Raw genomic sequence first — 52,225 nt, 5'->3', positions numbered from 1 at the left:
ATGATTCGGACAAAATCATTTCATAAAATATTGCAGCCTGAATAAAGTGCCCAACTTTATTTAACGGCTGTGACTCCATTCATCAATTGTGAGAACCTATGATCATGTCCTCCATGAACGTATCCATATGATCATATACTTCACAATTTGATCCGGACCTTTATGTTTGTAAATAGTGCGCAAAATAAATAAATAAAACCTTATTTATGAAATTCAGAAAATGATTTTATTGTTTCATCGTCTTATTCCAAGAGCACAATAAAACCAATAACTCCCACTTGCTTAATGCAAGTCTGGGATCCTCCTAAGACCCAAAGAAGTAACATGCCTCTCGAACACAAGTTCAGGCAAACTCTTAGTAACTGGGTCTGCAAGATCCACCTCTAATGCTATCTGAGTTTAGTGAAAAACTCATAGCTCGAGGTTGATTTTCTTGAGTCAATATCCACTTGAAATAACTGAATTTTTGAAAACTCAGCTTTTCAAGACTCCCACTAGAATATACCAGTATATAATCTCTCGTTCTCCAAAGATACTTGAGTACATGCTTAACAATAATCTAGTATTCCTCTAGGTTCAAAATGGTACTATCTCACTACTCCCACTACGTGACAGATGTCTGGTTTAACGCCCAACATGATATGCGTGAGTCTACCTTTGCCAAAGCATAAGATATCTTGCTCATGCATTCATCCTTCTTAGAAGTCTTTGGTCACTCCTTAGGAAGATGAATTCCACATCTGAGAATTATAATTCTTTTCTTAGAATTCTCATGTTGAATTTTGGGTTTTGTCAATGTAAGTAGCCTGAGGTGATGCCAACAACTTATTCTTCCGGTCTCATAAGAGTTTTATACCAAGAATATAATTGGCTTCCCCAGTACTTCCATACCAAAACACTAACTTAGCCAACTCTTTATGCTTGATATTACCTCCACATTATTTCTAATAAGGAGCATATCATCTACATAAAGTACCAGAAAAGCTACTGTCTTCTGTTGTATCCTTTACATACAAATACACATCATTCATCAAGGTTCTCTCAAAATCAAAATTTTGATAACCTGATCAAAACTGATGTTTCAAGACCTGGATGCTTGCTTAAGTCTATGAAATAGACTTTAACAACTTGCATACCGTGTGTTCCTACTCATTTGCTATAAACCCTTTTGGTTGTTGTATGTAGATATCCTGACATCCAACTCCCAAAATGAAATCTCATAATTGAGACTTATAGCAACTAAGAGAATCTGGATAGACTCGAGCATGGCGTCTGGCAAAAAATGCCTCCAAGCTAGCTTTGAAGGTTTTCACCTTTCTGTCCACCCTCTCTTTGCCTTTTATGTCCACATGCACCTTGTGGGTTTTACCCCTCTTGGTGTCTTTACTAGGACCGAACAGAGTTGAAATACAAGTATTTCATCTCATTGTTCATAGCATGAGCAACACTTGATCAACAACATCTTCTAGTGCATTATCGTAACTAGTAGGATCAATATCACTCAACAAGAGACAACTTGAGAGTTAACAAGGTTCTCTCCCACTACGAATGTACTGCACTAGACCTTGTGTATTTATAACTAAAACAAAAAATGGGTCAAATGATGGATCTTCAATTTCTTGAGGATCCGCTTATACTTGATATTGTTCCTTTACATGTGATACTAATATTTCTACTAGTTTCACTTATATATTATCATGTTGAATTTCCAATCATGGTTCTCTTGTTTGTTCACTTAGAGATATATATATCCCCTCTTGAACAATCAAGGGAACAGTGGATGAAGCTTCTAGAGATTCTGGAAATTCTTGATCTGAGATAAATCTCATCAAGAATAACCTAACTTAAGAGCTTATAATTTCTTATCTAGTCCTCCTTTAAGAAAATCATGTGAGTGTTCACTTAGATTATCTTGTCCTTAAGACTAAATAAGAAATAATCCCTAGTTCTCTTAGGGTAGCCAAAAGATATGCACTCTTCCATACAAGATTCCATCTCATGTGACTGCTGTTGTAGGACGTGTGTCGTAGCACCCTAAATCCGAATATGGTTTGATCTGGGCTTGCACCCTTTCCATAATTCTCTAGGTGTCTTTACAACAAACTTTGACGGAATCAAGTTAAGAAGGTACATTTCCTTCTCTTAGGCATCTCCCTTGAACAACATTGACAAAGATGAATAGCTGAACATGATCTGCACCAAGTCTAGAAATGTTTGATTTTTGCATACTGCAACTTCATTCAACTAACGCGTTCTTAGAGTTGACAGTTACAAAAACTATCCCCTCTTAAATCAGGTAAGACCTGAACTTACCAGACAGGTAGCCAACACTTTAGTCAGACCAAAGTGTTTTTGATTTGAACACCTACATGCTTTTCTGCCTCAGAATAAACCTCTTGGAATTTCCAAAAGCTTTAGACTTATGGCGCACTTGGTTCATCTGTCCAAATCCAGAGTAAACATTCATATAATGAAGTACTCATCACCTCTTCTGGTCTGAACGCTAATTGGTCCACATACATTAGTATGTACCAGTTCCAGTTGAATAGTTGCGCAAACCTTTTTGGCCCTTGTAGGATTGCTTGGCCACTTTACCTTCCAAATAAGACTAACATGTAGCTGTTAGTTAAAAGATTCTTGAACTTTCAGTCTCTCTTTTAACTAAAACATATTCTCTACTTGAGATAATGTGACTCAATCACAAAGGCCAAAGTTATATTTCATTTGAAACTTTTATTTCTTTGGTGAACGTTCTTGTTCATCATCCTTTCCATTCAACATAACAAATTTAAAAAGGGTATAGGACATAGGTAATAAAGACTATTTAAACAATGTACCAGAACAAAACAAGACGAAGATGAACTTCGAAATGTAACTGAGGAATCAATTGCATTGTCAAACCATGTTTTAACCAAAACAACTAACAAAAATTGAATTCCTCTTGAAATCCGGAACAAATAAACAGTCACTCAAAACCATAGTCGTATAAATAACTTGTCTTACTACAAATGCAGACACAAGTTCCCATTTTCAAGCTTAAAATATCTATGTCCATTGCTGACAGGTATGCCATGTTTGAACTACTACAAAGAGTAACAAACATAATCAGTGATTCCTGAATCAATAATTCATTCATTGATCAGGCCTTGATATTCCCATGTCTGGTTCTTTTCATCACCTCTGGGCAATTTTTCTTTCAGTGTCCCTTTAGTCTGCACTTGAAGAACTTGCCTTGCGGCTTCTTCATAGCAACTGGTTTGACAACTGATAGCCAAGTCATTTTGTTCTTGTTACGACCATTGGGTTTCCCTTTGGATTTAACAAGACTCTTAGCAAAACCTGCACCGACTGCATTCTGTCTAGCAGAGCTGCTAGATGCAGCAAACATGTCATTAAGAGTCTGAAGCATTTCTACTCCACTCTTAATCATGTACACTTGCTTCTGCAAGTATTTGGAAAGACTGACAATAATATAGCAGCGAACTACCATATTTGCCATTTCCTAATCTGAGAAATGCATCTTAGTTTCCTTAGACGCATCCTCTGCAGGTTGCTATGGCCCTCGCATTGTCAGGACAAATTTTAGCTTCCATGTTTTAGAACAATATCAAAAAATTTGCTTTTCACTTATTCATAGTTGGTACCATCTAGAGGTTTTCGACTCAAAATCATTTCTAAGATATTTTCTGAAAAACATATAAAGCACACAATTACAAACAAATAATGCAATAAACAAACGAAGTGCAAGTAGATTCTCATAACTACTCTTGTTTATTGTTAACAATCCTTCAGTTTATCTTTACAAGGCTTACGATGGGCAAGTCACTTGTAAAAACCAAAATTGTTATTTGGGCCTTCAGTGCCATTGTCAGAGCCTCGATGGGAGGGTTAACAATTTTACCAAAGTTGAATGTAATTAACCATTGTTTAATTTCAAAATTATCCTTAGTGTCTAAGCATTGCTGACGATGGGCCGTACAATACTTTACTAAAATTTTGAAATTATTAAGATTTAATCTAGTGAAATCTGATTATCCTTATCCGATGGGGCTTCAGCGATAACCATTTCACTAATAAACCCACAAATGGAGCCCGCAGGTTTTAAAATTAATTAATTTTTAAAACCTTCACCCATTCAACATTTTTGTTTGAGAATTTACATAAGCCCAGTCGAATTCATTGTTTAATTTCAAAATCATCTTTAAGAACTTAGTATTATCGACGATGGGACGTACAATACTTTATTAAAATTTTGAAATTATTAAGGCCCAATAAAATCCAATCATGCTTATCCGTTGGGGCCTCACATGATTATTTTATTGATAGACCCACAATGCGCCTGGAGGTTAAATTAATTTCTTAATTTAAATCTCCTCCCATAGATATTTAAGTCCAATCTAATAAAATCCAATCATGCTTATTCGATGGGACTTCACATGATTATTTTATTAATGGTCCTATAATGCGCTTGAAGGTTAAATTAATCTCTTAATTTAAATCTCCTTCCATTCAACATAAGCAACATTTTCTAATTTCCAAGAATTATTTAATTGAGAGTATCCTTTGTTCGATTTCAAAAACTATTTAAGTAAGAGCGCCGATAAACGTGCACTAAGCTTAACATAATTTTGAAAGCATTAAGGTCATGAAATCCTGTCACTTTACGTCAGCGTGTGCTCCAAACAATCATGATACATGAATGTTGTATACAGCGTGTGTTATTCCATGACCATTTCAGAAAAACCCACAAATTACTCGCAAAATAAAAGAATTCTCTCAGGAAATTTTCTCTAATTATTTTTCTAGATTTAAATCATCCAAATAGCTGACTTAATTATTAATCTAGATTGCAACAATCATAATAATTATCATTTATGAGGATAATTTGAAATCAAAATAATTTCCATAACGATTATTTGTCTTGATGTTAATTATCCAAAATTAATTAATTCAATTATTAATCTAGATCTTTAATAAAAATCATAATAATTATTAATTAATTTCTTAGGATGATTTAAAATCAAAATAATCCCATAATAACTATCATACCAGTCGCTGAAGACATAATAGCTATTATGCTCATGCAATCATACAAGTTATGCAACAATATGGCACCACCTATTCTATATGGCATGTTATCGCAATAAAGCATGTTATCAATCATATAATTTATACCAATCAATAAAAGCATTAAATAATAAATCATAATTACTTTAATCCATGGCCTTCCTATTTTAAAGAAAATAAAATAAAATAAAATAATACAACTTTGGAATTTGACTTTCGCCTAGCCCATAGTATCTGTCTCAAGCCCCTTTAGGGTTTCATGGGCCCAAAAGCCCAAAGACCCAATCCTTTGGCGAGAAACCCTAGGACGCGAAAGAGGAACCCTAGCCGTCAGGTCTGCCGCGCCGTCACCCGAAGTCAAATCAGGCTGAAACTCCAGGGGAAGGAACGCCACATAGAGACGAGTGCACCGCCGCCGGAACCACCCAAAAAGGTGGCCGGACGCTCTCTCACTCTCCCATTCTTTGCCGGAGAGTGGCGGCCACTCTCAGAATCTTGTGGAGGCGCGTGGAGGCGCGTGTAAACTCAGATGGCGCTAAGCCACCCACCGTTGCGTTCGTATTTCTGTCCTATTTCCAACCATATATAGATCGCCTCATTCTGAGATCGGCAAGACCTCGAAAAGTCTCCGACAGTACTGACTGCGCATCTTACTCGCGGTTTCTCGATCTTGAACTTTTACAAAATATTGGAAAAATACACAGAAATTCCAAAAATAAACAAAAACAGCAAGGAGGAAACCTAATCATATGGGATTAGCCTCCTTGTTACAAATTGAGAAATACACGAGAGATCCTAACCATGGATTAAAGCATTTTTACCGATTAAAATTTAAACTTTTATGAAAATGAATTATAAAATACACATGCTAGATTCATACCATAATCCTAGAACCCTAGGTGCCACATTTCAAGAAGCAAAACTAATTACATGAATAGTGAAACTAGATTCACATACCAATGTACAGCCAAGGCTCTGATACCAATTGTAGGAAATCTTAGATTTATGCGGAAGCGGTTTAGGACCTAGTACATTGGTATGCTGACCGAATCATCCTTGTTACACAATTACCTCTCGGTGCGCAGGTGTCGTGTAGAATCTTCCCTTGTAGGATTCCTCTTCACGAACAGCTCACCTTAGCGCCGCAGCACGAACAACCTCCTTGAAGCTAGACTGTGGTAGATCTTCCAGACTATCTCTCGAGGAGGATGAGATGGTTGTGTGGGCAACCGTTCAGATGATGAACGTCTGCCTCTTAGGTTTGTTTCTGATGATCTGATCACCTTGGAGGCACAAGAGGAGAAAACTATGAATATATAAGCTTAGGTCTTAGACATAACTCAACCCTAAGCCTCATGGGCTCAAGTGTCACTGAAGCCCAATAGGACTTTAGTGACCAAAAGAGCATATATCCAACAAATAACACCGCATTGTTCAAAGCTCGCATCTTTTTTTTTTCGAAGAAAAAATTTATACGCAATTTTTTCCAACAAAGCTCGCATCTTTCCCTACTATTGTAAGATAATAAGAAATATGATTCCTTAAAAAATATTACATACGTATACGCAAAATTTTAAAGAATCAACTTAATTTAACACTAGAGAATGGATATACCAATCTAAGATATGACCTACAAATTAAGTTGAAAAATGAGAATGGAGAAAGGTTTGTTGAGCAAGTACATCCCCTCACTTTTTATTGATATGGTATTAATTAATAGATGGGTTAAGGTTCCTTACGAGATATGTGACATTAATGAATGATAGATAATTGGAGTTACAATTGAGATTCACCAAACAGCCTCATACAATTGAGATTCACCTTACAATTGAAATATTAATGCCTCTTATTACAAAATAAAAATAAAAATATTAATGCCTCTCATATAATGATTATATTAATAAAATAAAATAATATCTTGAAATATAAATTTAAGATTAAGCACAAATGACTATTTGAGTAGCTTAAAGTAGTTAAATTAAACAAAAATTTGAAAATCACCTAATAACTCATCTTAATCTATGTTGTGGTTTATTTGATGTTATAATTTTGATTGATTTTTCTTTCTTTAAATGTAAAACTTTTCTTATGAAAATAAAGAATATTATACTGATCAATTAGTAGGAGTTTCGGCTTAATCAATGATGTCAAGTTCAAGTCCTAAACGTGCAGCTATGTTAAAAATTTGATAGGAAGAATTTTGCAGCCCTTGTGATCCTTATCGACTCGACCAGTTTATCTGATTAATTGACAAACCAGTGAAAAAATCTTAAAAAAGAAGAAGGGTTTTTTGAAGATATATATAACAAAAGAAAAATCATGACATAAAATCATAAATCGACACATGGAATATTAGCAATTAGCATTAAAAGCAAGAAAGAATTAGTAAAAGATGCCGATGTTGAAAACCAAGCAAACAAGTATACAAGACATGACATAACTAAGCGCATAACCATATGATCTAGCAACCAAATCGAGCAAAGAATACGTCTTAGGCTTGCTATTTAGCCATTTTGAGGAACAAACTTTTGCTTATTCAGCCAGATGAATTAAAATGAAAAGATTGTCTGCCATTACTAAAATCACCCCCAAGATATGCTGTCATCAAAATTTGTGAATCGTGACAAATTAGAAGACATAAACATATTGCATACCCTTATAGAAATTTAAGGCTTAGCCATCAATGTTAAACGTTAAATCCTTCCACCAAAAAGAATGATTCCAATCTCTCTTTCAATTCCGTTGCCTCTGCCACTCGACACGCCAATGAAATGATCCATGCATGTTAGGTATATATATGCACATGGGTGCCCCATAGTGCCCACATAGATCATTATCTATGATAACAAAGCTAATTAAATTGCTTGAGTTGGATATAGTTAATTGCTCTTTAATCAGTAAATTGTCTTTTATAATCTTAATTAATGCATGTCTTTGATTAAGCTAATCATGGGATCATTCCCCACTAAACAAGTGTGGTCTTCAAGGTCTTTTGTAACACCGATGAAAATTTTGTGTATGAAATGTTAGTATTTTTCTAGACAATGACATAACACGTATAGCATATCTCTTTGATGGATCCACTCACAAAGCCCACCGTTGAACACGAGTCTTTTGGTGTCCCTATACACTGCAGAATTAAGCATCTACCAAGTGAGAGAAAGAGCCAATTGGTGGGGTGTCCTTACTATGTTTTGTATTCTTTCTCAAATGCTTAATGTGACAACTCATAGTGATTCTTGCTGGTTGCCCCCGGTACCAGCCTGGAATATTAGTCATGAACGCATACTTGCATGGGACAATAAAACTCAATTAATTAGCTATTTGGCGCAAGAAACTTGGTGATGTCCCATTAAGAAGGCCATTAGATGCATTTTTAATGAGTTATGTTGATTAATTGCACGTCCACGCTAGTCGTGATTTGAGTTTGATTCTCAATTTTTTTTTCTTAATAGGTAAATATATAATCTCACTTCAAATTCTCATTGAGGGTGGTAGTCTATGGGGTATATATGTCTTCCCCAATCTAAACTTTTATATAAAAAGTAAAAGCTAAAAGAAAGAAAAAGATTAAAAAAATTAAGGTTATAGTTAAATTTCCATGAGTTCCTAAAAATGTTGTTTTTAATGTATTATTATTATTTTTTAGTAAGTGTGCATCATAGACATAGAAAAGCAGAGAGAAAAAAGAGAATTGGTGTCTAAAGTTTGAAGATGGAGCCACTAAGGTCACCATCCAGGTGATTCATCAATATCTTCGAGGGAAGACTACAAGTGCTTTGGTAATATTCACTTACGAAATAGTAGCCATAATGTTTTCCACTCGTGGGTCCAATTTCAGCTTGCACCATTAGAAAGGTGGGGTTCAATCAATCAAAATCCATTGCCCTTCCTCCAATAACTTGAAGATAAAGACTAGATTTGTTTGGGGTAAATCTTAGGCAAGTATATCATGTAGATGTGCTTGTGTGTGAGAGCATGAAGGTCTTGCAATGTGACACCCTACCTCTCTATTTTTAAAAGCAGCTAAATGGGACACCTTTTTCTACCACAGTCCAATTGCTTTTATCGTATACACACGGTTGTGTACAAGAATTTCAAAAGGAAAATTACATAAGAAACACTTTTTGTAAGCTAGGAATGGAAAATTATACAAGCTGGTCCAAAAGTATATGGAAACTGCCAGCTCACGAAATTCTTTTTAATTTTTTCTTTATCTTATGGATATAGATTATACCTAGTTTATGCAAATTCTTATTCATTTTTTCTTTTTCATTACTTGTGGTTTGATTAAGAAAATTCTATTCAAATTCATATACCTAGTTTCAAACGTTCCACTGAATCCATTTATATTTATTCCATTCATCATTCATCTACACTAAAATGATCACTTTTTTCATGTAAAAGACAACAAATTACCAATGGCCCAATTGATTAGTAATTGTTGGCTATAACAGTTAAGAGACAAAATAATGAAAACCTCAACCTCTATTATTATAGTAACAAAAAATAATAAATCCTACCCAGCAGAACATGACAAATAGAGCCTGACAATGACAATTTTGACAAATCAATATAAAAGAAAAAAAACACTGCCACAAAATAGTATATCTAATTAAGTTCCCCAAATTGTACAGTGAACTTGGAGTACAAAATCATCCAAAGAGCCCTCATAAACAAGCAAGAAGCGAGATTCACGGCACAAGTAACTCTTTTAGGGAACCTTTCCCACCAAGTGTCCCTAATTAATAAATATAAAGCCTTATAAGGCCGTAATATGTCCTTTGTTTATGTCTCCTGCATTAGACACACCCCCACGCATCTCTTCTTTTAAATTCTTAACAGCCACATACACAACACAATTCTGGTTTCATCTAAAACAATAAAAGGTTATTAAACAAACAAACATTTAAAAAAAAAAAAAAAACGACTGAAATTAAATAGATTATTTGTTAACACCGACCATTGGCTACAGAAGAAGAATAATGCAGCTACTTTGCTTTCATTAGTTCCACTCAGTAATAAACTAATGTCATGCCATTATTGACTTCGCATGGGGTTGTGATGATTGGTGAGTTTTTAATGTCATCACCTTAATTTCTATGGAATACTTTGGAGTTTGAATTATTACACGCCTATCACTGACGTCTTGTTGCAGAACATCATTACTTACTTTAGCTAGTTTTCTATTGAATTAGCCATATTTAATCTTCTTCCTTTGTACTACAAACCCTCCTATTGAAGGGAAAATACAAGTCGATTTGTTGAGGCTAGCTGTTAACTGTTTGGGTGGAAAATATTTTCGGTACACTAAATGGTGATAGCTCAGTTGGCGCATGGAATTTGAGTAGGTGAGAGTGAGAGCATATGTTTGATCCTTCTCAATACCACATTTGGAAGGAGTTTAAAGCCTTAATTCGGGGCTCACCCCGAATCGGACTAGTCACGAAGAGATGAATCAAATAAAATATTAAAAAAAAAAATATTTTTGATACATTAACTGTATCGAAGATTCCATATATCTTTTACTAAATATGAAAAAAAGTAACATATTTATATCATTATGTTAAGAACCTTGAGGTCACCACCCCAAAAGCTAGCTCAAAGGGTGGGAGTGTCCAAGACCTTATAAACGCCACATTAGTTGCACATACAACCAATGTGAGACTATATATCTCAACACGCCCCCTCACATGAGAGCCCATTGGGCTTGAAGAGTGGACAATGCAACAAGCCCAGCCTACCTGTGCTAAGAAACGCCACAAGAGAAAGTGGGGGGCGGCGAGGCTCTGATACCATGTAAAGAACCTTGGGATACACCACCCCAAAAGCTAGCTCAAAGGGTGGGAGTGCCCAAGACCTTATAAACTCCACATTAGTTGTACATACAACTAATGTGAGACTATATTTCTCAACACGCCCCCTGAATAAGAAATTCCACATGAAAGAAATTACATGTATCCCAAGATTCTTCACACATTAATATATCTTTATAATTATTTCCTTCCATATGTTTTTTTTTATTAGTTCGGAAAAGGGAGTACCTACTCCATAAGCACCCAAAATGTGTTCGTTTGGGGATGAAGGTAATAATGATCTATGAGGTAGAGATATAGACTTAAGTTCAAAGAATAGTTACCCTAAATGGTGCTTCATGCGAATGTTGAGAATTAAGGGGAAATATGAGGATACGATGACTTTGTTTGAGATTTTAATGGTGTAAAATATTATGTAAAAGGTGTGTCTCCAATAAATAAAGAGAGATATAAATAGGTGAAAGATTCCCTCCTAATGAACCATAATCGTTTTGCCCTTGTGACCCTTACTATATGTGAGGAAAATAGTTAGATCTGAGATATGATGTACTTAGATAATGAAGATTTAAAAATTTTACTTTTAAGAATGTAGGGAGATAATGCTTTATATGAATCTTAATGGTCGATCCATTAAATTGAGCTAGTATGGCCGATCTAGAATCTCCTTAATTGTTTTCATATTCCTAAGAGAGAGATTGCAAAAGAGCTTGAATTGTATAATGGATCAAAAACTGATAATAATATAATCTAGTAGAAATATATGCGGCTTCTTATAGTGCCAGTGGCTTCACACTAGTTTACATGAGTAATAATCAGTTTTAAATTAGGATTGAGATATGCGTAATGATCATGTTGTGATTGCAAAGAAATATGGAGAAAACAATATTTTTTAATAGATCGAAATAACAATATAATGCAATTGCAATAATTGTCAGACTCAAAACTGCATTATTATGGTTACGGTTAGATTCTCAAGCCACCTAAAACATTAATTGCTCTTAATACTGAAATACCAAAGAATGAGTGCCATCATGGTAGCTGCCAGACCTAAAAAAATATGATTTTGGGGCTGTCTTCCAATAAGTAATAATCATGTATCCGTCTTCAGCAGAACTTTTCTCCATTTTTTCCTCCAAGAAGTAATATCCTTAATAAAAAGTGGATTTTACAACATGTCATAATTACCCAAAATGTTAGGTAGTGTTGGGAAATTTTTTTTTTTACTAGGGAAATGTAATTGATAGGGAAATGGTTGGAAAATGAGTTTGGTAGGAAAATGTAAAAAAAGTTGTTTGGTTGACCCAAATATTACCAGGGAAATTTATTTAAATATGCAAAATCTATGTTCGGGAGAAACTTTGCACCTGTTTTTTCACTTCCCCAGTTATCTCAAAATACCACATCTCAAGTGGTATTCTGTAACAGTGAATTTCATCCAAAAATCAACACAAAAGTCATTTTTCCATCTATCCTATTTGCCTGATATTTCTTGAAAAAACTTGAACCAAACGTGGTATTTTTCAATATCCACTTACACTTTCCCATCAATCCCAAAATAAACCTTCAACTAAACACTACCTTAGGAATTAGGTTTATGGGCAACTTATGTCTATTTATATGATTTTTTTTAATTCATTTTTAATCAATGTGAAATTTTACCACTTATAATTAAAAGGTTTTAATTTTCTGTCGTAGCGGCAAATAAAGGGTGTGCATGACAACTATTCGATTCCTTGACACTATTTCTAAAAAGAAATAATTCTTTTCTATTTTTGTACCCTAAAACAGTTTCTGAGAAAAAAATGTGTTTGATAACATGTTCTATTTTTATTCCGAAAATGAGAATTGTGTTTGATAACACAGCAAATAATATAATAAAAAATAATTCCTATTAAGCATTAATTTTTTTCGAATCATCACTTTCCTTTTCATATGGAGTGGTGGTGGTAGCGACGACGACGACGGTGGTGATGGTGTGGTGGTGGTGATGACATGGTGGTTGTGGAAACGACAGTGGCTGCGACGGCGGTGGTGACATAGTGGTGGTGGCGGCAGTGGCTGCGACGATGGTGGTGGTAGTGGTGGCAACGATGGTGGTGGCCTGATAGTGGTGGTGATGACATGGTGTTGTGGTAACAGCAGTGGCTACGACGATGGTGACAGTGGATGGTGATGGTGGCAGTGACGACAATGGTTATGACAATGGTAGTGGTGGTTGGTGACGGTGGTGGTGATAGCGGCGATGGAGGCGTCGTGGTGGTAGTAGTGATGGCGATGGCGTTGTGATGGTAGTGGTGGTGGTTAGTGGCGGTGGTGGTGACGATGATGGTGGTGATAATGAGAGTGGTGACGATGGCATGTGGTAGTGATGGTGTGATAAGTGGAGGTGGTGGTGATGACATCATGGTGGTGGTGGTGACGACGACGCTGGTGGTACGACAGCGGCAGCTACGATGGTGGTGGTGGTGGTCATGTCAGGGTGATGATGGAGGTGGTGATGACTGTAACACCCCGTGTGCATCCGGTGTATTAACATACATATGGCAATAGCGCAGCTAAATAAATGCGGAAGCTAACTTTTTCTTTCCAATAATGAATACTTATCATATTTACCAAGTGGAAATTACTTATTCATTTTTAAAATACTGCCTGTATGTAAATTGCAATAATAACTACACTGAATATCCTCATATCATAAATAGGATCGAGTCACGGAACTACAACACGTCGACCGGACCATATCCCGATACATTATGCAACTCTAGTATAAATCACTATAACTGATATCAATGTGGCATGGACAACCTCCATGCTCACCAAATAAGGCAACAAAGCCCAACAAAGTCTCAAGTCAAATAACATTATACTGAAAATAAAGCATGGTCAACACCCAGGCATATCAGTAAAAACAATATGTATACCAACTCAACTCAGGCCTCCTGCCGCTAGAGGTATCAACCCCCGAGGTATTTGTACCTGAAAATGTGCCCCAACACGGGGTGAGATCTCTAAAAAGAAATCTCAGTAAGACAAGGGGTCCTCAAGGATCTCTCCACCCCAAGCTCACTTATATGTGCAATATAAGTTCCAAAACAGTATAACAATATAATTTCCAAATTCTGTGCAATGCAGCATATATCCATGTCATGTGTGTATGCACCCTACTGGCCAGAGAATAAAAATGTAGGATTACATACGTCTACAACCTACATTACAAGGAACATCGCTTATACCTCACCGACAGATTCACCATCTTGTATGTCTCCACATACTCAGGCTTACCGTCTAGGTGGTACACCACATACATGTCATATGACACTTGCACTCAATAAAATAGCTCAATAGCATATCAAGAATCATCATTTATTTTCATAAAAATACAACATGCATATAACCACCCCTCTATAAGGTATGATGGAACCAACAATGGCAAAAACCAAGGACACGAAAGCTTACCTCGCAAGCTGACAACCCCAAATCACAATCCACACCAGTCCACGGTCACCAAAAAGCACAAGCACCGTCTATTTATGCCAGAAATATTATTAATATTCATAGTCTAGAGTTTCATTGCATAAGGACAACATTTCCTTTTTGTTTAATGATTACCGGCTTCTCCCAAAGCCTTAATAATGGGTTATTTCATTTTTATCACTTGAACACTTCTAGGACAAGCCCACACTGATTCATTAAGGTCCTATATTGTATTTAAGGCTTTCCAACTTGTTAAAATTGATTTTAGGCTCATTCTGCCAAAAGTATTCGAATACTCCTCGATAAGTATTCGAATACTTTTGTTCCCAGAAAAGTATCCCAATACTTTCACTAAAGTATTCAAATACCAAAAGTATCCCAATACTTTTACTAAGGTATTTGAATACCAGTAAGTATCCCAATACTTTCACTAAAGTTTTCGAATACCAAAAGTATCCCAATACTTTTACTAAGGTATTAAAATACCACCAAGTATCCCAATACTCCACGATAAGTATTCGAATACCAAAAATATCTCAATACTTTTACTAAGATATTCAAATACCAGCAAGTATCCCAATACTTTCATTAAAGTATTCGAATACTGCCATTCCCAGAAAAGTATCCCAATACTTTTACAAAAGTATTCGAATACCAGACAAGTATCCCAATACTTCACGAAAAGTATTAGAATACTTTTCAGACAGAATGCAGAAACTCATGTAATTTCTGCATAAACACGGTTTTAAGGGTCCTCTAATGGTTCTAAGTCCAATTTCTCCACAAACAGAAGTTTATTACCGTTTATTAAACATAGATTAACAACCCTTAACTTGAACAATCAAAGTTTCACTCTTTAATGACTCAAACTAGCTAAAATTATGAATTTTCAAGGGAAATGATTATGACTTACCTCTAAGCTCAAGAAATCAGAAAAATTATGAATTTCTCCACTCTATACTACTGCCAATGTAGAGCCACGAAAATGAACAACAAGCTAGGTCTTTTCTCTATCAAAATGGCTTCTCGAAGCCTCCAATGACATGTAAATGGCTCCCACAACCCCAAACCCAAGTGGACAACCTCAAACCCCCACCACAACAGTTCTATCACTCAGAAATGGAACACCAAACTCCCTCACAATGCTAACTAATTCAGAGTTTACAACTTCAATGAGGAAGAATCAATGTAAAGGTGAGTTCTTGGCTCATTTTTTGGTGCATGAAGCTCAAGTCTAAGAAGAGAGGGGGAATGGCAGAAGGCAATCAACAAGGAGACACGTAGAAACTGATAGAAATTAGCCTAGGATTTTGTGCATTTAGTATTTATAGGCACATTAAATTTTAATCGTCGATATTAACACTAATAGCTTCACTAATCGTTTTAATCTCAAACTTCATTTTCTGAACCTAGCCATTTTTCTAGGATTTGTCATATTTTTATTATAATTTTCGCAACACTTTGCCGGTACGCATTTTTACATAGCCGATATCAGTCCTTACGTCAGTTCTCATTATTTCAACCCAAAACTTGACACACCAGTCCTAAATATTATTCTAGGAATATTATACACTTATTATAATTTTTCGGGATACTTCTTCTGTACGCACTTATACCGTGAAACAGAACCGTTATCTGCATTTTTCGTCAAAAAATCGACTTTCAACGTTATTAATCCCTTATATTAATTATTTAAGCCCTCACATAATTATTCAAGGTCAATTATGAAATTTATCTATTAACTCATAATTTAATTAAATTCCTAATTTAACGGTGCGGGTTCTTACATTCACCCCACCTTTTAAGAATTTTGTCCGCAAAATTAGAGACATACATGTCCCTAAACTCGAGGTATTGCCGGAGAAGCTCGTCCTCCCGCTCCCAAGTACACTCCTCTGGAGTTCTTCCTTAAGTTATCTCTAATCAATTATGTTCAATAGTATTTTGAATTCATTTACACCGTGAAAAGTATATATCTGTGATGTGCTCTGCCATAGAGCACACACTCTCAACATTTCCTCCATTATTGGGAGGATCCACACAGTTTGACCATCCATCAGAGGATGATATGTAGTACTTATTTTCAAGTGAATGACGAAAGCTCTTTGCAATGCACTGAACAAAAGAGGTGAACTTCGGGTACCGATCATTGACAATGTTCTCATGTACTACATAAAGTTCTTATTATCACATTAATGTAACAATGAGCCAACCGCTCCGTTGAAAAGCTTGCCTTCCTAGGCAAAAATTTGGGCAGACAAGTTGTCATGTCCTAGACAACCAAAACAGAGTCGAAGCAGATCTAAATCTTCGACAAATCCGAAAATAAAAATCTCAGGTCAACGCACATGGAAGGATTACCTCCTTGATTTATATTCTTCAAAATTTTCGAACAATACGCTCCTTAAATCGTGCAAGTTCAAATACTCGCTTGCACACATTTTAAAACTAGCATCTTGAAGTCGCAGCAACATCGATGAACAGTTTCTTAACTCAACTTTTCATGATCTTGTGTCTATACCGATCCAACATCCCCACATAGAATATCACAACATTTCCCAACTTGCCTTCCGGGTCTGAAGTGATTAACATCAAAATAGTCATTCATTTCTCTAGGATCATCAGTCACTCTATCAGTAGAGGTGACCTGACCCCCATTCTCTATTCCACACAATTACTTGAGTGAGTTTAGGTCCTATTCCATGACTCTACTTGTGACTCAACTTACAATTTTCATAAATCCTCAGTCTTTAGAATAAAGCCACAATTTCTTCCATAATACAGAAACATACTCATGTTCATTTAAGTCAATACATGTTAATTAATATACCAATTCGCATAGTAGCGTACCTTAGTTCACATACACCTGCAAAATTAACAATTCAAACAACAAAATAAATAAAAGACACTACATAACGGTATACCTCAACCCCATGGCATCTGCAAAATCGAAGGTCAATAAAGGTGAAATAACATCGATACATTACCACAATTCATAGTATTTATTTCATGCTTAGCACTATCCATGGTGTTCACATGCCATCTACATATGAAGCAGATCAATAATTTACATATTAACCCAGAGTCATGGAGACCACTCAACCCACAAGACTAATTAGACATGCACCTTTCTCGCATATACAATATTGTGCGTGGCCTTGCCACAAAGTTCAAGTGTTACACACTTAATTTCTTAAAGAGGATTTCACTTTCTCAAACAAAGCACCATCATAATTATGTAATGGCGTAATGCATCTTACCTTTCATGCCCAGCTTTGGCATATCTCTTTTAGTATATTTTACTCATCCCACCACTTGGTGGCTGTAGAGTATAAACTCATATTTCAAGTCTTTTAATGCATTATTATACCATGAGGCAAATTAAAATTGATTGATCTGTGCACCTCGTGCAGCCGGACCACCCGATGAGTTAAACTCAAATCGGTGCCCTCATGGAACTTCCAAGAGTCAACACTCTTAGTATCCAATCCCCAATGGAAAGCCCATGACATAGATTATCGGCCAAAGAACAATTAGGCATACCAGCCTCCTATGTACCTCGTACACAAGGACCACTCAATGAATCACACATCAACTGAGCATCCAAACAAACTCCTCAGAGGCAACCTCTTCGGATACATCCCCTCCAGGGATAGTCCACAATACGCTGATGGCCAATAACCCACTCAATCAACCTAGTTCCTCAGGTCATATTATCAACACTTTAATATAACATTCAATGTATAAACATAATTCATACATCATACTACACAATCACAATAATCCAACACACAATTTCTCAACAGCCTGTCCGTAACCCAAATGATCTCAAGGTTAACCATGGATAGACAAATAAGATATGCTACGCTGTCTTGGCCATCCAACTGAAGTACCACATCCAGCTAAATAGATAAAGCATCGCATTTCTCCCCCCATAGTGGTAGTAACTCTCAAATATGGAGAAAGCTCAATTATGGGTAAGTTTATCCCCACAACAATCGGACTCGCAATAAATAAGTGCGCCGTCCCTAAGTCAAACAATACATCACTGAAATATCCCCAACATGAATTATACCTCTAATAAGGTTCGGAGCTCGGTCCGACTGCTGATGGTCAGGGGTATAAACTTGATCGGTCCCTGATGGTGCAGGAATCAACTGGAGTGGTGCCACATGAGCAACCGCAGCACTAGCAACATGTGTAAGGCAGTCTCTGGAATAATGGCCCTCCTTGCCACACTTGAAACAAATAATCTTTCCCGTAGCACAGGGTTATATATGTGTTTTCTCGTAACCAGTACACTTCGGAATAGTCGAAGGTCTAGCAAAGTTGCTTGCCTGAGTAGTAGTCCTCTTGAACTGCTGATATGATTTCTTTACATGAAGACCTTTTCCTTTTCTTCTGCCATCAAATCTCCCATCTCTATCATGAGTAGACGTGCTTGTTCCTATCTCCTCAGACACCTTGGTCTTTTTGGCCTTGCTAACCACACAAACATCCTCAATGTCACGACACTGCTGAATCAAGGTGCTGAAGTCTCTGGATGCTGCTCCTGCAATCTTATCTGCTATCTCCTTACTAAGACCTCTACGGAATTTAGAAGCTAGAAACATCGGTGTCGGCATCGCCATCCGAAAATTAGCAAACTTGACTAATTCATTGAATTTAGCCAAATACTCGTCCACAGTCATCGAGCCCTGTACTAGACGCTCGAACTCTCCCTGCTTGCGCTCCATCGCATTATATGGAAAATACTTCCCCAAAAATAGCTCCTCGAAGAATGGCCATGTCGTGATCTAGCCCTGCATCTCGTAAGTTTGAGAGGTGTTCATCCACCACTCATGTGCGTCTCCCTCGAGCATGTAGGTAGCGAACAATAACTTCTGTGGATCAGTGCACTGCATCACCCTGATAATCTTATCCAGGGCCTGCAACCATTTGGCTGCAAAATCGAATCATACGATCTGTCAAAGGATGGTGGCTTATGCTTGTGAAAAGCATTCAACCGGTGGTCTCTCGTCTCCTGGTCCTCAATAGGTTCGTAGTATGGCTGCATCATACCAGTACGATGACTAACACTTCCAAGTTACTCTGACTCATGTCTTCCTGAAAATGATTTCCTCCACTCTCATTTCCATCTTGGCGGCGAGGAGGAGGTGGTGGTGGTGGTGGCAGTGGAGGCGGTGGTGGAGGATGCTGGCCATCATTGCGACTAGTCCTCATCTCCTCCAACATGACTCTCATCATAGTCATGTTCGCCAATCGGTTCGCCTCAAGTACATCCATCATAGCCTGGTTGACCGCTCTAGTGGCCTCCTAATCGGCTTGTCTAGCCGCCTGCATTTCAGCTGATGCAGTCAGGATAGGATCAGGCTGACCTTCATTCGTCTCCCGAGTTCTCCTTAACTCTACACATGTTACACAAAGGATGAGTTGATCAAGCCCATACAATGTGATCACACAAGCATTATCATATCAAGATCTAAAAGAAACTCACAAGACAATATAAACTAACAAGGCATCTTAGGATATTGCAATACATACAGGCTTTTTCCCTTAAAAGTGATCTGATACCATAAAATGTAACACCTCGTGTGCACCCGGTGTATTAACATACATATGACAGTAGCGCAGCTAAATAAATGCGAAAGCTAACTTTTTCTTTCCAATTATGAATACTTATCATATTTACCAAGTGGAAATTACTTATTCATTTTCAAAATACTGCCTGTATGTAAATTGCAATAATAACTACACTGAATATCCTCATATCATAAATAGTATCGAGTCACGGAACTACAACACATAGATCAGACCATACCCGGATACATTATGCAACTGAAGTATAAATCATTATAATCGATATCAATGTGGCATGGACAACCTCCATGCTCACCAAATAAGGCAACAAAGACAAACAAAGTCTCGAGTCAAATAACATTATATTGAAAATAAAGCATGGTCAACACCCAGACATATCAGTAAAAATAGCATGTATATCAACTCAACTTCGGCCTCCTGCCGCTAGAGGTATCCACTCCTGAGGTACCTGTACCTGAAAATGTGCCCCAACACGGGGTGGGACCTCTAAAAAGAAATCTTAGTAAGACAAGGGGTCCTCAAGGATCTCTCCACCCCAAGCTCACTTACATGTGCAATATAAGTTCCAAAACAGTGTAACAATATAATTTCCAAAATTTGTGCAATGCAGCATATATCCATGTCATGTGTGTATGCATCCTCCTGGCCAGAGAATAAAAAAGTAGGGATTACATACGTCTACAACCTACAGTACAAGGAACACCACTTGTACCTCACCCACGGATTCACCATCTTGTATGTCTCCACATACTCAAGCTTACCGCCTAGGTGGTACACCACATACATATCATATGACACTTGCACTCAATAAAATAACTCAATAGCATATCAAGAATCATCATTTATTTTCATAAAAATACAGCATGCATATAACCACCCCTCCATGAGGTATGGTGGAACCAACAGTGGGCAAAACCGAGGACACGAAAGCTTACCTTGCAAGCTAACAACTCCAAATCACATTCCACACCAGTCCACGGTCACCAAATAGCACAAGCACCGTCTGTTTATGCCAGAAATACTATTAATATTCATAGTCTAGAGTTTCATTGCATAAGGACAACATTTCCTTTTTGTTTAATAATTACCGGCTTCTCCCAAAGCCTTAATAATGGGTTATTTCATTTTAATCACTTGAACACTTCTAGGACAAGCCCAACTGATTCATTAAGGTCCTATATTTTATTTAAGGTTTCCCAACTTGATAAAATTGATTTTAGGCTCATTCTGCCAAAAGTATTCGAATACTCCTCGATAAGTATTCGAATACTTTTGTTCCCAGAAAAGTATCCTAATACTTTCACTAAAGTATTCGAATACCAAAAGTATCTCAATACTTTTACTAAGGTATTCGAATACCACCAAGTATCCCAATATTTTCATTCAAGTATTCGAATACTGCCATTCCCTGAAAAGTATCCCAATACTTTTTCAAAAGTATTCGAATATCAGACAAGTATCCCAATACTTCACGAAAATTATTCGAATACTTTTCAGACAGAATGCAGAAACTCAGTAGTTTTTGCATAAACTCAATTTTAAGGGTCCTCCAATGGTTCTAAGTCCAATTTCTCCACAAACAGAAGTTTATTACCATTTATTAAACATAGATTGACAACCCTTAACTTGAACAATCAAAGTTCCACTCTTTAATGACTCAAACATGCTAAAATCATGAATTTTCAAGGGAAATGATCATGAGTTACCTCTAAGCTCAAGAAATCAGAAAAATGAAGTGACTTGGAGCTTTATATGCCACTTCATACTACTGCCAATGTAGAGCCACAAAAATGAACAACAAGCTAGGTCCTTTCTCTATCAAAATGGCTTCTCGAAGCCTCTAATGACATGTAAATGGCTCCCACAACCCAAACCCAAGTGGACAGCCTCACCCCCACCACAACAGTCTATCACTCATAAATGGAATACCAAACTCCCTCACAATGCTAACTAATTCAGTGTTTACAACTTCAATGAGGAAGAATCAATGTAAAGGTGAGTTTTTGGCTCATTTTTTGGTGCATGAAGCTCAAGTCTAAGAAGAGAGGGGGAATGGTAGAAGGCAATCAGCAATGAGGCACGTAGAAACTGATGGAAATCAGCCTAGGGTTTTGTGCATTTAGTATTTATAGGCACATTAAGTTTTAATCGTCAGTATTAGCACTAATAGCTTCGCTAATTCTTTTAATCTCAAACTTCATATTCTGAAGCTAGCCATTTTTTTAGGATTTGTCATATTTTTATTATAATTTTCACAGCACTTTGCCGGTACGCATTTTTACGTAGCTGGTATCAGTCTTGACGTCAGTTCTCATTATTTTGACCCAAAACTTGACACACAAGTCCTAAATATTATTCTAGGAATATTCATACAATTATTATAATTTTCTGGGATACTTCATCGGTACGCACTTATACCGTGAAGTAGAATCGGTATCTGCACTTTTCGTCAGAAAAGTGACTCTCAACGTTATTAATCCCTTATATTAATTATTTAAGCCCTCACATAATTATTCAAGGTCAATTATGGAATTTATCTCTTAACTCATAATTTAATTAAATTTCTAATTTAACGGTGCGGGTTCTTACAATGATTGCACTGGTGGACGACGATGACAATGACGAAGGTGGCAGTGAATGTGTCGGGATGATGGTGGTGGTAATCCTGGTAGTGGTGGGGAGTGATTGAGAAAGACAAGTGTTTCTCATTTTTTGCTCGAAAACAAAAAAACAGAAATTTTTTAATTCTCTTTTTTGTTCCCTAGCACAAAAATTAAATCGATTCATCCCGGGAACAAAAAAATAAACCGGTTTTATCAAATGAGTTTTCTATCCATTTCTATTTCCGGGAATAGAAATTAAAAAAACAAAATTAATTCCTGAAAGGTTATCATGCACACCCGAAATGTCTCTGCCACAAAAACATTCTTTTTTTTAAAAAATGCAACCCATTAAGTAAAAAAAGGAAGTAATTACACACTGCATTTCCTGAGATGCACTGTGTGGGACAAAAAATTATTTATACAGTAAAAGCAAAAATAATTTCCTTATAGTTAAATTACCAACAACTATCCTATAAAACCATCAATAAGTTATTGGTCCCAACCACATCAGTATTAGAGCTGAAATGTACAACTTACTGCTAGCATCCAACATCAACTGAAACTATAATCAATAGTAGAATGATTATTGCCATCTTCAGTAGAGCTCTATGGGCTAATGTATAATTTTAAACATAACTTGATAGTACGGATGATTTGCATTCACGTAAAAATCTTTCAGAAAACTTGAATATAAAACAAAATGTAGAGTTTGTGTAATCAAGTTATTTTTAGTAAATATCTTACCTTTTTGCACACTTTTTTTGAATTAACTAAGTTACATATATCCAACAAAAAAAAATATTTGACTATAACTATTGTAAAATTATCTGTCTACCAGATTTAAATTCATTAAAATTTAATCTTTTAATTTTTTAGTAATTACAATTAAATAATTAATGAAACATTTTACTATTATTTGAGCCAATATTCCTAATTTTCACATGATGTATTATTTGATATATCATGACGTTGACTAGTTTGGTCTTTCAAGTTACATGTCGGTTTTTGGTGGAATGTGGCATCAAACTTCAATAATACCATTATCATGTGTACTCCCTCTTCGTCTTTTTTAAGGCCATATTCTCACCATTAATCACTTCACGTTCAAATGTTGCTTAAAAGGTTTAGTTATAAGAAAACAAGTGCCAATAAACATGTGATAATGAAATATGCTTATTCTTGGATAAAATCTTAGGATTTCCATTGACAACGATAGGACCTCTAGCAAGGTAATTGTATAACGAACTCTACATGGATTATGTAACGAACTTTATGCAATTCATTCATTTTGAAAGGTAATTGTTTAACTTTGGTACCCGCTTCGGGTTAATAATTTCATGCCATATAGTGTAGAATAAAAGACACCTAATACTAAAGGGCGAAGAGTGTTAAGAACCTTGAGGTCACCACCCAAAAGCTAGCTCAAGGAGTGAGAGTGTCTAAGGCCTTATAAAGGCCATATTAGTTGCTCATCCAATCAATGTGGGACTATATATCTCAACAAAGAGACTCAATCCCAAAATCGAATTATTAAGGTCATTAAAATTTTGGATACCGGTTGATATTTTAAAAAAATAGTTAATGGTATGTTCTGCTCATAGGTAGAGCCGGCAAAACGGACTTACTCGAATGACCGACCCACCTCGCTTGCCAAATTGGGCGGGACATGCTGACTCATTTTTTGGCGGGTAGGATGGAGCGGGTTAGTATAAAACAAGTTTGGGTTGGCTGGACGGGCCAAAATTTTCAACCCACTTTCAAAAAAGGAGACAGGGGTAGGGGGTGTAAATGTGCTAGAGCGGCCTACAGGAGCCTGTGGCCTAGCCTATATTAGGCTAGACTTGACCTATTACAAATAGTAAAATAGAACAGGCCTAGGCTTTTAAAAAAATCTATTTAGAAAACAGGCAATAGGCTTTTTTGTACATGCCAGTCCTATAAGCCTACATGTCGGCTTATATCATATTATTTATTTTAAATAAAATTAAATAATAATTTTGAATGAAAAAGTAATATTATTTTAGTTATTTTTTAATTGTTGAATGTTTAATAGGCTTAAACATGCCAACAGACTTAAGCCAATGCTTTTATTTTTTTAAATATAAGTCAGACCATACTTATAATTTGGAGCCTACATGGGCTAACAGGCTAGGCCAAACCTAGTGTCTTTTACACAGGCCTTGCCTATTTAAGACAAAGTCTAGCCTAACCTAGCCTATTTACATCTCTAGCAAGGAAGGCTGACTCGTTTTTTAGCAGGACAGAGCGGGCCGCCCACTTTGTCATCTCTACTCATAGGCCTCCTTTTGTATGCCAAATGTAGAGAATTAAATGGTAGTTTGTCCTTAAAAATTGCAAAAAAATGCTAAACAAGTGCTTATTACTAGGTTGCAATTAATCATTTATTTCAGTGAAAGCGAGTAATCAATGATTACTCGTGCATGCCAACTTGGTAATCATCAGCATAACCGGTGTAACTTGCTATTCTAGTATAATCAAGATTTTTAAGGAACAAAAACAGTTGTTACTCTTAAATGGCATCTATACTTCCAAGAGAAATTAAACATGAGTCAAGTATGAGAATTGAGAAGGCAAAATCGCTATTCAAAAAGGAAAGCGAGGTAAGAAATTTGAGGAAAAGGGTTCTCAGAGTACATAAAGTATGGCCTGTGATAATGGGCCTACAGCTTTCAGTTTGTATTTATTAACGCATTCCCACAACTACAGCCTACAGACATTGGGATGCATCAATTTACCCGAGTGTTTGGAATACACAATGGTGGGTCTTAGTTTTGGGGCTCACACTCTGGTCCAAACATATATATATCTCTTACCATTTAGTTTGTTTTGGAACAAAATGGAGTAAAATAAATAAATAAATAAATAAAAACTACAACCTACAAATTTTATAAAATATTTTTTTTCTTTACTTCTGTCCATTTCAAAAAAATAATAATTACAATTTTAATAATTTTTGGAGTAAGTTTTTGCTTCGTTTCCAATGTATTTTTTTCCCCAAACTTCCATTTATTTTAGCTTCATGAAATAATGTAATATAGCTTCCACACCTAATTCTTCTTCCTCCATTTTAAAAAATAATCTCAGGAGGTTCAAACGGGCAACTCTTTTATGTCTGTAAGAAAAACAATCATCTCCCATAAACGCTGTAACTCACAACAGTTATTATTCTGCTCTGAAATCTTAAGGGACAAATTATATCGTTACAATATGTACGTTAATTTGTAAAGATTCAAGTTAAAATAAAAGATTATGGAACAAATATTTGTCATTTTAAATAAGACACTTCTTGTCATTTTAAGTGAGATGACTATGTTTTAATTTTATGGAGGAGAGATAATATAAAAAATTATCAAATATACATTAAAACATCATCTTTTCATTTAAAATGACACAAAATTGTGTCTGGCAAATATTTTTCCCAAAAATTATTTATTATAAAATATCATTCTTATAAATTTGTGAATTATTATTTTATTAATACTTTATATTAAATTTAAATAATTATTATTCTTATAAAACTTTGCCTCTGCCTATACACACGCCCACCCAATTTGCGGTATATAATTGCTACACCTAATTTGCCGGTCATATTTTAAAAAAATGTAAGACCAACTTGAAGCTTGTTTCCAAACTAGAGAAGGCGATGGGTTCATTGTCAAGAATCTAGATGTTGTATAATTGTCACATGAACATGTTCAATTATTGTCCCTACAAAACCACAAAACCATGTGCTTTATATGGAGAAACAATTAATTCGGTCGAGCAAATGATGTACTACTATGTCAGCAATCTAGAGCTTAAGGTTATTCATAGATTAACTTTTGAACGACAGCATCAACAACATGGTTGCTTAGATTCACAACTCTATGCTGCTGGTTCTAACCCTTCTTTCGTGGGGTTGAAGGAATTGTAGTGTAGTAGACCATCCCCTATCTCGTTTACTTGCACGAATGTCTAAGAAACAACAAGCTAGCAAGGCATTGACAACTGTTGTTACAAGATAGGAGTAAAAAATAATGCAAAAGGGGTCCATGGTTTTATAGGTTTATGGTATAATACATTCTCAGTTTTGTTCGTTTATTTTATTCATATCTAACGATTTTAATTTATTGAATGTGCGAGTCATTATGTGCAAGAAATCAATAACTAAAATTTCATATAAAACTTCTTATAAAAATTTAGAGTTATCACATATTGTAAAAGCCTAATGGGATGTAATTGCTATACAAATTGCAGATTGGCTCAGGCACAAAATTTGTGTGATTTGCTGCAAAATAAATAAAGCAGCTTGTATGGTTGAGATGACAGATTTCCCAAGTCCTAGTCTTTCAAAGTGTATATGACTGCTTGTATGGCAAACGTGAAAACCCCAAACCAAATGAAACAAGTTGTGAAAATGAAATTGGGAATTCTTTTCAAAGGATAGGTTCCATGATATTAAATTGTAGAGTAAACCTCTATTTTCGTTTTCCCAAAATACAAGCGTCATTCCTTTGTACTAAAAAGATTTTTATTATCCATTTATTTCTTCAATAATGCAAAATTTCTTAACTTTGATCCTTTCAAATCTCAAATTTTAATTTAGTCCCTCAAATACAAACTGCCATCAATTTAGTCTTTCTTTCATGCAAAATGTCCCAAAATTTAGGGCCCCATTAGATTCATTTCTCTAAATCTTAAAAAAAAAAAAACAAATAAATTTGATAACACTTTATATAAATAAGAGACTAAATTAGCAACAAATTTTTTTTAAGAACTAAAGTCATACAAGAGTGAAAATCAGAAACAAACCACAAAATATGCACGAGTCTTCTAATGTTCCTGGTGATGTTTCGCATTTTATGATTTTATCCCTTCATGTTCATTAAATCACATTCATGGTCATAACATTTCCGATTTGAATGCACAAATAATTTAGAGAAGCAAAACAATAATCCACGGAACATGAGAAATACAACTCCCAGAAAATATATATCAACACCATAAATAAATGAAAATAAAATCTCTCACAGTTCCACATACCAGTCTTGTGGAGTGGCCCAAATTGATGTTTGTGCCATTCTTGCCGATGGGTTAAAAAGCCAACATTATAACATTTCATGCAACATCGGTATAATACTTCCATGGGCTCAGCTAACAAACTGATTGAGCTCCATGTTATAATACAAGAGTTCCAAACCAACTAAAAGCACAATATAGCCAAAGCTAAGGTAATGTTTGAGTCCAATTAGTTACACTCTTTGCATCAGTTGTGTGTGTGTATATATATATATATCACACTATAAAATATTAGTTAACAGGAGTGTATATGCTAGCATTTAGCATGAAATGGCGATTAGCGATTTGGGCTACAAAAATGAACAACCCCACAAGGCCTTGATGCTTCAGTGATACTTCATGAGTGACCTGCTTTGTTGATACAATGATCTGCATTCTGGTTTCACAGGATCCGTCCATAGTCATCATTTGTCACCACCATTTGCCTCATTTAACTTATATCTTCAGCCATATTTTCATGGTCTGCATTACGTGACACTAGCAACTTTTCTCTTTTTTGATAGCCCAATTTTCTTATCATATCTCTTTCTCTTCTTAATTTGCTTTTGGAATGACTGTCCAACTAAGGAGGGTTGTTGTTTCAATGCAAAGCTTTTAGCTACATGCCCCAAGTGAAGTTTCTTGATCATAAATATTCTTTTTAGCTCACCACGATGGGCTGTGTATGCACGGACCCAAGAGCAAAATGCTTTCCTGGCAAGTTCATCCATCTTGGGCTGAAAAGGACAAGGCAATGATTGGTTTATGAATGCAAAGAAGCAACAAAGAACCCGTATAGAATCAATCATATTTGGAAAACATTATGGTTAGTGAAATCATAAGGAATAAACCAGCCAATGATTATTCCATTTGATAAGACATAGACAATCACCACAATTGTAGAATTCAACAAGATATAGCAATGAGGACCACCTTGGACATGATGAAGGATTCAAGTGCCTTCTGGAGACAGAGGACCCAGGGATGTGTGTCTACAAAAACAGACTTCTTCATATCGTTCTTTTGTCCATACAGTGGGAAATTATTCAACACTTTGAGGAGAGGATACTCTGTTAGTGAGACACCATGTTTCTCCAAGTCCTGCAAATAGTCTATTTCAACTGGTTGCAGAAATAACAATGACTCTCCTCTTTCACCCAGCCGGGCAGTTCTACCAACTCTGTATCATGAATTCATGATGGATCAGATATAACATAGCACTTCAAATTTTATTGGAAGATTATGATTTTTCATAAAGGAAGAACTGGGTAGATGCTTCTGAATCTATTAGATGAGATACCTATTGAAACAAGCTTCACTTACTTGTGGTTGTTAAAATCACACTTAGAAGTGTAAAACTCAATACCTTTAGGCTTCTTAAAAAATAAAAAGATGCATTCAATTTTGAGATTAATGTTTCTAATGTTGTAGGAAATAATTTTATCTCCTAAACACACATAAAAGTATGTGGGGTCCATATTTTCCTTTTCTTTCTCTTCTTTTCACATGGTCCTACATGGACCCCACATACTTTTATGTGTGTGTAGGAGATAAAATTATCTCCTACAACATGAGAAACACTGATCCCTTCAATTTTATCATACAACTAGTGTGGGAGCATGATTTTATGTTTTCAATTTTTACAATGGGCCCTTTCTTTGCTATTTCTCATAGTAAATAGAATTACATCAAGGAGAACAATGACGAAAAAGTTCTAAATTTATTTTTTGGCATTAAATCTTGATATAATTTAACTTTGCATTTGCATCACATTTTATCATGCTGACCTCCTAGTCATTATAGACAAGATTAAATTGTCAAACTCTTAAACTTCTATCCAGTTATTGACTTTGATGCTTAATTTTGAGTTTAAATTATGTATAAATTTTTAGACATGTATCTATGTATCTCTTAAAGGAAGTGTCAACTCTTTTTTTACAACATTTGTTCATACTTATCTAACACAATAGACGAACCCAATTTTCTTTGAAAAACTTACAGGTCATACAGCCCATAAAAACTGGTCCAAGCATGTTTATTTACATTATAATAGGAACACAAGAGAAAGAGTTATATTAATGAAACAAGAAAATAAGTAGATACCTATGCACATATTCGGTAGCTTCTCCTGGAGAATCATATTGTATGATGCATCTAACCTTTGGAAAATCCAAGCCCCTAGCAGAGACATCAGTGGACAAAAGCAAAGCAGATTTCTCAGTTTTAAAGGCCTGAAAACTGGTTCTCCGGTCCTCCTGTTCCATATTACCATGCAACCGAAAAGTTTTGCATCCAAGAAATATCTGTCTCATCCCTTTTTCTGTTTGTGGATAGGATGAGAAGTGGAATTCACTTAAAACTGAATAGTGAAAGTCGACCGCGTCACATGTTGAAAAGAATACAACAACCTGTGGAATCAATAGATGAATGATGTGACTCACAAAGCATAATATTTTGAATAGTTATAGCTTTGATAAGCAAAGGGAAAGATCCTAGCAAATTCATTCATGCTGAAAATAAGTTCCAGTCCTATAACCAAAATCATATTATTATTTTTTTGTCAGTAAGTAAAATTTTTGAAGGCATATCACCATATACATGAGATATTTTTGTTTTCATCTACATATTTCTGACAAAATTATACCAGCAATATCACATGATTCATAAGTCATGTCATTATACAACTTTTGACAGTCAATAATTTACCCATTGCGTAGAGTGCAAAACCTACTAATTCCAAACCACCTAACAAATAGACACAAGAACATAGGCAAGAAAAGGGGCTCTAGATTGAAATGATGCCTTACCTTTTGTGAAGTTTCCCTTTCAAAAAGATGCTTTAGAATCGAAAGAAGTACAGGGAGCCTTGAACCACAAGGCACTGCAACATAGTAATCCAAATAGGAATTCAGGATCTTATAACTATAACTTTAAAGTAGATAGCTCGCTGAATTTTTTTTCTAATTATCACATACCTTTCATGTATTTCTGAATCAACTGTATGGGGACTTTATAATCTCCAACTGTTGGCATTTTGCTGGAATACTTGTCTTTATTATCATCATCAGATTCTGAAGGATCAAGGCTTTCAATTGTTGAAATTGGTTCTATTTTTTTACCATCAAGACCAATCATCACTGGATTGTCTAGACTAATCTTAGCAAGGTGGTTCACTTTTTCGTTTAAGGTGGCAGATAAAAGCAAATTCTGTCTTTGAATTTTAGATTCTCTAGGAACTGCATTCTCTTGGTCATCATGCCTCGTTTTCCTTGAACCTAAAAGATCTAGTATTTCCTGTATATCTTTTCCAAATCCTAATTCCAGAATACTGCAAAAAAACATAAGTCAAGTTAATTCACCCATGAGATAATATATAAGAAAGAAAATTATAAATGAGAAATCAGTATCGCATTTACTATTGCAACATAAGGTAATTTCTATCGCAGTAAAAGAAGTAAACCATACTGGTCAGCTTCATCAAAAATTATCCAGCGCAAATTTGTGTATAAGAATGATGATGTATTCTTCAAGTGATCTAAAAGGCGCCCAGGAGTTGCTATAAGAACTGATATGCCTAAAATAGGAAACACAAAGTTTATAAATCTGATCAAGTGCAAATAAAGTTCCACTTTGAAGTTCAGACAAGAGAAAGCACAACTCAATAAATGTTTGTCATCAAGACATAACTTTTTTGTGATAGATAATTTTCTTTTGAACATCCAAAAAATATACTAAAGCACTTATCTCTTTTCTTTCATAATTTCATTCCTACCTTCTTCATGATTGGATTGTTGAACAACTAAGAAAGAACAAATTTTAAACATGAAGTTACAAGGGGAGTTTTGATGATGACTACACATGATTTCTACCTTTGCGCAGCCTGGCTTTCTCTTTTGATCTATTTTCACCACCCATGATGTATCCAGGAACAATCCAATGAAACCGATGCAATAACTTCTGAAGAATTTCATAAACCTGCAAACATAGCTCGCGCGTCGGTACAAGAACCAACGCTATTGCCAATGAATCAATTAAACCTGTGATTAATATGAGATAAATTTGCCCTAACAAGAAAGAAAATCATATTTCTTGACACTACAAAACAGCAAAATTGATAGCTTAGATGATACTTTCATGAATAAAGTTTGACATACATTTTGATGATACATTAATCTTCAATATTAGAAATATAAAACCGTTAATGTGTCTTCTCCTAACAATTTAAGATTTTGGGATAGTTGGTAATTAACAAGTGGTCAAGAGTTTGATTCTTATTGTTATCACTCTTCTTAATAAAGTTGAATTTTAAGCAAAGGTACAGCGCGTCTGTATGCTGTCCATGTTTCGAGATCAAAGGGCTCTCACATGACCTAACAGCTTAAGTTGTTGCCTTTTGGTTGATTTGATCACTGAGGCTTTAATCTTCACATATCCTTTCCTCTAAACAAGTTACATGAAGTCAACGAATTTGAAAACACATATGATGCAACTTGACATTCAATGAAGCAAGTGTCAAAAAAATTAGAATGAAATTTCATTTATAATTTAATTTGTTATTAAGAATATCATTTTCATTCTCTTATCAGTTACCACTTCATCCAAAGTAACATAACACGATGGAGTAAGTAGCATATAAAAACTATCTATTTCAAATAACATAAGCAATGAGAAGCTTAACAAATAGTTGAATTTGTGAAAACAGTAATTATGCAATGGAAGAAAATAGTGTTGAAAATAAAAAGAACACGCACCAAATGTTCCATCAGAGCGCTGGATTCGATTATCATAATTGAGTAAGTGATGAATAATTGGAGCCAGGTACGCAACAGTCTTCCCCGTGCCCGTGGCAGCATTAACCAGACTTAAATTTATCATTAAAGAACCCAATAAAATAAAATAAAAAACAACAAAGTTATAGCATGAAGTACAAAAATAAAAAGGGACAATCCTTAAAGAGAGGGTATAAAAAGGATACGCATGACGCCCTGAGAGAATAACAGGAATGGCTTGAGCTTGCACCAACGTTGGAACTTCAAAGCTCATCCTTTCTGTAAACCCAAAAAAAAAAAAATTAAAGTTTTGAACTCTCAATGGACCAACCAAAAAGAAATAAATAAAACAATCCCAAAAGATTAAAACTTCGGAAGATTTTGACTTGCCCATGTGCTGAAATCTAACCAAGCATGCTTTTGGAACCAGTGGCAACCAAATTCAGAAAACAAAAAGAGAAAAAAAAAAAAAATTACCACGAAGTTGGTCACATAAGGTGGGGTTGAGGCCAAGGCTAGAGAAAGAGCAAGAAGCAAAAACATTGTTATCTCCTCTGCTTTCATTGTTCTTCTCATTTTGCATCACTTGGGTACTCTTCTTCGTTCCCATTCTCTTCTCAACTCAGCCTCTGTTCTCTCTCTCTCCCTAAACCAAGGGTTTATCAAATTCCACGGTCTTTTCTATTATTATTTACAGTGGGCCGAATATTTTCCTTCCCCAAAGCCCAACATAGCCCGGCCCATTATAGTTTCAAATAAAATGGTTTTCGTTTCGTTGAACGGTAGGGGCTGTGAACATGGGAACGAGAGAAGAAGAGGTTGTGGAAATTGACAGCTTGGAGAAGAGTTTGTTGGAACAGAATGAGAGAGACGTACAAGTAGAAGAAGAAGAAGAAACAGCGTTGTATGCGGCGTCGTTTCAAGAGATGGAACAGAATTTCGTTAAGTATCACACGATGCAATGGGTGCTTTACTCTCTGTTGCTGATATTAGCATGGGGCATTGGTCTTCTCATGTTGCTTTACCTTCCAATCAGAAGGTTCATACTTAGAAAGGACATTCTCTCCAGAACCCTCTATCTCACTCCAACTGCTATTGTATATAAGGCAATATTTTTTGCACCCTCCAAATTTTTATTTCATTTTATGGTTTATGTTTGATTTTTGTGGCTAGATCAACTTTGTGATATAAATTATTATTATTATTATTATTTGGGTGGTTAGATCCTACTATGGCTTGACATGTTATATGCTTATGTGTTTATGTAGCTCAGGTTACTAGGCCTGTACCATTTCCATGTTTTGGGGTACTGAAGAAAGAGAAGCATGTTTTATTACATTCTGTGGCTGATGTTGTGGTTGAACAAGGTGCAGTATTTAAAGTTTTCTTTTTTCGAGTTGTCGTTTCACACTATTTGTTTTGGTGGGTTGTATTTTGTTGTTTTAAGCCTTTTCCAATGGGAATTGTTTCTATTGTGCTATGGTTTTTATTTCTAGTACCTATTTTGTAGGATACTTGCAATCGCTTTATGGTGTACATTCTCTTAGAATTGAAAATGTTGGAGTTAGAAGACCACCCAGTGACGATGTTAAAATCCTGGGCATTTCTGATCCAAATGCTTTCAGGAAGGTATTCAATAGTGTCTGCATCCCTCACTTTTTCCCAAATTTTTTTTTTTTTTTTTTTTCCATCAGTAAGAAAGTTTCTTCTCCTTATTTTCCTCTTTCACTTTAATGCTTTTTTCTGGGTTTCAATTCTTCTCAGGCTGTTATGATGCGCTTATCAAATATGAGAAATGAGATTTCGTCAAGACATGTTTCTACAGTAGAAGATGTTCCACATTTGATGGTAGGTCATTCACCAGTCCTATAAGCTGGGAAAAATTTATTTTAACTCTTTCAATTTTTTTTGGGGTCTTTTTACTTCTGGGTGACCAACAATTTAAGTTCATAACCCGGGAAACCTCTAGGGTATTGATTATAACTCAAATTGTTCCTGGTTAATTATTGTTTTCTTCTCTCTCTCTCATTGTTTTCTGTCTCTTGTAGATGTCTCCATCAAAGTCATTGAGATATGATACTACTCCATCTGGGGAGCTGCTACTACTGCAGAAACTAGAGGAAGTTGGAAGCTCTGTCAAGGTAAGAAGCAAACACAGCATATAATATTGTTATTTGCCAATAATTAATCACATAAACTTCAGAATGAGGAGAAACATAAAGTTTAAGTGCCCTGAGATGGAAATGAAATAAAAAGGGAAAGGAGAAAAGGAAATAAACTTAGTTGTATATATTTCTGGACTTTGTTATATTTCTTTTGGCTAAGCACCAGTTTGATGTTCACTGCAGAGAATACAGACTTTATTTGAGGAGCAACAATCTCAAACAACAGAATCCATAGATTGAGGTTAGTGAATTTGATGTAAAATAAAATTCCTATAACCTGTTTTTCTTCAGCATTTTAAGGGCCTTTTTTATTAAGCATTTCTGTATGTGTTTCTCATAAATACTTTATGGACTATTCAATGAAATTGTGTTAGCTTATCTATTATTTATGAGTCTTTATACAGTAATAAATTGGTTTGTTAACGCCATTGTTTCATAATGGGTCCACTTTGTATTTTTCTTGTTTTTGGTATTTGGTACTGTCTAGTGTCTAGGATGGATGAGCACATTTGGTGTTATATTCAAGGGCTTGTTTACTTTCGTGTATAAGACAATACTAAAAGACTCGTGTGGCATGGGAAAACTTGATACCTAAATTTAAATCTTAATCAAAAGCATGTTGCAGCTGATAAGTGAAAGAATTCACTCTGGAAGAAGAAAAGGGAGGGGGAAGGATGAACAATAATAAAAGACCTAAGAATATCAATCCTTTGAAGGAGAAGCAAGTAGGGACCGGGCCACGGAATGAGAATTGCACCAAGTGTAGAAAGAACCATGGAAATCAACCTTGTCTTGCGAGTCAAATGTCTATTACACTTGCAGAAAGCCCGGGCATTTTGCTAGAGAATGCCCATAAGGAAGAATATCAATTTTTTGAAGGAGAAGCTAGTAGGGACTGGGCCAAGGAATGAGAATTGCACTAAGTGCGGAAGGGACTATGGGAATCAACCTTGTCTATCGGGTCAAAATGCCTGTCACACTTGAAGAAAACTCTGACATTTTGCTAGAGAATGTCCACTAGAAAAAATATAAATTTTTCAAAGGAGAAGCAAGTAAGGATTAGGCTAAGGAATGAGAATTGCACTAACGGTAGAAAGACCCATGGGAATCAACTTTGTTTGGTGGGTCAAAATGTTCGTTATACCTGCGTAAAACCTCAACACTCTACTAGAAAATCCCCATAAGCAAGAATCAACCCATTTGAGTCTAAGCCGAAAGAGAATCAAGCTAATCAACGTGGGCCCAAACCCCAAACTAGAGATAGAATTTTACTCTCAATGGGGGGACCAAGATCACTTAATCAAGGGGCTACCCACTCATTTATATTTATAATTGTGTTAGGAAGTTGAATCTTTGGATTTCTAAGCTACACTATGGCTGTGTTTCCACCCCTATTGAAGGAACAATTTCCACCTCCCATGTTTGTATGAACTTTCCCATCTTGATAGAAGATAGACCCTCCTTTACAAAGCTAATTCATCCACCGTTGGCCAACCTCAATATAATTTTAGGAATGGACTAGTTGACAACCAAACAGGCCGTCCTAAATTGTGTAGAGAAGTCTATCTCATTCATTGCAAATCCATCACTAGCCTTGATCCCAACACCATTCCTTTTCCCTCAATGTTACCCAGGTCAACAATTGATTCGTAGGGGGAGCTCAAGAGCACATTCTTTTATTCTCCTCAAAGACGGAGGTCCAAATGGATATCGCTTAGTTTTCCTTAGGAGATCGTTCCCTTACTGCCAAAGAGATAGGTGAAGTTAACCGACGTAGTTCCTAAAATCAGGCCAATCTTCATAGCTCTTTATAGAATGTCCCTATAAGAGTTGGAGGAACTCAAGAAGTAATTAGACGAGTTACAAGAAGAGCAATTTAACAGATGGGAGCGTGAGGCTTTGTATAGATTATAGGCAACTAAATAAAGTAATTATTTTGTATAAGTATCATTTCTCTAGGATTGATGACCTTTCGGATCAACTCATGAGCTTCTGTATTTTTGAAGATAGATTTAAGTTACAAATATCACCAGATTAAGATCAAACCTGGGGATGTACCCAGGTTTTCCTTTAGGACTAGGTATGGGCATTATGAATACTTAGTTATGCCACCTTTTGGATTGATCAATGCGCCTGCAGTATTCATGGAACATAATTTTTAGACTTTTCCTTGACGATTTTGTCAGTCTTTCCAGATTATATTCTCATACAGAGCCTGTTTGGATGAGCTTTTATTCTCCAAGAAGCTTTTTTTTTTCAAAACAAGTGCTTTTCACTTTATTCGTGTATTTGGATGAAACTCTTGAAAAAACAGAAGTTAGAAGAAAAAAGAAAAGAAAAAAAGCTAAAATGGTTTTACTTTTAAGCCAAGATTCCTTGCTTCTAAAAAAGTCAAAATACTATGCTCTACTTAAAAATACTTTTTAGATGCTTATCCAGACACTTTTGAAAAAGTCTTTCTAAAAAAAATAATGCATAATTTTATTTTATTTTCACAATACCATCTAAACGGGCCTATATTCTTAGGCTAGGAAGAACATGAGGAATAGTGGAATACCATAGTATAGTCCTGCAAGTTTTAAAAGAAACAATTGTCCGCTAAGCCGGAGAAGTGTGAATTATGGTTGAAAGACGTTAAAGCGGTACTGCATTGGTATGGACCTAAGTCTGTCATGGAAAGATTTTCCAAGTTAGCATAACCCTTAACTAGATTCACAGGGAAAGGAAAGTCTTTTGTTTGGCCAAGGAATATGAGGATAGTTTCCACGATTTGAAGGTTATACTAACAATTTCCCTAATGTCAATTGTCTCAAACCATTGGTATGGACCTAAGTCTGTCATGGAAAGATTTTCCAAGTTAGCATAACCCTTAACTAGGTTCACAGGGAAAGGAAAGTCTTTTGTTTGGCCAAGGAATATGAGGATAGTTTCCAAGATTTGAAGGTTATTCTAACAATTGCCCTAATGTCAATTATCTTAAACCTCCTAGGAAATTTTAAGGTTTACGGTGATGCTTCTAAAAGTGGTTTGGGTTGTGTTTTGATGCACGACAGAAAAGCAATGACCTACGCATCTAAACAACTTCAGCCACACGAGGAAAACCACCCAACTCACGATTTGGAATTAGCACTCATAGTTTTACGCTCTAAAAATCTAGAGGCAATACCTATGTAGTGTAAAAGTTGAAGTTTCTAGTGACTATAAGAGCCTTATATACCTTTTCTTAGCAAAATGAACTGAATATGAGGCAAAAGATGGAGTTCTTGAAGGATTATGATTTTGAGTTGAATCACCATCTTGGTGAGGCAAATGTAGTTGCAGATATCCTTAGTCGTAAATCCTTACATTTATCCCATATGATGGTTCAAGAGTAGAAAATGATGGAAAAATTTAGAGCCTTGAACTTGTGAGCAACCCTTTCCCTGCTAGCTTGGAGTTAAGTAGGCTGAAAGTCACTTGTGACTTGCAAGATCAGACTCGCTCAAGAATATGATGCATTAGATAAAATTAGAAGATTTTACATGGATAGAAAATGGGGCCGTTCTATCCCAAGGGCAAATCTACGTCCCTAAAGATGAGGAATTCAAAGAAAAGATTCCGGAAGAGGCATACAAGAGTAAGATGAAAGTTCATCTATGATCAGCCAAAATGTACCAAGATTTCGTAGAGATTATGGAGGCTAGGAATGAAAAAAGAGATTACTGAGTATGTAACTAAATGTTTAATCCATCGAATGATGAAAATTGAACATTAGAAACTAGCCGAATTACTTCAACCCCTGAGAATTTGAAAATAGAATTGGGAAACTGTGTCAATGGATTTTGTAATGGCATTATCTAGGACTCAATATGGGTTGCAGTACATAGACTAACCCAATCAGCCCATTTCTTGCCAATAAAACCACATATTCTCGAGATAGGCTAGCCTGAGTGTATATACAGTTGTTAGGGTTGTGGATTCTTTAAAGGTAGGTATTACAAAAATGGGGTTTGAGAAAGATAGAGAGAATAGTACCATTACATGGTAATCAGGTAATGTCTTGAGTCCTTATTTTGATGTCGTTCTACTTTGGGAGCGAATTTAATGTGGTCCGGGACTAGAAAAAATTGGGTGGGACTGAGGTGAGAGAAAGAGAGAAAAGGTTGAGGAGAGAGAAGAGAAAAAAAAATTTAATACAAGTGTCAATTTTTGAATGGAAGGACCACGGTGGTCCTGGAGCATATTAAAATTTTCCCAATGTAACAGCCCCATACCCTGTAGCAGGATATTGTCCGCTTTGCCCCGCGCACAAGCACCGTCGAGCTCGCGGTTTTACATTTTGGGTTACCCCCAAAAGGCCTCCTACAAGAAAAGGTATCCACACCCTTATATATATGGCATGTTTCGTTCCCCTCTCCAACCGATGTGGGACATTACATTCTCCCCCACTGGGAATACAGCGTCCCCGCTGTACACACCGGTCCAGGGCCAGGCTCTGATACCAAATGTAACAGCCCCATACCTGGGTTAATCCACAAGATACAGCCATGAATGCCATAAAAAATTAGAGAGACTGAAAGGTGGAAAAGGAATGCTAATATGGAGGCTAACATGGAGAATCCCTTTACAATAAATAAAAAAATAAAAAATAAAATAATTGAGTCCTAAATGAAGAACACTTGGTGCTGTCCGAAATTCATAGTTTAGGATTCTCCAATATGACAAGGTTGTAATTTCTTTCAAGACCTCCGCAGTGAACGTTAGTTTTTTATTATGCTTCCTTTGCCTGCTTTTATTTTATAGTTTAAGTATTCTAATCTGGGTTTGGACACATCATGCAGGGAGTGGATTCACGTTATAATGATCAATATCTCTTCCATAAAAGTTCAGATCCAACAAAAATTAGTGCCACTTTGTCTGCAGCCCCTGGAAGTGCAAGTTGACACTCCGAGCAATATAGTTAGCTATTGTTTGTATCTTGTAGCATTCAAGTGCGCCTTGTATTTTGTGTAATATTCTTTTTCTTTTTCTTTTTAAAAAAAGAGAGTAGAAGTTGTATATCTTGGGTTTTAATGCTGCTTAAACGTATCTATCTTGCCACTAATCGGTTTCAATTTTTTTTTTAATGTGTATGTCTTATTGATTCATTTTAGGTAATCGTTTTATTATTTCTATCTTTTTCTCTTCTTTTTTCCCCTTTTTTACCATAATGCAGGGTTGAGAAGCTCTTTCGTAGTACTAGTTATTTCATTAATATATATATCTTTACTCGCCTAAATGAAGTTCCTTGAACAGTTAACTAATACTAGAGTGAATAAATAGGTAAATTAGTCTTTAAAAATACAACTCGGTCATACTAGTTTTTAAATGATGAAAATTATGTTGTTTCTAAATGTTTCTTTTGTCCTTGTCAGTGAAATGCACATTCAAAGATTTTTACGTAACTTTTATCATTCAGAAAATGACCAAAAATGGATCTTTAAAAATTAAATGCAAGTTTTATCATTCAGAAACTAATGACTTTCAAAGACTATTAACTCTAGTAGGGTTGTTGTTCGAGTTTGTCCAGGAAAATATAGAATCATTTATTGCCAAAGAGCAAACGCAAGGATCTGAGGTTTATGAGGAAATCGCACTCTCACAGGAAGACTTCCCATTCCACCTGCCCTCCAACCCTTTTTCCCTTTTAAATAACTAGAAACACCCTTCACCATGTAAGGTTTCAAGAAATTGTATTCTTTCAACTGTTTGCATGACTAGCCACTCCATACTCCTTCCCTCTCAAATAACAAAAAATAATGGAAAATAAAAGTATGGTTTATACCCGTTATGTATATGGGTTTTATATTTATCATGTAACATAACACAACTTCACTTTCCTACACACACATTAAAGAGGTGAGGTCCACATGTTTTTCTTTCTCTTTTATCATTTCACTTTCTCTCTCCTTTTGTTGTGTGTGTGTTGGAAACAAAACTTAAATTATGTAACATAACATTAATAAAACCCTATGTATATTCATAAGAATGGTAGCCAGTGACCAGGATAGTGCATTTTCCTTATCTCATTTTCACCAACAAGCTTCTTCCATTGCATTTAAAGAACAGATGTTGCCATCTGTTTTTGTAGTCCTTGTAATTTTAATAAGAATGGCAAAAGAGTAGCACAACTCCATCAATAGTAGTCCCTTTTACGATTACATTACATGTATGACTTCAAAGAATCTGTCTTGCAGAAATTACTTAGTCAAATCCTAGCTCCCACTTGGTCATTTAGTAAACCTAATTTCGACCCTAAAAAAGGACAGGTTAAAATACATATACATCTGTTATATGTAAAAAAAAATTCTACAAACTTAGCACAAAGCTACTAGATTACTTTGCAGGCGGCTGGGAAAACTGTTGCAGCTGATGAACAACATGAGACATTCTAGGGCGCATAGAAGGGACATGCTGTGTGCAAGAATAAACGAGGTCAACAACCTTCTGGATGGTACTAGCCTCTGGGATGATACTAGAAGATGAGGAAGATATATGAGGATCCAAGAGTTCAGGATAGCGATGAGCTTGCACAAGAGGTGTAGCCCATTCAAATATACTCTGCCAACCCACAGAATCAACTGCTTGTGCAGGTCTGCGTCCACTCACTATTTCAAGTAGTAGCACACCAAAACTATAAACGTCACTCTTTGTTGTAAGCTCGTTTCTATACACAAACTCTGGAGCAAGATATCCATAAGTTCCACCTGCCATCACAGTCCTCTCGTGCATCACTTCATATGGCACAAACTTGGACAGACCAACACCCATAAGGTGTGCTCCAAACTCCTCATCCAGCAGCACGTTACTGGCACGTATATCTCGATGCACAACTTGTGGCTTAACCTTGTCATGTAGAAACCTGTTGAAACAGAAGAAAAAAGTATCTTATAATTAATATATCCATTAAGTTTAAAATGCTATGGAGTGTGGAGTCTTTTTTTTTTTTTGGGTTAGTCAACCTCATAATAAACTCAAAAAGTCAGAGCAAATATTTTTGTTTGAGGGAATGAACACTACAATCCTCGTTAAGAGAATCTCAACAATCATGTACCTGGTTCCCCCGGAGAGAGGTTTTAATTAATCTCTCCATTCCCTTCCCTTCCCTCCGCTCTTCTTGATACGTAGATGATAGCATTCTCCTAAATTACCCTTATATATTTATTTTTTTACTTGGCTAACTAAGAGCACACGGATAGATAAGCATAAAAGCCCATGCAAGAGTTTACATAATGAAGGCAAGTATCATATCCAAAAATAAAGGCAACAAGTTAAAGTGATAAGATGATGGAACTTGAGCTATCATAGGAACACAAATTATCTGAAATGTGTTGCACAGGACAAATCGGCCTAAAAACAATGAAGTAAAGCAACTTTAATAAACCATCCAGGAAAAAGTCGTTGAAGGTTGACGCTAAGTGACTGACATCTTTCATGCTTTAAATGATCTTAAAAGGCTCAGTGCATGCAAAATGTCTACGTCTATTAAATAACAAAGGAACATAAGAGAAGATTAAGTTAAATTGAATCATTTTTTATATTGAAAAAAGGAGTCCCAATTAACTACTGTCCGGTGCTGGACAAGGAAACTGTGCATCTATACACACCATAAAATGAATCTGAAGCCTCATCAGTAATTACAAGAACCTTAATTATTTCCTCCTCTAAATAGATCGGGAACCTCTCATGTTACTTACTGTAAAGAACCAATTCAACCCAAAAGCTTAAGCTGTTGGGTGAGACCACATTAATAGTTTTATATATCTCAACACGCCCCCTCACACGAGAGCCTACTGGGCTTGAAGGATGGACAATGCACATGCCCACTTACCTGTGCGAAGAAAGAAATTCCACTAGAAAGAAAGTGGAAGGGCGGTGAGGATTGAACCCGGTACACTAAGACTCTGATACCATGTAAAGAACCAATTCAACCCAAAAGCTTAAACTGTTGGGTGAGGCTACATTAATGGTTTTATATATTTCAACAATTACTATCGTGAAAGGGTCATGTTATAAGAGAGAGAGACACAAAAACAAAATTAATGGACTCTAAATAATGGTGGGTCTTACTATATATTATTCTTTTGTTTCTCTCTTGTAACATGGCCCTCTCATGCTAGTAAAAAACATGAGGGGATCCTGATCTGTTGCAAATACATCCTCTGAAATTCTACCTTTCACATGAGATTTTGGGTCAAGTACAGCAGCGGAGGATATTTTAACTAATTCAACTCTACTATTTCATCATAACATTTTAATCAGTTAAATGGAGATGCCTATCTTCCAAATCAAAAGTCAGAATGAAGATGATCATTGCTATGATGTAAAATTAAAATACCAGAACAGGATGGCTGGGTTGATAGCAGCATATTAGTAACAGGGAAATCCAAAGCATGATAGTTCTTATATAGGATTTGATAATCCATCACACCAACGACACTGATACTCTAGAAGTGACATCCAACTAAACAGAACAACTTTGAAAGCATGACTAAGCATTAAATGAAATGTTCCCATATGTAATTTGCAATGTTACAAATAATTCAAAGTGGCAATGCAATACAATTTATAAAGAATGCATGCAAAGACCAAAGGGAGAATGACCTCAATGCACACAGTTAATTACAGCCAAAAAGCACAATTTGTATCACAAGAAGATTTTAGTTAATCTAGAGAAAATATGCATCTTGGTAAGGAGAACGAAAAATTCTAAATTAACATGTGGAAAGTTATCAAAGTATAGCTTGAACATACGCAATTCCTTGAGCAAGCGTCATTGCAATTTTCATCCTCATAGCCCAATCTAAACTGCGACCTCCCCTTGGTATGTGATGTAGCCATTTATCCAAGGGCCCATTAGCTACAAACTCATAAACAATGTAGCGGTCACCATGACCATAGCAACACCCCATCACAGCCACCAAATTTGGATGACGAAGCCTTGCAACCCTGCCAATTTCAGAATAGAACTCCTTTTTCCTCTGAAAGCTTGACCTCTTTAATCTCTTAACAGCAACCCTTGAGCCATCCGTTAGGACCCCACTGTATGTACCACCAGTCTTTGTATCCCCAACAAGACGGTTACCTTCACTGAAATTCTTTGTTATTGACCTTAATTCCTCTTTGGTAAAGACTTTCCATGATGGAAGAGAAGCTGCTGGATCATATAGTTTTCTAGACCGTCTTCTCTTCTTGCCCCGCTTATATACAAGAAGCCAAACTACCACTGATAATGTTGTAGTGAGTATCAATGCACTCACCACTGCAATGATGATAAGGTATTCCCTGTGGCAGTGCTTATGAGAACACTTCATATCTGAGATGAATAAAAAAGAAAAACAGTTTCACTTTGCTGTCAATGATGATTAAAACAAATGTATAATAATTTAATCAAGATAGGAGAAAAAAAGGTAGCATAAGCAACAATACAACATATTTATCAAGAATAAAGAACAAAAGACAAACCTTTAGGAATAGAGTATAAAAGAATTGGAAATTCTAATTACTAAATTTTTTATGAATTAAAAATGAGAATTGGAAGTGATATATACAACAAGAGCATACCCATATCAAGTACACATAGAGAAGCATGAGGATTGTCACATCTCTCACTCATGAGAGATTTTGAATTATTAGTCATTACAGTACATAAATTGTCCGTACTGTACATATGACATCTAGTTCCAGTACAATTGGGCAGAACATCAGCCAAAGGAAATATGGAGTTATTCCACTGAGAATTGTCAGACCACATCCACTGATAATTGGCTGTAGAGTTGAGTCTTCTTCCACCAATCCAGCAACTGTTTATAGATTCACCACATAGACTCTGAGCAAAGTGCAGTTCCGCAAGCGATGTTAATGATGCTAAATGCCCACCATACTTATTACAACAGGTCTCTGAGTCATTCCAAGATTGAGGCCTCCCAACATGGAGAATGCACTTGGTCTTATTAGGGTCAATAACCCAACCAGTTGGACATGGCGCTGTACAAGGGGGGGAAATATAATGTTTAAATGAGTAATCAGAGTCTATCCTCACATAGCAGAGAAATAATTATCAAAATGTGACTTCAACAACCATCAGATGAAGTGCATTAGAATACAGATAGAATACATGTTTATAAAAATTAAGAAGCATAATCATAATGTATTGTGGCATAGTAGTTCTTAGACCATTCATTTGGACATGAGCACAAGCAAGCATCTGGATGCAAACTCACTGAGGAGAAGGAACCTGCTGGTTAGTTATAATTAGTTGTTTCTCCAGTAATTAGCTTGTGTATTAGTTGGTTTGTTGGTTTTACTTGGTTGTTAATAACAGATTAATTATATAGTCTGTTATTCAGTTAGTAACTACATGTGGGACAAGTTGGTATGCAGCTGAGAGTATAGTTACTTGTTTAAACCATCTAGCGATTATATAAACTGCTCTTTGTGTATAATTTCATATGTAGATCAATGTTCATCTTCAATTACAATTCTATGATGGTATCAGAGTTCTGACACCAGAGATGGTGAGCACAATTTCATCCATAGCAAGAAATTCTCACTCATCCTCTCAACCATCAGGATCAAATTCAGAAGCTGGTCATAATGCAAATGCAGATCCAACACAGAATCCTTCAAGTCCATCTGCAGTAATGGTGACTCCATTTCTCACTGGTACAAACTATCATTCATGGGTGAGATCAATTCGTAGGACACTGGTTTCGAAGAACAAATACAAGTTTGTAGATGGAATAATTTCAACACCAGGAGATTACCATCCAATTTATTCAGCACGGTAAAGACATTACAACTATCCATTCTTGGATTGTCCATTCAGCTAGCAACCATTCATTTGGACGAGAGATGAGCATGCATCTGAATGCAAACTCACTCAGGAGAAGGAACCTGCCAGTTAGTTACAATTAGTTGCTTCTGTAGTAATTAGCTTGTGGATTAGTTAGCTTGTTTGTTTTACTTGGTTGTTAATATCAGATTAGTTACATAGTTTGTTATTCAGTAAGTAACTAGATTTAGATGTGAGACAAGATTGTATGCAGCCTGAATGTCTATTTACTTGTTTACGCCAACTAAGAACTATATAAACTACTCTTCTATAATCTCAAATGTAGAACAATTTTCATCTTCAATCACAATTCTATGAATACTAATCATTCATTTCAAAACACCAATAGACTATCATTTAAGGTAATTGCATAGGGACAAAATATATTAAATAGCCTCAATTATATTAAAACGTGACTGAACTTACTTAATTCCCTATTACTAAAATACTCAAAATATTGTCACCTAATTCATACTCTCTCTCACCAGATATAACAGGGTAAGCCAGAGGTAAAACTGCTTCTTTGTAACCGCATGGTCACATTGTCATGTGTTCCAATTCAAAAAACAATCTCTTTGCAATAATACAAGGTACGACTATGTACATGGATTTCCCTCGCTCCTACCGTCGCAAGCTGGGATTCCACAGAAGTGGTTTTTTGCTACTGAGGAGAAATACCCCTTCGTTTCAAAATAATCATCTCTTAAATATTTTACCTTATTTCAAATTTTTTGTTACTTTAAAAAACAAAATCAAGAAGCATTAATTATTTTTTTTGCTAACTTTTATAGGGTTTTAGGATTATTTTACAAAGGTGTAAGTTACATTCTTGATCTTAATCGTTAATCCTATTTATATCTAGTGGTTCTAATTCATTAGGTATGAAAACTATTAGATGCAAGCAAATCAATGTTAAGAATTTGGTGTAAGACTTGTGATTCAAATGTAATTATATTTTCCTAAAATTAAAGGCAACGACTTTCTAAAAAAATTAATGCAAACGCATTTTGTAAAGCGACAGAACTTTTCCAAACGGATGGAGTGTTTTCTATAACACCCATTGTGCAGATTTAAGTACAAGTAAAAAAAAAAAAAATAAAAATAAAAAAAAAAGTTCATACCTTTAGTGTCTCCACTGAGAGAACCACAAGTCTCATTAAGTGTCTACAATCAAAAGAAAGCTTCAATGAAATGGGTTCACAGCGTAACACATTTAAATTTCAGAACTTATCGCCTAAAATAAATAAATAAATAAAAGAATATTAAACTCACCACATTGGAAGCGAGTCCATGAATAGCAAGCAAAGGTAGCAGAACGAGAACAGATTGCAGAACCATGGGCTTAACTTCCATTACAACAACCTCAAAATTTCGCAACTACTAATTTACAAACAAAAATATCGCATGAGCGAGAAAAACAGCATAAGAAGACTTCATTTTCCAACACATGCCTTGTCGCGAGTGAAATAAAAGAGGGTAAGTCCTCTTTTCAATTCTTCTTCTTCGTTTCTGTGATTGGGTGGGTAGGTGCAAATGTAATTAAGAGGTGAAGAGATGTCAGATCTGTTAAAACAACATGGGCCACTTCAAAATTAAGCCCAATATGCTAAAACCAATATGATAGGCCTTATGGCCCAACTAAATCTGGGTTGGTTCTGGCCCGGTTCTACCTCTATATAAGCCCATGTGGTTAAAACTGCTGACTCGGACTCTTTGGATCAACTTATTTTCTTTTCAAAAAGAATTTAATTTTGATGTATAATAAACTTTACATTTTCCGAAAAATATTTTTCATGTTGTGACCTTTTGATTTTGTGTGCAAATTTTTTTTTTTTAATAAGTGTGGAGTCCACCATTAGTTAAGTCACAATATGAAAAAACAATTCTCTTACAACATGAAAAAAATAAAGTCCTTCTTCTAATGATGTATTTGAATTATTATTTAATGAGTTTGATATGCTATATGATTATTAAAATTATCTAATTTATTAAATGAGGACTGGACACTATATTACATAACAGACTATTAATATATCAAAATTAAATTTTAAAAAATAAATAATTGATGTTTTCGACTGAAATACTTATTTTAGGAAGGGGACTAAACTTGAGTTTAACTTTAAAGTGAAAAAGTGAGTATATCTATCCAGAACTTAATTTAAAATATATCATAATCTTAGTCTACTAAAATTTAAGAGTTACACGGATTTATTTATTTTAGAGACAAGCTTTATAAGAATTTATATGCTCCTAAAGAACCATGTAAAATTATAATCACTCCATTCAACTTTGATATTTCCAATATGGTGAATATAATTATACTTGCGTCAGAAAAGCATGAAATACTTTTTTTCTTACTTTAATGATAAAAGAACATTTTGGCCGAAGAGCTTATGGTCATTGAAACAAGATTTTCTTTGTTACTTTCTCCGCTTGCATAATGATTATATATTTTAAGAGAAATACTTTTATTATATTGTAGGAAAGAAGTTATCTCATGTTGTAGAAATAAAATTATAAGCGGGACTCACACGTAAGAGAAAAGAGAAAAAAAAGAGTGGTGAGACTCACCCCTCTTTTGTGTGTATAGAAAAATTGTTTATCTCACCTAAGTTAAACAATACATCAACATAGTATCTCCCACATATTCTCGCAAGGTGCGGAGCTCGGTTCGTCTGCTGACTACCCGACGTATAGACCCGGTCAGTCTCTGGTGGTGCCAGAATCATCTGGAAAGGTGTCACATGAGCAACAGCAGCACCAACGACATGTGTAAAGCAGTCTCTGGAGTAGTGGCCCTCTTTGCAACACTTGAAGCATATCAGCTCACCCGAAGCACAACGTCCCAAATGTTCCCTCTCGCAACCTATACACTTTGGGATAGTCAAAGATCTACCAAAGTTGTCTATTAGAGTAGTAGACCTCTTGAATTTGTTGCACAATTTTTTGACCTGTAGCTGCTTCCCTTTACCTTTGCCTCCAAACTTCTTGTCCCTCCAGGAAGTGGAACCACAGTTTCCCTTAGCCTCAGATTCTTTGACTTTCTTTGCCTCGTGATTCACACGAATCTTCTCGAGATCATTGTCCTGCTGAATGCAAGTATCAAAATCTTTAAAGGTAGATCCAGCTATCCTTTCTATGCGACATACTGAAACATTTTGTATTCCTGCAGCTCGCTCCGCCTTGGCAGCGCACCTCTTGATAAGGTGACTTGGCTTGCCACATCTGAAACATACTTTTTGTCCTTGCCAGTGAGTACCCGTATGAGTCTTTCCACACGGGATGCACTTAAGCAGTGAGGACTCATTCCCAACTAACATCTCTCTAACTCCACTCCCACACTGTTGTGGGGATAGAGGTGGTGGTAGTGGAGGATGTTGGCCGTCATGACAGCCAATCCTCATCTCCTCCAATACGACCCGTACTATGGTCATATACGCTAGTCGATTTGCCTCTAATACATCTTCAATGGCTTTCCGGTTTGTCTCTCTAATGACATCCATCATAGCCTGGTTGGCCAATCTAGCGGCCTCCTGATCGGCTAGTCTAGCCGCCTGCATCTCAGCTAATGCAGTCAGGACATGATCAGGTTAATCCTTGTTCGTCTCTCAGTTTATCCTAGGCATTACCATAACTCTGCACAAGTTACACAACGAATGAGTTGATCAGGCCCACGCAATGTGTTCACACATGCATCATCAGAGCAAAACCCAGAAGAGAAAACACACAAGACAGACTCATAGCAAAACATCCTAAGTTATTGCAATACATACAGGCTTTTTCCTAGAAAGTGCTCTGATACCGTAAAATGTAATACCACGTGTATACCCGGTTTGTTATCATATCGTATTAAGCAGCGCTTAATTAAAAATGTAGAATAACTTTTTGCTTTTCAATTATGACGTTATTAATCATTACCAAGTTGATTACTTAATCACTTTCAAAATATTGCCTGTATGTAATTGCAAATAGACAGCTAACTACACTGAATAACCTCATTACATAAATAAGTGAGTATCCAAGTCACGGAACTACAACACGTAGTCCGGACCATAATCCTAATACAATTATACAACTCGAATCTAAAATAAAACATAGTCAATCAATGTGGCATGGACAACCCCCATGATCACCCAATAAGGCAACAAAGCCCAACAGAGCCTCAACAACAAGAACAGAATCATAAATATAAAACATGTCAGCATCCAAGCATAACAATATAAACAACAAGCATATCACATCAGCTTTGACCCCCTGCCGCCCGAGGTCTCAACCCCCGAGTTACCTGAACATGAAAATATGCCCCAAACGTGGGGTGAGATCTCTAAAAAGAAATCTCAGTAAGACAAGGGGTCTTCAAGGACTCCTCCGCCCCAAGCTCACTTACAAGTATAATATAAGTTCAAAAACAGTAATTTCAATGCATGTTCAAGTTTAAGAATTTATATCATGACAATATAATCTCTTGCTCGACGAGCTAAATACTACAACTCATTAATCATGTGATGTATGCAAGTTCGGTTCGACTGGTCAGGGAACAGGGTAGGGCTTATACACGTCTGTTACCTACCAACATGAGGGATGCTGCCTCATGACTTGCACACCAGGGTTGCTGCCTGATCGTACAAGTACTAACATCACGTCCATACATTACATCAACAAGTATATTACACACCAGGGTTGCTGCCTGATCGTGTAAATATCCAAGATCGTATCCATACAGTACATCAACAGGTATATCCACATGTTTCAGGCATATATCAATGCATATATCATTTTCATAAAAGCATACCGTGCATATAAACCACCCTCCCATAGAGGTCGGTGGAACAAGCAACAGATTAATCCAATGACACGAAAGCTTACCTCTTAAGCAATCAATCCAAACCAAGTCCACACAAGCTCAAGGCCCACACATAGCACAATCACAATCTGTTTGTACAATAAATACTCATTAATATTCATTGTCTAAGGTTCCATTAATTGATTAGGCTTTCCAACTTGTTTTAGGTGATTTCATGCAATTTCTGCAAGAGGTATTCAAATACTCCTCGGTGAGTGATGTGCCTCTGGAAAGTGTGGTTTTTCTGTGTTAAAATTGATAAGAATTGAGTCATAAGAGAGCAATTTAAATAAATATTTGTTATTTATATTGATTCTTTCTATGTCAATAATATTCACCTTTTGGTTGTGTTTTTACAGGAAAAAGAGGAGTGAAAATTACAAATTATAAAAGCCTCTTAATGCAACTCCACAAACTCCACACGGATGTATCACAGTACAAATGCCAGCAGAATGACGCAGACTGGCGCCACACTGGCGCACACCCGCGCCAGTTTCCGGATTTCACAGTGGTACCTTGCAAGTGGCGCCAATCGGCGCCAGTTTCGTGAAGAAATAAAAAGTGGCGCCACTTAGCACCAAACTCATGCTAAGTGGCGCCAAACTCAAGCAAAATGGCACCATGTTCCATGTCATCTAGCGCCAAGGTCATGAAGAAAGCAATGTCACAGTAACTTGGCGCCTAGTGGCACCAAAGTGGCGCTAACTGGCGCCGGTTTGCGGGAAAGAAACACCGTGTTGTCCGAAGGATATTTTTGGAAGAATAAAGGAGACTTATAAATAGGATCCTCAAGATAGAATTAGGTATTCAGACCTATTCTACTGAGAGAGACGACGGTGGTGCTCTGAGAGGATTCTGCAGATCAAGTTCTTCTTTTCCTTTCTCTTTAATTTTATGCTGTTATTGAATCTTGAATTTTTAGCCATGATTATGTTTGGCTAGTTTACTTTTTATTGTAGTTAGGGTCACAAACCCTATGTGAACCCTTGTTACGTGGATTGATTTATAACTGCTCGTTTATATAATTATCTTTATCTCTACCCTGTTCGTATTTTATATTTTCTTTATTAGAATTGATCACTCTAATAGTTGATAATAGTCTGAGCGTTAGAACCCTAGATAGGAATATTGGGGTTTTCATCCTGAAGGAGATAGAATAACGGTTCGTATGCATGCTAGGAATATATGTGTATTGAATTGCGGATGCCTAAATTATTGAGTTCATCGCATAATTTTCATGAGGGGTTGCTAAGGGATTAGGATTCCAATTGAGAATAAAGGGTTAAATTGCCAAGGGATTGGGATTTAACTAATTATTTTAGATAATAATTTATCCGAGTAATTTTATAAATGAATATTGTAAATCAATCCAAAGTAAGAAGTGGAGATCATAAGGTAAGTGCGCTCTAGCTACAATGCTTTTCTCATATTTTCACAAACCAATTCTTATTTTTATTGTCTATTTCTCATAAGCAAAAATTACAAAAACAAGTCTTTATTTTCAATTCTCAATTTCACAAAATTCGACAATATTTGTCACAACCTTTGAACCCTTCCATTCTTAAAAGGAACAATTAATTGATGTTCGACCCAATTCCTGTGGAGACGATACTTTACTTACTATCTATATTACTTGTGCGATCGGTGCACTTGCCGGTGAGCATCAAGTTTTTAGCGTCGTTGCCGGGGATTGGCGTTTCTTATATCAATTAATTTTGATTTTTAAGATTGGATTTTGATTTTGATTTTTAAATTTTTTGTGATATTTGAACAAGTGCTACTAATCTATTTTCTAAGTTGTATGCGAGGTAAAGAGCCCGAGTTTCCACTTGATTTGGAGATCACAAAAACAGAGAAGAAAAACAGAAAATTTTCTCAGAAGAAGCTTGTATTCAACGAGTTAGATATTCTGTCAGAAGAAGAATACACCATGGCAGGGAACAATGAAGAGGACAATCCGTTCATGGATACCATTCT

The 52,225-nt window shown here is 35.9% G+C and overlaps 3 protein-coding genes across 5 annotated transcripts; 1 reads left to right on the top strand and 2 right to left on the bottom strand.

Annotated features, from left to right (window-relative positions):
• Positions 1-27,641: 27,641 nt before the first annotated feature.
• Positions 27,642-33,185, bottom strand: LOC133299524 (DEAD-box ATP-dependent RNA helicase 17). Of its 2 annotated transcripts, none has more exons than XM_061498993.1 (10): positions 32,866-33,185; positions 32,595-32,667; positions 32,371-32,480; positions 31,489-31,656; positions 31,085-31,193; positions 30,595-30,947; positions 30,427-30,500; positions 29,723-30,027; positions 28,553-28,799; positions 27,642-28,356 (listed from the first exon to the last, which is right to left on the bottom strand). In XM_061498993.1, exons 1-10 carry the CDS (start codon positions 32,996-32,998, stop codon positions 28,108-28,110), a joined length of 1,821 nt encoding a protein of 606 aa, XP_061354977.1. In that variant the 5' UTR covers positions 32,999-33,185; the 3' UTR covers positions 27,642-28,107. The 2 variants fall into 2 exon arrangements, with proteins under 2 accessions (XP_061354977.1, XP_061354978.1); XM_061498994.1 differs by having other exon boundaries at positions 31,489-31,632.
• Positions 33,181-39,637, top strand: LOC133299525 (uncharacterized). Its single transcript, XM_061498995.1, has 7 exons — positions 33,181-33,494; positions 33,662-33,755; positions 33,899-34,017; positions 34,153-34,236; positions 34,437-34,529; positions 34,737-34,794; positions 39,374-39,637. Exons 1-6 carry the CDS (start codon positions 33,186-33,188, stop codon positions 34,791-34,793), a joined length of 756 nt encoding a protein of 251 aa, XP_061354979.1. The 5' UTR covers positions 33,181-33,185; the 3' UTR covers position 34,794; positions 39,374-39,637.
• Positions 39,638-40,641: 1,004 nt separating this feature from the next.
• On the bottom strand, positions 40,642-46,893 carry LOC133299535 (C-type lectin receptor-like tyrosine-protein kinase At1g52310). Of its 2 annotated transcripts, XM_061499007.1 has the most exons (6): positions 46,678-46,723; positions 46,527-46,569; positions 45,338-45,467; positions 44,136-44,558; positions 43,326-43,887; positions 40,642-41,433 (listed from the first exon to the last, which is right to left on the bottom strand). In XM_061499007.1, the coding sequence occupies exons 3-6, from the start codon at positions 45,393-45,395 to the stop codon at positions 40,908-40,910; spliced, it is 1,569 nt and encodes a 522-aa protein (XP_061354991.1). In that variant the 5' UTR covers positions 45,396-45,467; positions 46,527-46,569; positions 46,678-46,723; the 3' UTR covers positions 40,642-40,907. The 2 variants fall into 2 exon arrangements, with proteins under 2 accessions (XP_061354991.1, XP_061354990.1); XM_061499006.1 differs by lacking the exon at positions 45,338-45,467 and having other exon boundaries at positions 46,678-46,893.
• Positions 46,894-52,225: the final 5,332 nt, after the last annotated feature.

This window comes from Gastrolobium bilobum, unplaced genomic scaffold (genome assembly GCF_033153095.1).
Source record: "Gastrolobium bilobum isolate Gb01-03AN ecotype WA unplaced genomic scaffold, APGP_CSIRO_Gbil_v1 utg37679, whole genome shotgun sequence".
Taxonomy (NCBI): Eukaryota; Viridiplantae; Streptophyta; class Magnoliopsida; order Fabales; family Fabaceae; genus Gastrolobium; species Gastrolobium bilobum.
The sequence above is the reverse complement of the archived record's forward strand: the minus strand, read 5'-3'. Positions and strand labels throughout refer to the sequence as shown.

Excerpts from the sequence above, each read along its gene's own strand:
- LOC133299525 (XM_061498995.1), top strand. The coding sequence starts at position 33,186 with ATGGGAACGAGAGAAGAAGAGGTTGTGGAAATTGACAGCTTGGAGAAG. Across the intron at positions 33,756-33,898 it reads TGATGTTGTGGTTGAACAAG|GATACTTGCAATCGCTTTAT; the intron begins GTGCAGTATTTA and ends CCTATTTTGTAG. Across the intron at positions 34,018-34,152 it reads ATCCAAATGCTTTCAGGAAG|GCTGTTATGATGCGCTTATC; the intron begins GTATTCAATAGT and ends AATTCTTCTCAG.
- LOC133299535 (XM_061499006.1), bottom strand. The coding sequence starts at position 46,758 with ATGGAAGTTAAGCCCATGGTTCTGCAATCTGTTCTCGTTCTGCTACCT. Across the intron at positions 44,559-46,526 it reads TCTCAGTGGAGACACTAAAG|CGCCATGTCCAACTGGTTGG; the intron begins GTATGAACTTTT and ends CCCCTTGTACAG. Across the intron at positions 43,888-44,135 it reads TCTATGTGTACTTGATATGG|ATATGAAGTGTTCTCATAAG; the intron begins GTATGCTCTTGT and ends TATTCATCTCAG.
- LOC133299524 (XM_061498993.1), bottom strand. The coding sequence starts at position 32,998 with ATGGGAACGAAGAAGAGTACCCAAGTGATGCAAAATGAGAAGAACAAT. Across the intron at positions 30,948-31,084 it reads ATTTTTGATGAAGCTGACCA|TATTCTGGAATTAGGATTTG; the intron begins GTATGGTTTACT and ends GTTTTTTTGCAG. Across the intron at positions 28,357-28,552 it reads AATCCTTCATCATGTCCAAG|CCCAAGATGGATGAACTTGC; the intron begins GTGGTCCTCATT and ends TGTCCTTTTCAG.